This window comes from Pseudophryne corroboree, chromosome 9 (genome assembly GCF_028390025.1).
Source record: "Pseudophryne corroboree isolate aPseCor3 chromosome 9, aPseCor3.hap2, whole genome shotgun sequence".
Classification (NCBI taxonomy): domain Eukaryota; kingdom Metazoa; phylum Chordata; class Amphibia; order Anura; family Myobatrachidae; genus Pseudophryne; species Pseudophryne corroboree.
The window spans coordinates 479366598-479438686 of NC_086452.1; the positions used below are offsets into that span (position 1 = coordinate 479366598).

The 72089-nt window shown below is 52.1% G+C and overlaps 1 protein-coding gene across 2 annotated transcripts; it reads right to left on the bottom strand.

Moving 5' to 3' along the window:
• Nucleotides 1–23645: 23645 nt before the first annotated feature.
• Nucleotides 23646–55830, bottom strand: RHOA (ras homolog family member A). Of its 2 annotated transcripts, XR_010187094.1 has the most exons (6): nt 55585–55830; nt 30114–30271; nt 29704–29824; nt 26545–26675; nt 24849–25675; nt 23646–24787 (listed from the first exon to the last, which is right to left on the bottom strand). XR_010187094.1 is itself a non-coding variant. In XM_063941438.1 (5 exons), the coding sequence occupies exons 2-5, from the start codon at nt 30267–30269 to the stop codon at nt 25502–25504; spliced, it is 582 nt and encodes a 193-aa protein (XP_063797508.1). In that variant the 5' UTR covers nt 30270–30271; nt 55585–55830; the 3' UTR covers nt 23646–25501. The 2 variants fall into 2 exon arrangements, 1 of the variants encoding a protein (XP_063797508.1); XM_063941438.1 differs by having other exon boundaries at nt 23646–25675.
• Between the last annotated feature and the right edge of the window lie 16259 nt (nt 55831–72089).

The window sequence follows — 72089 nt, forward strand, 5'->3', positions numbered from 1 at the left end:
ATACATACATATAGACTCACACATACTGTACATACATACACACACATACTGTACATACATACATACACATAGACACACACATACTGTACATACACACATACTGTACATACATACACTCACACATACTGTACATACATACATACACATAGACACACATACTGTACATACATACACACACATACTGTATGTACATACATACATACATACATACACAGACACACACATACTGTACATACATACACATAGACACACACATACTGTACATACATACACATAGACACACACATACTGTACATACATACACATAGACACACACATACTGTACATACACACACATACTGTACATTCATACACCTATACATACACACACTGTATGTACGTACGTATCAGCGACGTGCGGTGGGGTGAGGCAGAGCATTTCTTGTCATACTTATGTTTGTGTCAGAGCTTTGACTGTATAAAGTATATGGAAAATACAAATAATTTGCTTGAAATATCTTCTTTGCATTATTCTAATCATTTTTATAGCCAAAACTCTGGAGTAAAATGTCTATGGCAGGTGAGGCAGTGCCCCCCCCCCCCCCCCCCCCCCACACACACACTACTCCCCTCACCTGCTTATCTTATCCACACATTTCTGATCAAAACTCACCAAATTTCCAGGAGTTTATACTGCTGCACCTGTGTATAATACCCACATGTATATACTGCTGCACCTGTGTATAATGCCCACATGTATATACTGCTGCACCTGTGTATAATGCTCACATGTATATACCGCTGCACCTGTGTATAATGCCTAGATGTATATACTGCTGCACCTGTGTATAATACCCACATGTATATACTGCTGCACCTGTGTATAATGCTCACATGTATATACCGCTGCACCTGTGTATAATGCCCAGATGTATATACTGCTGCACCTGTGTATAATACCCACATGTATATACTGCTGCACCTGTGTATAATGCTCACATGTATATACCGCTGCACCTGTGTATAATGCCCAGATGTACATACCGCTGCACCTGTGTATAACGCCCACATGTATATACCGCTGCACCTGTGTATAACGCCCACATGTATATACTGCTGCACCTGTGTATAATACCCACATGTATATACTGCTGCACCTGTGTATAATACCCACATGTATATACTGCTGCACCTGTGTATAATGCTCACATGTATATACTGCTGCATCTGTGTATAATACCCACATGTATATACCGCTGCACCTGTGTATAACGCCCACATGTATACACCGCTGCACCTGTGTATAATGCCCACATGTATATACCGCTGCACCTGTGTATAATGCTCACATGTATATACTGCTGCACCTGTGTATAACGCCCACATGTATACACCGCTGCACCTGTGTATAATGCCCACATGTATATACCGCTGCACCTGTGTATAATGCCCACATGTACATACCGCTGCACCTGTGTATAATGCCCACATGTATATACCGCTGCACCTGTGTATAATGCCCACATGTATATAGTGCTACACCTGTGTATAATACCCACATGGGTATATACCGCTGCACCTGTGTATAATGCCCACATGTACCCTTTGACTCATATATTGTGTGTAAATCTGGCTCTGGGGCCAGCTAGTGCCCCCTGAGCCATTTAGCTCACTGCACATCCCTGGTACGTACGTACGTACGTACGTACGTACGTACGTACACCTATACATACACAACACACACACTGTACATACATACACATACACACACACACTGGGGCAAAAAAGTATTTGGACAGCCACCGATTGTGCAAGTTGACCCACTTAAAAAGATGAGAGAGGTGTGTAATTTCCATCATAGACTTCATCTGTGAGACCAGGAAATCACATTGTATGATTTTTAATCATTTTACCTGTATATTCTTGCGGAAAATAAATATTATGGTACACGGTGGAATTTGGGTAGGTTCGTCATACTTACCTTTGCCTAACACTGGCAGTAGATCCATCTATACAATTTTCACCCTTTTCTAACTCTTTTACCTTTTTCATATCTTTATTATTTATCAACATTTTTTTTATATAGCGCAGCATATTCCGTTGCGCTTTACAATTAGAACAACAGTAATACAACAAAACTGGGTAAAAACAGACAGACATAGAGGTAGGAAGGCCCTGCTCGCAAGCTTACAATCTAATAGGTGAACTCTTATCAGTGATCCACTTTAGGATAATGATAAGCAGCTAACCCTTTGCTCTAATACACTGGGATTCTTATATTGATATTACAATTCAATATTACTACCTCGCATATATATATATATATTATTATTTTTTTCCTTGTGAGAGAATACTTCTCTTTTCTTGCTGTTCTATTACTCTGAGAACTGTGCAACTTGTGGTTTCATACATTGTTCGATACTGTATCTTTTAACACTGTACAGCATAAGAGGGTAACTGAATTTCCTTGACACGATTAACTTATTTCACTGGAGTCCATATTTCCCGAATCCGCTCATCACTAATTTCTGATCTATTTTTTGGACTCTCACCAGCGATCCATTGGTACACGGTGCAATTTGGGTATATCCATCATACTTACCTTTGCCTAACGCTGGCAGCAGATCCATCTTATACGATTTCCACCCTTTTCCAACTCTCTACCTTTTCATATCTAATATGTGAACTCTCATCAGTGATCCCGGAGTGAGGGATAGTGTTATTTGTCCTACTATCATACTGCACTGTAAACGCCCAACACTGGGGTATATTTACTAAGGTCCCGATTTTGACCGAGATGCCGTTTTTTCTTCAAAGTGTCATTTCGGTAATTTACTAAGCAAAAATCTCGGCAGTGATAAGGGCATTCGTAATATTTTGGAAGTCCTAGGAAAAAATCACGAATCAATACACCATCGGTCAAATACGCCTGCAATTTGGTAGAAATCGGTAATTTACTAAAAAGTGCAAATCACAAACACTGCCGACAATAGCCAAACACTGCCGTGCAGAAATACAAATCGTGAAAAAGTGCTAAAAAAAAACCAGACCTGCTTTTTATCCCGTGTTTGTATAGGCATGCACGGATCCATGAGATCCGTGCATGTTTATCAGTGGGAAGGGGATGGGAAAGTGTTATTTTTTTGAAAAAAAATTGCGTGGGGTCCCCCCTCCTAAGCCAAACCAGCCTCAGGCTCTTTGAGCCGGTCCTGGTTGCAAAAATATGGGGAAAAAATGATAGGGGTTCCCCCATATTTAAACAACCAGCACCGGGCTCTGCGCCTGGTCCTGGTTCCAAAAATACGGCGGACAAAAAGCGTAGGGGTCCCCCGTATTTCTGAAACCAGCACCGGGCTCCACTAGCCAGATACATAATGCCACAGCCGGGGGACACTTTTATATAGGTCCCGGCGGCCCTGGCATTACATAGCCAACTAGTCACCCCTGGCCGGGGTATCCTGGAGGAGTGGGGACCCCTTCAATCAAGGGGTCCCCCCCCTCCAGCCACCCAAGGACCAGGGGTGAAGCCCGAGGCTGTCCCCCCCATCCAAGGGCTGCGGATGGGAGGCTGATAGCCGTTTTGTCAAAAAATGAATATTATTTTTAGCAGCAGTACTACAAGTCCCAGCAAGCCTCCCCCGCAAGCTGGTACTTGGAGAACCACAAGTACCAGCATGCAGAGGAAAACTGGGCCCGCTGGTACCTGTAGTACTACTACTAAAAAAATACCCCAATAAAAACATAAGGCACACACCTTGAAAGTAAAACTTTAATACATACATCCACACCTCCATATACACATACTTACCTATGTTCTCACGAGGGTCGGTCCTCTTCTCCATGTAGAATCCATGGTGTACCTGTTGAAAAAATTATACTCACAAAATCCAGTGTAGATGGCTCCTCTTGTAATCCATTTGTAATCCAGGTACTTTGCAAAATAAAAAAACGGACACCCGACCTCGCACTGAAAGGGGCCCCATGTTTTCACATGGGACCCCTTTCCCCGAATGCCAGAAACCCCCTCTGACTTATGTCTAAGAGGGTTCCATCAGCCAATCAGGGAGCGCCACATTGTGGGACCCTCCTGATTGGCTGTGTGCTCCTGTACTGTATGACAGGCAGCACACGGCAGTGTTACAATGTAGCGCCTATGCTCTCCATTGTAACCAATGGTGGGAACTTTGTGGTCAGCGGTGAGGTTACTTTCGGTCAACCGCTGACCACAAAGTTCCCACCATTGGTTACAATGGAGCGCATAGGCGCTACATTGTAACACTGCCGGGTGCTGCCTGTCATACACTACAGGAGCACACAGCCAATCAGGAGGGTGCCACAATGTGGCGCTCCCTGATTGGCTGATGGAACCCTCTTAGACATAAGTCAGAGGGGGTTTCTGGCATTCGGGGAAAGGGGTCCCATGTGAAAACATGGGGCCCCTTTCAGTGCGAGGTCGGGTGTCCGTTTTTTTTATTTTGCAAAGTACCTGGATTACAAATGGATTAAAAGAGGAGCCTTCTACACTGGATTTTGTGAGTATAATTTTTTCAACAGGTACCCCATGGATTCTACATGGAGAAGAGGACCGACCCTCGTAAGAACATAGGTAAGTATGTGTATATGGAGGTGTGGATGTATGCATTAAAGTTTTACTTTCAAGGTGTGTGTCTTATGTTTTTATTGGGGTATTTTTTTAGTAGTAGTACTACAGGTACCAGCGGGCCCGGTTTTCCTCCGCATGCTGGTACTTGTGGTTCTCCAAGTACCAGCTTGCGGGGGAGGCTTGCTGGGACTTGTAGTACTGCTACTAAAACCAATATTCATTTTTTGACAAAACGGCTATCAGCCTCCCATCCGCAGCCCTTGGATGGGGGGGACAGCCTCGGGCTTCACCCCTGGTCCTTGGGTGGCTGGAGGGGGGGGACCCCTTGATTGAAGGGGTCCCCACTCCTCCAGGGTACCCCGGCCAGGGGTGACTAGTTGGTTATGTATTGCCAGGGCCGCCGGGACCTATATAAAAGTGTCCCCCGGCTGTGGCATTATGTATCTGGCTAGTGGAGCCCGGTGCTGGTTTCAGAAATACGGGGGACCCCTACGCTTTTTGTCCCCCATATTTTTGGAACCAGGACCAGGCGCAGAGCCCGGTGCTGGTTGTTTAAATATGGGGGGAACCTCTGACTTTTTTTCCCCATATTTTTTCAACCAGGACCGGCTTAAAGAGGCCGAGGCTGGTTTTGCTTAGGAGGGGGGACCCCACGCAATTTTTTTTGGTATTTTAACACTGATTTTATTTTTTTAAAAGGTGCACAATGAAGCCCAGCACAGATCTCTCAGATCCGGCCGAGATTCATTGTATTAAAGTCGGCAGTGTTTTACAAGACACTCACGTAAAACACTGCCAAAAAAAACGAATGACATCGACATCGGTAAAACCGAAAATGCAGAATACGGCAGTTTAGTAAATTAGTCGTACTAAATTCAAAAAGTTGCAAATTTACACTTTCGATGTCATTCGTGATTGAACTTTGACCTCAAACGGGAAAATACGAATTTTAGTAAATATACCCCACTGTCTGTTCTTGGAAGCTAAGCAGTGTTGGGCTTGGTCAGTACTTGGATGGGAGACCACCTAGGAAGACCCAGTTTATTAGGCAACTGGATCGAGTGATATACTCTGTGCCTAACACTGACTGCAGATTCACCTACATACCTCCACTTTTCTGAAACTTTTCCATCTTTTCAAGTATTTCCTGACAGCAAATTAGCACTTCAACTTCATTTCCATTTTGGTGTATAAAGTGATCCCTAAAATTAGCCTATTATTTCTTGTTTAGAAACAGCTATTCCCTTTCGGTAACTCGTAAGCATATCCGTGTATTCATATGAGATTGACCCATAGTGGGTCTTGACTCATTATTTTTGTAATATCCGGTCTATATGATAAAATAAAACGTTTAAACTGTATGTGAATTGTTTGTTCAATTATTAGTTTGTCCAGGATACATTAAATGTTAAAACATTTTTTAAACAAAATTCATTAATAAAATATTTTGTATTAATCTATACATACTTCCAGTTGTCTTTTGACTGTTCTAAGAGTGCACCAACAAAGAGTCTTTTCTTTCTTTTCTAGTTAGTTTACTTAGCAATGATATAAGAGAGAGTCAAGTGGACACCTGAAACGCGTCGGCAGCCGCTAACCTACCTTTCACACCTATGACGATCTAGATCCTGATGTAAAGAAGGTCCCGTAAACCGGTTATGGGTTTTCACCAGAATCGGGTAATCGCCCACCTTGTATATATTTTACCCGGATGCGACATGTTTGTTGTGAAGTTGTGTATTGTTATAATCTGGCTATTGGTGTCGACACTTTGCCAGTACACCACTTTATTGTAGCCAGTACTATTTTATACTATATTTTCATGTAACCTTGTTATAATAAATCATTACGGAATCACACTATGCCGTGCCATTATGTTTCCATATGGACCGCTGACCGGACGTACGCTGTACTGAGGCACAGAGAGATGAAATGAAAGTTATTTTATTGCTCCACTAAGTGGCAATATTCCACGTGACTCTCCCTTATGTCACAGAAGCGCACTCTCTTGATCCACATCCGTTACTCAGAGTCTATCTCAGTTATTGGGGTGAAACCAGGAACAGGAGGGAGCAGCTGTAGCGTTTCTGTTCCACCCTTTGCGCCAAGGAATCTTCTAAACCTTTGTGTCGCAGGTTACCGGCAGCCTGAGACGGCAAAGACTCCTCGATGTTCCAGGAATTGCGTATGCATCTGCGAGTGGATTGCGATCTGCGATGCATTCACAAATTTGCACAAGGCGTTTTCTCTTTCTGTCAGGGCGGCGCCTTTCTTCTCGCAGACAATCTCTCAGAATATCAATCCTCGCTGAACTAGTCCCGTTTGTTGCTTTGCAGCCACTGGATTGGCTGATTAGCTATTTGCACTAACAAGTAGGTGGGACGGGATGCCGGCAGTGGACGAGCGCTAGAAAGCCCCTTGCGGGCTCAGTGGATCGCCGCGCTCGCCACACTGTATCCAGCCCGCCGAGATCCTGACTGCCGACAATTTAATTGCATCCTGTCCCTAATATAGTGGTGACTGAGTGTATATCTGCACACAGGTTAGAGGGACAGATCAGATTGTCTCTACACAACGCTAATGGGCGTCTTCTCCCAACCATCCCAGACAAAACCTACGTTATTTCATGTATGTCCAAGAAACGGGATGTATTCAGTATCCTGGCGCTCAGGTGACCGGCGCAGGAATCCCAACATCCAACAATTTACCGGCGGGCGGAATCACGTCCCACCACTCCCCCAAAGTGTGGCGAGCACATTCGCTGCCCTGCTGCTGGGATGCCGCTGTGGGTATACTGACAGCACCCCGAAGAAACATTACTATATACAAAGCGTTACATGCAGCTAGTGGCTACGCCACAAATACAATGTACAGTATAAATAAGAATTTACTTACCGGTAATTCTATTTCTCGTAGTCCGTAGTGGATGCTGGGTACTCCGTAAGGATCATGGGGAATAGGCGGGCTCCGCAGGAGACTGGGCACTCTAAAAGAAAGATTAGGTACTATCTGGTGTGCACTGGCTCCTCCCTCTATGCCCCTCCTCCAGACCTCAGTTAGGGAAACTGTGCCCGGAAGAGCTGACACAATAAGGAAAGGATTTGGAATCCAGGGTAAGACTCATACCAGCCACACCAATCACACCGTATAACTCGTGATAAACTTACCCAGTTAACAGTATGAACAACAACTGAGCCTCAGTAACAGATGGCTCATAACAATAACCCTTTTGTTAAGCAATAACTATATACAAGTATTGCAGAAAATCCGCACTTGGGACGGGCGCCCAGCATCCACTACGGACTACGAGAAATAGAATTACCGGTGAGTAAATTCTTATTTTCTCTGACGTCCTAGTGGATGCTGGGTACTCCGTAAGGACCATGGGGATTATACCAAAGCTCCTAAACGGGCGGGAGAGTGCGGATGACTCTGCAGCACCGCATGAGCAAACTCAAGGTCCTCCTCAGCCAGGGTATCAAACTTGTAGAATTTTGCAAACGTGTTTGACCCCGACCAGGTAGCAGCTCGGTAAAGTTGTAATGCCGAGACCCCTTGGGCAGCCGCCCAAGAAGAGCCCCCTTCCTCGTGGAATGGGCTTTTACTGATTTAGGATGCGGCAGTCCAGCCGCAGAATGAGCCTGCTGAATCGTGCTACAGATTCAGCGAGCAATAGTCTGCTTAGAAGCAGGAGCACCCAGCTTGTTGGGTGCATGCAGGATAAACAACGAGTCAGTATTTCTGACTCTAGCCGTCCTGGAAACATAGATTTTCAGGGCCCGGACTACATCCAGCAACTTGGAGGCCTCCAAGTTCCGAGTAGCCGCAGGCACCACAATAGGTTGGTTCAAATGAAACGCTGATACCACCTTAGGGAGAAATTGGGGACGAATCCTCAATTCTGCCCTGTCCATATGGAAGATCAGATAAGGGCTTTTACATGACAAAGCCGCCAATTCTGACACACGCCTAGCCGAAGCCAAGGCCAAAAGCATGACCACTTTCCACGTGAGATACTTCAACTCCACGGTCTGAAGTGGCTCAAACCAATGTGATTTTAGGAAATCCAACACAACGTTGAGATCCCAAGGTGCCACTGGAGGCACAAAAGGGGGCTGAATATGCAGCTTCAGGCAGTGAAGCCAGTTCTTTTTGAAAGAAAATAGACAGGGCCGAAATCTGGACTTTAATGGATCCCAATTTTAGGCCCATAGTCACTCCTGACTGTAGGAAGTGCAGAAATCGACCCAGCTGAAATTCTTCTGTTGGGGCCTTCATAGCCTCACACCAAGCAACATATTTTCGCCATATGCGGTGATAATGTTTTGCTGTCACATCCTTCCTAGCTTTTATCAGCGTAGGAATGACTTCAACCGGAACACCCTTCTCCATCAGGATCCGGCGTTCAACCGCCATGCCGTCAAACGCAGCCGCGGTAAGTCTTGGAACAGACAGGGCCCCTGCTGTAGCAGGTCCTGTCGGAGCGGCAGAGGCCAAGGGTCCTCTGAGATCATTTCTTGTAGTTCCGGGTACCAAGTCCTTCTTGGCCCATCCGGAACGATGAGTATAGTTCTTACTCCTCTCTTTCTTATTATCCTCAGTACCTTTGGTATGAGAGGAAGAGGCGGGAACACATAAACCGACTGGTACACCCACGGTGTCACTAGAGCGTCCACAGCTATCGCCTGAGGGTCCCTTGACCTGGCGCAATATCTTTTTAGCTTTTTGTTGAGGCGGGACGCCACCATGTCCACCTGTGGCCTTTCCCAACGATTTACAAGCAGCTGGAAGACTTCTGGATGAAGTCCCCACTCTCCCGGGTGGAGGTCGTGCCTGCTGAGGAAGTCTGCTTCCCAGTTGTCCACTTCCGGAATGACACTGCTGACAGTGCTATCACGTGATTTTCCGCCCATCGGAGAATCCTTGTGGCTTCTGCCATCGCCATCCTGCTTCTTGTGCCGCCCTGTCGGTTTACATGGGCGACCGCCGTGATGTTGTCTGACTGAATCAGCACCGGCTGGTTTTGAAGCAGGGGTTTTGCTTGACTTAGGGCATTGTAAATGGCCCTTAGTTCCAGAATATTTATGTGTAGGGAAGCTTCCTGACTCGACCATTGTCCTTGGAAGTTTCTTCCCTGAGTGACTGCCCCCCCAACCTCGGAGGCTTGCATCCGTGGTCACCAGGACCCAGTCCTGTATGCCGAATCTGCGGCCCTCGAGTAGATGAGCACTCTGCAGCCACCACAGCAGAGACACCCTGGCCCTCGGGGACAGGGTGATCAGCCAATGCATCTGAAGATGCGATCCGGACCACTTGTCTAACAGATCCCACTGAAAGACCCGTGCATGGAATCTGCCGAATGGAATTGCCTCGTAAGAAGCTACCATCTTTCCCAGGACTCGCGTGCAGTGATGTACCGACACCTGTTTTGGTTTTAGGAGGTCTCTGACCAGAGATGACAACTCCTTGGCCTTCTCCTCCGGGAGAAACACCTTCTTCTGTTCTGTGTCAAGAATCATACCCAGGAACAGCAGACGCGTCGTAGGAACCAGCTGCGACTTCGGGATATTCAGAATCCAGCCGTGCTGTTGTAGCACTTCCTGAGATAGTGCTACTCCGACCAACAACTGCTCCCTGGACCTCGCCTTTTTAAGGAGATCGTCCAAGTACGGGATAATTATAACTCCCTTCCTTCGAAGGAGTATCATCATTTCGGCCATTACTTTGGTAAATACCCTCGGTGCCGTGGACAGACCAAACGGCAACGTCTGGAATTGGTAATGAAAGTCCTGTACCACAAAACGGAGGTACACCTGGTGAGGTGGGTAAATGGGGACATGTAGGTAAGCATCCTTGATGTCCAGTGATACCATGTAATCCCCCTCTTCCAGGCTTGCAATAACCGCCCTGAGCTATTCCATTTTGAACTTGAACTTCCTTATATAAGTGTTCAAGGATTTCAAATTTCAAATTGGTCTCACCGAACCATCTGGTTTCGGTACCACAAACATTGTGGAATAGTAACCCCGTCCCTGTTGAAGGAGGGGAACTTTGATTATCACCTGCTGGAGGTACAGCTTGTGAATTGCCGCCAGTACTACCTCCCTGTCCTGGGGAGTAGCTGGCAAGGCTGATTTGAGGTAACGGCGAAGGGGAGACGTCTCGAATTCCAGCTTGTATCCCTGAGATACCACTTGTAGAACCCAGAAATCCACCTGTGAGCGAACCCACTGGTCGCTGAAGTTCCGGAGACGGGCCCCCACCGCACCTGACTCCACATGTGGAGCCCCAGCGTCATGTGGTGGATTTAGTGGAAGCAGGGGAGGATTTTTGTTCTTGGGAACTGGCTGTATGGTGCAGCTTTTTCCCTCTACCCCTGCCTCTGGGCAGAAAGGATGCGCCTCTAACCCGCTTGCCTTTCTGAGGCCGAAAGGACTGTACTTAATAATACGGTGCTTTCTTAGGCTGTGTGGGAACCTGAGGTAAAAAGGTCGACTTCCCAGCTGTTGCTGTGGATACGAGGTCCGAAAGACCGTCCCCAAACAATTCCTCACCCTTATAAGGCAAAATTTCCATGTGCCTTTTAGAATCAGCATCACCTGTCCACTGCCGGGTCCATAATACTCTCCTGGCAGAAATGGACATCGCATTAATTCTAGATGCCAGCCGGCAAATGTCCCTCTGTGCATCTCTCATATATAAGACTACGTCTTTAATATGCTCTATGGTTAGCAATATAGTGTCCCTGTCAAGGGAATCAATGTTATCAGACAGGGAATCAGACCACGCTGCTGCAGCACTACACATCCATGCTGAAGCAATAGCAGGTCTCAGTATAGTACCTGAGTGTGTATACACAGACTTCAGGATAGCATCCTGCTTTCTATCTGCAGGCTCCTTTAAGGCGGCCGTATCCTGAGACGGCAGTGCCACCTTTTTTGATAAGCGTGTGAGCGCCTTGTCCACCCTAGGGGATATCTCCCAGCGTAACCTATCCGTTGGCGGGAAAGGGTACGCCATTAGTAACCGCTTAGAAATTACTAGTTTCTTATCTGGTGAACCCCACGCTTCTTCACACAATTCATTTAACTCATCAGATGGGGGAAAAGTCACTGGCTGCTTTTTCTCCTCAAACATAATACCCTTTTTTGTGGTAACCGGGTTTATGTCAGCAATGTGTAAAACATCTTTCATAGCCGTAATCATACATCGGATGGCCCTTGTGGACTGTACATTTATCTCATCCTCGTCGACACTGGAGTCAGACTCCGTGTCGACATCTGTGTCTGCCATCTGAGTCAGCGGGCGTTTTTGAGCCCCTGATGGCCTCTGAGACGCCTGGGCAGGTGCAGGCTGAGATGCCGACTGTCCCATGGCTGTCACGTCGTTAAACCTTTTATGTAAGGAGTTGACACTGTCGGTTAAAACCTTCCACATATCCATCCACTCCGGTGTCGGCCCCGCAGGGGGCGACATCACACTTATCGGCTCCTGCTCCGCCTCCACGTAACCCTCATCAAACATGTCGACACAGCTGTACCGACACACCGCACACACACAGGGAATGCTCTGACTGAGGACAGGACCCCACAGTCCTTTGGGGAGACAGAGAGATAGTATGCCAGCACACACCACAGCGCTATATAATCAGGGATTTACACTAACACAAAGTGATTTTTCCCTATAGCTGCTCTACATATACAGTTTGCGCCTAAATTTAGTGCCCCCCCTCTCTTTTTTACCCTTTGAGCCTGGAAACTGCAGGGGAGAGCCTGGGGAGCTGTCTTCCAGCGGAGCTGTGAAGAGGAAATGGCGCCAGTGTGCTGAGGGAGATAGCCCCGCCCCCTTCTCGGCGACTTCTCCCGCTTTTTTATCTGTATAATGGCGGGGGATTATGCACATATACAGCTTAAAAGCTGTATTATGTGTCAATTAGCCATGTAAGGTACTCTAATTGCTGCCCAGGGCGCCCGCCCCCGCCCCCCCCCCCCCCCCAGCGCCCTGCACCCATCAGTGACCGGAGTGTGTGGTGTGCATAGGGAGCAATGGCGCACAGCTGCAGTGCTGTGCGCTACCTTAATGAAGACCGAAGTCTTCAGCCGCCGATTTTCAGGATTCTCTTCTGTCTTCTGGCTCTGCAAGGGGGACGGCGGCGCGGCTCCGGACGATCGAGGTCGGGCCCTGTGTTCGATCCCTCTGGAGCTAATGGTGTCCAGTAGCCTTAGAAGCACAAGCTAGCTGCAAGCAGGTAGGTTCGCTTCTCTCCCCTCAGTCCCACGTAGCAGTGAGTCTGTTGCCAGCAGATCTCACTGAAAATAAAAAACCTAACAAATACTTTCTTTTTCTAGAAGCTCAGGAGAGCCCCTAGTGTGCAACCAGCTCGGGCTGGGCACAGATTCTAACTGAGGTCTGGAGGAGGGGCATAGAGGGAGGAGCCAGTGCACACCAGATAGTACCTAATCTTTCTTTTAGAGTGCCCAGTCTCCTGCGGAGCCAGTCTATTCCCCATGGTCCTTACGGAGTACCCAGCATCCACTAGGACGTCAGAGAAAATAAATGTCACCACAAGTGGGCACCAGCGAGCAGGGTGTGAGCTGTGACACTGATACGGGTCCTCACGCTCTCCCGGCTGTCCCCTGGAGCTGGGAACACTGCTCTATACTCTCCGTGGGGGAATAGGGGCGATGCTGAGCATTCAGGATGTAATACCGGCATCCCGTCTCCCGGAGTACTGCCTGCGAGGCGGCTCGCCATGCATCGGGCCCGGCGACTGCCGGTATAATGTCGGCTGATGGGATTCTTGCGTCTGTATCCTTTACGCTGGGATCCCCCATTAAGCCAATGTGAGCCCCGGGTGCAGGCACCACACCAACGTCCAGGCTCTCCGGCCCGGCTCCTCATCACAGAGAGATCCAGAGCTCAGGACAGCTACAGGACAGGACTATTACAGATAGCAATGTAATGCTTATAGTAGGAGCACAGCGCTGGGGTAATATATTACTACCAGCGGTGTCTCCGCAGCTCAGCTACGCAGTACCGACCACGTCATCCCTGTGGATAGCTAGGGACGCGGAGGAAGAATGGGCAGCAAATAGTGGGAGTAGCTTTGGATCTGTCCCTTATAACCTGTGTGCGGACATACACTCAGTGGCCATTACATTAGGGACACCTATATGTGCAAATAGCTAATCAGCCAATCAGGTGGCTGCAAATCAACACACAGAAGCATCAGGTCAAGAGGTTCAGTTGTTTACACAAAGAGTTACTGGGGGTCATTCAGATCTGATCGTTGCGTTTTTAGCTGACCTAAGCCTGCTGATCAGGGCCGGAGCTGATGTCACACATCCTCCCTGAAAACGATTGGGCACGCCTGCGTTTTTACGGACACTCCCAGTAAATGGTCAGTTGTCACCCACAAACGGCCTCTTCCTGTCAATCATCTTGCGAACGCCCGTGCGATTGACTTTCGCACCATCCCGTCGCTGGCCGGCGATGCCTCTTGCTGTTCTCTGACGTATCTGCGCATTGCGGTGCATACGCATGCGCAGTTACGATGTGATTGCCCGCTGTGCGAAAACGCACAGCAGCAATCAGATGTGACTTACCTTTGTTAACGCTCTCTCTCTTCGAGGCCCATAGGGTCCACAGGGAAGACAATGGGGGTGTAGGTGGTGGTAAAGGACTGGGCATCAAACTGTTAAGCTTTAAGGTAAACTAAGATGCTCTGGTCCTTCCCCTCTATACCCCGCCTCCATGCTCAGGCTCTGCTCTTCCCCTCTATACTCCGCCTCCATGCTCAGGCTCTTCCCCTCTATGCCCCGCCTCCATGCTCAGGTTCTGCTCTTCTCCTCTATGCCCCGCCTCCATGCTCAGGCCTTCCCCTCTATGCCCCGCCTCCATGCTCAGGCCTTCCCCTCTATGCCCCCCTCCATGCTCAGGCTCTGCTCTTCCCCTCTATACCCCGCGTCCATGCTCAGGCTCTTCCCCTTTATACCCCGCCTCCATGCTCAGACTCTGCTCTTCCCCTCTATACCCCACCTCCATGCTCAGGCTCTTCCCCTCTATGCCCCGCCTCCATGCTCAGGCTCTGCTCTTCCCCTCTATGCCCCGCCTCCATGCTCAGGCTCTTCACCTCTATGCCCCGCCTCCATGCTCAGGCTCTGCTCTTCTTCTCTATGCCCCGCCTCCATGCTCAGGCTCTGCTCTTCTCCTCCATACCCCGCATCCATGCTCAGGCTCTTCCCCTCTATGCCCCGCCTCCATGCTCAGGCTCTTCCCCTCTATGCCCCGCCTCCATGCTCAGGCTCTGCTCTTCCCCTCTATGCCCCGCCTCCATGCTCAGGCTCTGCTCTTCTATGCTCAGGCTCTGCTCTTCCCCTCTATACCCCGCCTCCATGCTCAGGCTCTTCACCTCTATGCCCCGCCTCCATGCTCAGGCTCTGCTCTTCTTCTCTATGCCCCGCCTCCATGCTCAGGCTTTGCTCTTCCCCTCTATACCCCGCCTTCATGCTCAGGCTCTTCCCCTCTATGCCCCGCCTCCATGCTCAGGCTCTGCTCTATGCCCTGCCTCCATGCTCAGGCTCTGCTCTTCCCCTCTATACCCCGCCTCCATGCTCAGGCTCTGGTCTTCCTCTCTATACCCCGCCTCCATGCTCAGGCTCTGCTCTTCTCTATGCCCCCCTCCATGCTCAGGCTCTGCTCTTCCCCTCTATATCCCACCTCCATGCTCAGGCTCTGCTCTTCCCCTCTATGCCCCGCCTCCATGCTCAGGCTCTTCCCCTCTATGCCCCACCTCCATGCTCAGGCTCTGCTCTTCCCCTCTATGCCCCGCATCCATGCTCAGGCTCTGCTCTTCTCTATGCCCCACCTCCATGCTCAGGCTCTTCCCCTCTATACCCCGCCTCCATGCTCAGGCTCTGGTCTTCCTCTCTATACCCCGCCTCCATGCTCAGGCTCTGCTCTTCTCTATGCCCCGCCTCCATGCTCAGGCTCTGCTCTTCCCCTCTATACCCCGCCTCCATGCTCAGGCTCTGCTCTTCCCCTCTATACCCCACCTCCATTTCTCAGGCTCTTCCCCTCTATGCCCCGCTTCCATGCTCAGGCTCTGCTCTTCCCCTCTATACCCCGCCTCCATTGCTCAGGCTCTTCCCCTTTATGCCCCGCCCCCATGCTCAGGCTCTGCTCTTCTTCTCTATGCCCCGCCTCCATGCTCAGGCTCTGCTCTTCTCCTCCATACCCCGCATCCATGCTCAGGCTCTTCCCCTCTATGCCCCGCCTCCATGCTCAGGCTCTTCCCCTCTATGCCCCGCCTCCATGCTCAGGCTCTGGTCTTCCTCTCTATACCCCGCCTCCATGCTCAGGCTCTGCTCTTCTCTATGCCCCCCTCCATGCTCAGGCTCTGCTCTTCCCCTCTATATCCCGCCTCCATGCTCAGGCTCTGCTCTTCCCCTCTATGCCCCGCCTCCATGCTCAGGCTCTTCCCCTCTATGCCCCACCTCCATGCTCAGGCTCTGCTCTTCCCCTCTATGCCCCGCCTCCATGCTCAGGCTCTGCTCTTCTCTATGCCCCGCCTCCATGCTCAGGCTCTTCCCCTCTATACCCCGCCTCCATGCACAGGCTCTGGTCTTCCCCTCTATACCCCGCCTCCATTGCTCAGGCTCTTCCCCTCTATACCCTGCCTCCATTGCTCAGGCTCTTCCCTTCTATACCCCGCCTCCATGCTCAGGCTCTTCCGCTCTATACCCCACCTCCATTCCCAGGCTCTTCAGTTTTATTAATAAGCCCAGGACAGGTGCAGGATAAGAGAGAAGGAAGATATGGCACATACAAGGACACACTCTCACAGATCAGAGGGGGGAACTGGTGACCAAGAGAAGAAACCCATAGAAGCCAGGTGCGTCAGGGTGGGTGCCCTGTGGACCCTATGGATCTTGAAGATCAAGAGTTAACAAACAACCATAACTCTCTGTGACCGGACACCTTCAGCCCTCACTAGCTACGCCCTGCGATCACAGAATGGGTTTTGGTCACATGGGACCTAGCAAACAGGAGATTCCCTCTTACCGTCAGCAACCACCAGTTTCTGACTCCACCCACTCTGCAGTGGGCAGGTCTGATGCTGCCACCACCAGGCTCCTTATTGCCGTGTAACATGGAACCACGGTTCTGCTCAGGCTCCTACCACCAGAACCTCAATAGCGCTTGCTGCTGTCACAGCACCTGGTTGGCGCTGGCTGACCCCCACTGGTCACTGACCAGGCCTCTGCATTGGTAGATGGCAGAGCTTGGAGACGCTGGGCTTACTCTGGACAGGCAGAGAACGGGAATGCTATAGGGCATTCCTAGGTGTCGCAATCTGGAAAGGCAATCGTCGTCTTGAAGCAAAGATGTTTATTGCTCAGTCTTAAAAAAAAAATCTTTGCTGTTGCCAGGGGTATCGGGCATTAAAAAAGATGTTCACTGCAGAATGAAGTTAGATGGAATACACAGTCTGAGGCTCGCAGGACCCCTCTTTTTATCTGAATTCTACACACCCTACGACAGGGTGTAAGCCCGCCCTGTTCTCTCCAACCAATCACTGCACGTGCATGTGCTGGGCATGCCTTGGACACATGCACAGTTACTATTGTCTCCTATGGACAGTGGGGAGTGGTCATTCCCCTCTGCCTGATACCGCATTATTTTTAAAACACCTGGCGCCTATCGCCATGAATACATTAAATGCAGGGCGCCTATTGTTTTTTTTAAATATGGTGCCACAGCACAGGGGTTAACTCCTTCAGTGTCACAGCCATTATACATGTGAAGGGGGGGCAAGGGAAGCTGGCTCGGGACTGGGGACCCAGCCACACTCTCCTTTTCTTCTTCGGGTTCCATAGGGCTTCACAGGGGAGATAATGGGGATGTCCCAAAGCAGTTGTTCAAAGGAGGGGACGCTCCTGAGCGGATATGAGAATTGAACATCCAAAGGAAGCATCCTGGGAATGTATCAAAGGCATAGAACCTTGGAAAAGTGTGGACAGAAGACCAGGTGGCGGCCTTGCATTGTTGTTCTGCAGACACACATTGGCATGCTGCCCACTAAGGACCCACAGAGCGAGTAGAATGAGCAGATACTGTAGACGGTACAGAGAGGTCAGTGTGCGTACGTCTGTAAAATAGTCAGGTGAAGCAATCTAGCCTGAGTCTGTTCGTTAGCTGGACAGACCATCTTGCAGAATCCATAGAGTACAAAGAGGAAATCCAGCTGGTACAGATCCACGTAGAGTCCCAGGGCACATACCACATCTAGCAAAGTTTCCCCTACGGAGAGGTACGGGGATTGGAAGGCCAGAACCACAATTTCTACTTGTAGATGAAATCTTGATAGCACCTTGGGGAGGTAGCCAGTCCAGGTCTGTAGGACAGCTCTGTCCTGATGAAAAATTAGAAAGGGGGAGCGATGGGAAAGCACGCCTAAATCTGATACCCTGTGGGCAGACGCAATAGCCAGCAGAAACATCGTCTTTGCTGTTAGCCATTTCAAGTCCACAGAGTTTAGAGGTCCAAACAGAGGTCCTTGAAGTGCCTTGGGACCACTTACAAATCACATGAAGTCAATGGAGGGACAAAGGGAGGTTGAATCTGAATGACTCCCTGAAGGAAGCACCCCGACAGCAGGGCAAGTTTTCGCTGGAATCAGACTGACAGCTCAGAAACATGCACTTTTAGAGATATCAAGCGAAGTCTGAGATCCAATCCGGCTTGTGCTTGTAGAAAGGCTAGGATTCGGGAAACTCTAAAAACCAGAGGGTCAAAACTTCAGGTAGCACCCCACTGGCAGTAGAGACGCCAGACTTGGTAATAAATATGAGCAGAGACAGGCTTACGTGCTTTGAGCATGATCACAGAGCTAGAGACACCTTTGGCTCTGAGGACGGTGACTCAAGAGCCACACCATCAAAACCAGACAAGTTAGGTCTGGGTGGAGACAGGGACCCTGGGAAAACAGGTCTAGTTGTAGAGGAAGTGACAAGGGATTGTCTATGGAGAGATTCTGATGATCTGGGTTATGCCGCCGCTAGTAGTAGGATGGTGCCTCCTTCTTGTTTGAACCTCTGGAGAACCTGTGGAAGAAGAGCAACTGGAGGAAAAACATATGCCAGATGGAATGTCCACCCCACTATCAGGGTGTCCACGAAGGCTGCTTCGGGATTCCTTGTCCTGGATCCGTACACAGGAACTTTGTTGTTGTGTCATGAGACCATGAGATCTATGTCTGGTAGGTCCTATTTGTCCCCCAGGCATTCGAAGACTTCTGGCTGTGGAGGCCCCGTGCCTGGGTGTACATCGTGGCGACTGAGGAAGTCAGCTTCACAGTGGAGGACTCTTGGGTGGAACATTGCTGAGATGACCGGAAGAGGAAGTTCTGCCCATTTGAGATAACCCTGAAAGGAGTGTTGGCCTGATACTGCCTCCCATGCTCGAAGACTGGCATATTAGAGGATGGAATCTAGAAGGGTCGGCCCTGGTCCAGGGGGACATATGGAAGCACCAGGCTAGCGACAGACGAACTTCTGGAGAAAGGACGGTCGTCTGTGACCTGATCAGATGTGCCTGTACGTTCCATCTAGATAGGATGAGGGGATGTACAAGTCTGGAGTGGAATTGAGCGTACTCCACCATGTTAAAAGGTGGACACCATTGACCTCCAGTACCCATGGCTGAGTGGATTGACACTCGGCGAATGTGATGCAGTTTGCGGACTCGTAGTGCAACAATTATTTTTTTCTGCTGGCAGGAAAATTCGTTATCCCTGAGAATCCAGGAGAGTTCCCAGATGTAACATCCTTTGAGACTGTAGAAGGGATTACTTTTTCCAAAGGAAAAGAGCCAGCAGTGCCTCTTGAGGAAGGCAATTGATAGCTGAAAATATCTCTGAAGGACTTCCAGAGAGTGCGCTAGTATTAACCGGTTATCCAGATACAGGAGTATTCTGACACCCTGACGACCTAGTTGTGCCACTATAATAGCCATAATTTTGGTAAAGACCCTGGGGGCAGTAGATAGAGCAAAGGGTAATGCCTGAAATTGGTAATGCTGTTGAGGTATAGCAAACCGTAGGAAATGCTGGTGAGACGGTGCTATAGGTACATGTAGATAGGTATCCTGAATGTCCAAGACACCATAAATTCCCCAGGCTCCATAGCCAATACAATAGACCGAAGGGTTTCCATACGAAACCAAGGCACCTTTACAAATCTGTTGAGTGATTTGAGATTTAGGATAGGTCGATAGGGAAGAGTAAAACCTGTCCCTTGTTGACTGAGGGGCTGGTAATATTACCCCTTACTGCAGTAATGACTGAATAACCTACTGGAAAGCTAGAGCCTTGTTTGGGTCTGGTGACGGACTCACGTAAATTAATTTGTGAGGGGGTAATTTCTGGAATTTAACCAAGTACCCGTGAGAGACGACTTCCTGAACTCCAGCATCTATAATGGTTTGAGGCAAGGGGTGTGCGAATTGAAGTAGTCAGCCTCCCACCCTGGAATGCCCCACGCGGAGGCCTGTCCAGTCAGGCTGAGGGCCTACCCTTAGACTTGGTATTTGAACGTCTGGCAGCCCAGTACTGCTTGGTTTTGGGCTTAGAGGTTTTTGCCAAAAGTAGACTTTCTGGGAAAGGGCGGACCCTTAACATTGCCTTGTGGCCAAAAGGACTGAATTACGGATGCCCGTGCACTGGAAGTAGAGGTCTAGGGCAGGAAAGCTGTTTTGGCAGCCATCAGAGAGGACACTAGGTAATCCAATTCGGCTACAAAAATAAATATCTCTAGTGTAAGGTAGTATTCCTAGCTCCTTGGTGGAGTCTGTGTCAGCTTTCCATAGTCAAAGAATGCCACGAGCTGTGACCAAGGTAGTGGACACCTTGGAGGCCAGAAGCCCAGTATCCAGCCCTGCTTCTCCTATGTGATTATCTGAGAAACATCAGGCAGAGCCTCTGCCCAGCTCTCTATGGCTTTAGCCACCCAGGCCTCCGCTCTAATCGGCCGAGTCAGAGCTCCTGAGAGAGAACAAACCAATTTGAGACAAACCTCAATCCTCCTGTCTGTAGTTTCCTCTGACGAAGACGTTGTGGAGGTTTTAACCAGACGAACCTACATGAGTCAACAGCTGGAGGAGCTTCCCATATGGCACATTCAGATGTTGGAATGGAGTAGAATGAAGCCAAGCGTCTTGGCTGTAGGATTTTTTTTTTTTTACCCGGGGTACTCCGGGCTTCACATAAGTTTAGTGTTCTGAATGGGGCAACTGAACAGTAACTGCCATTCGGCGTGTATATAGCCGAGACTTTATAGGAGGAGAAACAGGTTCAGGGAGGACTGATGCACTTCATACCCCGTGGAAGACCCCGTAAGAGACATCTTCCTCTCCTTTTCCAGATGAGACCTCAGGATCTGACAGCTGTGCAGAATGTGAGGATGGCAAGCACGCTTTTTAGTGGACAAAGGTTTGTTACCCCGTAACATGTGTTGAATTGTAGTTGAGGTATTAGCTAAACTCTGACGAGGTAGACAATGCATCTATCCAGGTAAGAGTTATAGCAGAGACTGGGATAGCTGGTAGCAATTGCTGTTGAAAACCCATAGGGGAGCCACGGAGTGTAACCAGGCAGTCAGCTATATGTGGTAGGAGCTATGGAAAGGATGTCCATAGGGGAGCCACGGAGTGTAACCAGGCAGTCAGCTTTTTGTGGTAGGAGCTATGGAAAGGATGTCCATAGGGGAGCCATGGAGTGTAACCAGGCAGTCAGCTATATGTGGTAGGAGCTATGGAAAAGATGTCCATAGGGGTGTCCTGAACAGGAGCTGGGGTTGGTTGGTTGGGTGGGATATAGCAAGCTGCACACAAACCATACTGAGTAATGTCCTGAGGGGTTAATCCCACTGAACAGGACTTACATGAGACCAGCGTAGGGGCATTGGTCTCTTTGCTAGACATGCTGTAGCCATGAGAATGGGATAACACACTATATGACACTGTGCAGTGAGTAACCAGTGTGGTCTGTGACAAGTCTCACACGCACTGTTAGCTGTAAGCCCCCAAACACCTGTTCTATGGGGTTTAGGAAACCATGGGATAGGAATAAGCTGACAGACAAGGAAAGTATCAGACAGATCTAGCACCAGTCACAGACAATGCAGAAATATATACAATGTAACTGCCACAGGCACTATATCATCAACTGCTCAGGCTGTGCGGCTGGTAGGAAATAGCATATAACCTGACTCCTAAGAGTTATATAGTGAGGCTGGACCCAGCGTTCCCGGAGACCGGCATGCATAAAGATGGCTGATAAAGATCTCTGAGGGGAAGGAGCGGCTCAAAGGCGGGTAAACCTGTGTGAAATGGCGCCCTGAGCCAGAAGAGGGCTTACCTCCCCTCTCTGGCATCAACCACCGGTACCCTGCACTAGTATAATATGCCCTAGTGGTCTAGCGGAGTCCCGGACGTACCAGTTTCAGCGCCAGTACCAACGGTCCGTCTCCCAATACCGGAGGTTTAGGATTGCTACTAAACGCGGGTCCTGTGAACGGGAGCCCCCCATGTGCCAGCTTGCAGTCCGGGGTCCTCCTGAGGAGCTTGTGCTCAGGCTGATAGACTGCAGTAACAGACATAACCTTGTGTCACTCCTGCAGTATGCAAAAGAGGATCTGTGAAAGACACACCTGGTTCCCCAACGGTCCGCTAAGAGCAGGAACCTCAGCCTGGGCACAGACTCCCCATCACTGGGCAGCTGCAGATGGGAAAACCCACAGATCCAGGCTGCCCTGTGCCCATGCTGAGGGGATGGTTTCTAGGCTCCTTATCACAAATTATGCTAATGTCGCAGCCTCCTTGAGTATTGCTGTTGGCCGTATGCGTCCCTATATGGCCCCAATCCCACCCATCCTCTGATGGCTCCGTCCAGAAGGATAACGCACCGCGTCACCTTACGCTGGTTCCATGCACGACAATGAGCCGAGTATACAGTCACCGCTGAAAGCTGCAATGTCCCCAGGATGTTAGATGCTGCGACCACTCTTCCCTGCAGGGTAAAGCTACAGAAACTCTGGGGTGAGGGATCCGATCTCCTGCGGAAGACACCAATGCAGGCCCTCCCTGTTGCTGTAATTACAGACTTTAAAAGTCCTATTTAAGATTTTCAATCTTGCCCCAGAAAGGAACATATCACATTTATCAAGGGTTCTTACCAGAGCCCGTGTCCCAGCAAGGAGTAATAAAGTAAAGGGATATCTAACGCCATCAATGTTCCTGACAGGTCTAGACAAACGACAGCACATGTGCAATCCGCTTCATGAACAGCTCTGGCCAATCAGATGACCCCTCTTCGGAGGGGCTACCCCCATAGAGGTAAGTGGGTGAACACCTGGTAACATGGGGACGGCTGCTGTGAGCGATACTGCTTGGTAAGTCGATGGTCACTCAGATGTCTTCTGCTTTCCAGCCCCCCCCCACCCACACACACACAGTCAGTCTGTACAGCCACTGCTGCGGGATTCCACCGATGCCAAGTAATTTGGGTGGTGGTCCCTTCATAATACCCCCATGACAGCAGTGTAGCCAGGGCCCTGCTACCCTAACAGGCCTCTCAGTGACTACATGCTCTGATAGGAAGGAAACAATCCTTCAAATGGTGGCTAATGAGCCACACTGCATCTCACATGCTCTGCTGCAATACAGCGGAGATCATCTGCTAGGAGTACCATAAGGCCATTGTAGACCTGACCCACATACAGAACATTCATCCCAACTCTGAGTAATATCCAGCACAGCGGATATTGCCCCAATGTTCCCAGCCTTGTGTTCTGCTGTCTCATTTATACCTGTGGGGGGAATCACAGCAGTGCAGCGAGAGGCAGCGGGGCTAGTCACACTCCACACAGCAGTACAGGTTTGTATGATGGAGCCCTTGGACACGTTTTATTCCACCTGTGCCCCTGGAATACGTACATTCTGTCAGTGCATTCACTCCCCACAGAAATGCCTTCATGCCACAGACAGACAAACTGGATTCTCAAAGTGGTTTCTCACTTTTTATTGTCAAAAACAATTAATAATAATAAAAAAAAAAAAACTCTTACCCAGAAAGGACAAGTAACAGTTAGATATTCCAATTATACAAAAAGATGAGCGGCGGCCTACGCCGAGGAGACGGGCGGATCCCTTTGTGTGAGGTGGCGGCCTGCCCTGGGCCATGGGAAAAGCTAGACACACGAGAGCGCCTTACAGGGTACTGGTCAGTCAGGGCCTTACTGAGTGCCCACCGGGCCCTGGCAGCTCAGCTGTGTAATGGGTCTGGCCGAGCAACACCCCCCCAGTGTTAAATACATGGCCCTTTAATGCCACTTTATGCTTAGATTATATATAAATCATTATTTTCCCCAGGAATAGGAAAAAAAAAAAAAAAAAAAACTCTGTTCCCCAGAATAGTACATGCCTAAATCCCACAGTAATGGGGAACGTTCCTATAACACTGCAGAGGGGACCAACGTCATTAGAGAGCCGACACCTTACACATTCCCCTAATCCCACGTGACACACTACAGGGCATCCGCACAGGTCGCTACCACAGAAGCAATGTTATACAACCAGCACAGAAAGTTACTTTATTTACCAACGCCAAATAGGAAACCCAAAATACCAACAAGATACTACAGCCTGCATACAACGGTGCTCATATACAGTCCCTTCTGCCAGGGTGTCAGCCTGCATACAATGGTGCTCATATACAGTCCCTTCTGCCAGGGTGTCAGCCTGCATACAATGGTGCTCATATACAATCCCTTCTGCCTGGGTGTCAGCCTGCATACAATGGTGCTCATATACAGTCACTTCTGCCTGGGTGTCAGCCTGCATACAATGGTGCTCATATACAGTCACTTCTGCCTGGGTGTCAGCCTGCATACAATGGTGCTCATATACAGTCACTTCTGCCTGGGTGTCAGCCTGCATACAATGGTGCTCATATACAGTCACTTCTGCCTGGGTGTCAGCCTGCATACAATGGTGCTCATATACAGTCACTTCTGCCTGGGTGTCAGCCTGCATACAATGGTGCTCATATACAGTCACTTCTGCCTGCATACAATGGTGCTCATATACAGTCACTTCTGCCTGGGTGTCAGCCTGCATACAATGGTGCTCATATACAGTCACTTCTGCCTGGGTGTCAGCCTGCATACAACGGTTGCTCATATACAGTCACTTCTGCCTGGGTGTCAGCCTGCATACAATGGTGCTCATATACAGTCACTTCTGCCTAGGTGTCAGCCTGCATACAATGGTGCTCATATACAGTCACTTCTGCCTAGGTGTCAGCCTGCATACAATGGTGCTCATATACAGTCACTTCTGCCTGGGTGTCAGCCTGCAGATAGCCTAGTACCTCACGTTGGCGTGTTGGGGGGGATTGCCACTGTATGCGAGACGGCCGCCACCTCTGCACTCACGGGCAGGATGCCACCTATAACCAGTCTCTCCTCTTACAATACACCTGGGCATACAGTGATGGCACCTGGGGGATGGGCGGAGCCTAGCGTCCAATGAGCGAGTCTGGGCAGACAATGTGCAGTGGAATGTCAAAGTTAGTCTGGTGCAATGATACATCTGCTAACAGTGGAGTTACATATAATATTTATATATAATCAAGAAAAAAAACATGTCGACTTAAATACTGATAGCAAGATGACTCTTATAAAATCTCATTACATAGTAAATGGAAAAGACAAAGGCCGGTAAGAACACTCTAAAGATTAATAAACATCACTTGAAGGAATATCTGTGACGGTTCATGCCGCGCGACTCTCCCGATACACGCTGCGTCTGACAGGGACCGTCTGGATGCTGTGTTGTGTGCGGGTACGGCAGGTTGATCCGTCAGATAAGAAGGCACGTAGTTTTCTTCTTGCCGCGTCTGGCTTGCAGGGCGGCCCGTGTGGCCAGCTCAAACACCTCCCTGACGCCGTCCTTCGTCTTCGCAGAGCATTCCATGTAACCATAGGCAGAAATCCTGTTGGCCATGTCACGCCCTTCCTCCGGCTTCACCGGCTCCTGCAACAAGGGGAGAACAAGACACGGTCCGCTCAATATTGTGACCGCCGGCAAATAGAAAACCAATCACCAGAAAAGAGAACGAAGAAAAAATACCGCCCCCCCCCCCAAAAATAAAAATAAATCCCCAACAAGATCACACAGAAGCCGTCACTGCAGTCTCTGACCAAAACAGAGTGCACATACAGTTCCGTAACCACCACCCTCTACCTGCAGCTGCGTAACCCCTCGCTCTGTCAGCTGCGTAACCGCCCGTCCCCGTCCCCCCTCTCTACCAGCAGCTGCGTAACCGCCCCCCTCCACCGGCAGCTGCGTAACAGCCCCCCTCCACCGGCAGCTGCGTAACAGCCCCCCTCCACCGGCAGCTGCGTAACCACCCCCCTCTACCTGCAGCTGCGTAACCCCTCGCTCTGTCAGCTGCGTAACCGCCCGTCCCCCCCCCCCCCTCTCTACCAGCAGCTGCGTAACCGCCCCCCTCCACCGGCAGCTGCGTAACCACCCCCCTCTACCTGCAGCTGCGTAACCCCTCGCTCTGTCAGCTGCGTAACCCCCCCCCCTCTCTACCAGCAGCTGCGTAACCGCCCCCCTCCACCGGCAGCTGCGTAACCGCCCCCCTCCACCGGCAGCTGCGTAACCGCCCCCCTCCACCGGCAGCTGCGTAACCGCCCCCCCCTCCACCGGCAGCTGCGTAACCGCCCCCCCCCCTCCACCGGCAGCTGCGTAACCGCCCCCCCCCCTCCACCGGCAGCTGCGTAACCGCCCCCCAACCTCCACCGGCAGCTGCGTAACCGACCCCCTCCACCGGCAAGGCACGCATGAGGCGAGAAGGCACAGGCACTGCACAGGCAATAGGAGCATTGCTTCCAGACCTGTTTCATCTTGGTCAGCTCCCGGCGGGTGTGCTCGTCATTGCGAAGATCCTTCTTGTTTCCAACCAGAATAATGGGCACATTGGGACAGAAATGCTTCACCTCCGGGGTCCACTTCTCAGGGATGTTCTCTAGGAAGAGACAGCACAGCCAACATGTACATGGGGCAGAGTTATACAATAATGGGGAACACTAATAGGATGAGTCCCCCCTTTCACTCCCCGCCCTCCACGTATTCTTACCTCCCACCCCATCCGCCCACTCACTCCCCGCCCTCCACGTATTCTTACCTCCCACCCCATCCGCCCACTCAGTCCCCGCCCTCCACGTATTCTTACCTCCCACCCCATCCGCCCACTCACTCCCCGCCCTCCACGTATTCTTACCTCCCACCCCATCCGCCCACTCAGTCCCCGCCCTCCACGTATTCTTACCTCCCACCCCATCCGCCCACTCAGTCCCCGCCCTCCACGTATTCTTATCTCCCACCCCATCCGGCCACTCACTCCCCGCCCACCACGTACTCTTCTTACCCTCCCACCGCATCCACCCATTCCCTGCCCTCCACGTATTCTTCTTACCCTCCCACCCCATCCGCCCACTCACTCCCGCCCTCCACATATTCTTCTTACCCTCCCACCCCATCCGCCCACTCATTCCCCGCCCTCCACATCCTCCCCCCTTATTATACCACCTACTACCCCTCACTCCCCGCCCTCCACGTATTCTTCTCACCCTCCCACCCCATCCGCCCACTCACTCCCCGCCCTCCACGTATTCCTTACCCTCCCACCCCATCCGCCCACTCACCCCCACCCTCCACGTATTCTTTTTACCCTCCCACCCCATCCCCACTCATTCCCCGCATTCTTCTTACCCTCCCACCCCATCCGCCCTCCACATATTCTTCTTACCCTCCCACCCACTCATTCCCCGCCCTCCACGTATTCTTCTGACCCTCCCACCCCATCCGCCCACTCACTCCCCGCCCTCCACGTATTTTTCTTACCCTCCCACCCCATCCGCCCTCCACGTATTCTTCTTACCCTCCCACCCCATCCACGCCCACTCACTCCCCACCCTCCACGTATTCTTCTTACCCATCCACCCATTCCCCACCCTCCACGTATTCTTCTTACCCTCCCACCCCATCATTCCCCGCCCTCCACATATTCTTCTTACCCTCCCACCCCATCCACCCACTCATTTCCCTCCCACCCCATCCACCCTCCACGTATTCTTCTTACCCTCCCACCCCATCCACCCACTCATTCCCCGCCCTCCACGTATTCTTCTGACCCTCCCACCCCATCCGCCCACTCACTCCCCGCCCTCCACGTATTTTTCTTACCCTCCCACCCCATCCGCCCACTCATTCCCCGCCCTCCACATCCTCCCACCTTATTATACCACCTACTACCCCTCACTCCCCGCCCTCCACGTATTCTTCTCACCCTCCTACCCCATCCGCCCACTCACTCCCCGCCCTCCACGGTTTCTTCTTACCCTCCCACCCCATCCGCCCTCCACGTATTCTTCTTACCCTCCCACCCCATCCACGCCCACTCACTCCCCACCCTCCACGTATTCTTCTTACCCTCCCACCCCATCCACCCATTCCCCACCCTCCACGTATTCTTCTTACCCTCCCCACCCCATTCGCCCACTCATTCCCCGCCCTCCACGTATTCTTCTTACCCTCCCACCCCATCCACTCACTCCCCACCCCATCATTCCCCACCCTCCACGTATTCTTACCCTCCCACCCCATCCACCCACTCATTCCCCGCCCTCCACGTATTCTTCTGACCCTCCCACCCCATCCACCCACTCACTCCCCACCCCATCCACCCACTCATTCCCCACCCTCCACGTATTCTTCTTACCCTCCCACCCCATCCGCCCTCCACGTATTCTTCTTACCCTCCCACCCCATCCACCCATTCCCCACCCTCCACGTATTCTTCTTACCCTCCCACCCCATCCGCCCCCCTTATTATACCACCTTCTAGCCCCCCTCACCCCCCCTGTATTCTTCTTACCCTCCTACCCCATCCTCCCTGCCTTATTATACCACCTTCTAGCCCCCCCTTCTTACCCTCCTACCCAATCCGCCCTGCCTTATTATACCACCTTCTAGCCCCCCCCCCCCCTTCTTACCCTTCTACCCCATCCGCCCTGCATTATACCTCCTTCTAGCCCCCCCTTCTTACCCTCCTACCCCATCCGCCCTGCCTTATTATACCACCTTCTAGCACCCCCCTTCTTACCCCATCCGCCCTGCCTTATTATACCACCTTCTAGCCCCCCCTTCTTACCCTCCTACCCCATCCGCCCTGCCTTATTATACCACCTTCTAGCCCCCCCCTTCTTACCCTCCTACCCCATCCGCCCTGCCTTATTATACCACCTTCTAGCCCCCCCCCCCCTTCTTACCCTTCTACCCCATCCGCCCTGCCTTATTATACCTCCTTCTAGCCCCCCCCCCTTCTTACCCTCCTACCCCATCCGCCCTGCCTTATTATACCACCTTCTAGCACCCCCCTTCTTACCCCATCCGCCCTGCCTTATTATACCACCTTCTAGCCCCCCCCCCCCTTCTTACCCTCCTACCCCATCCTCCCTGCCTTATTATACCACCTTCTAGCCCCCCCCCCCCTTCTTACCCTCCTACCCCATCCGCCCTGCCTTATTATACCACCTTCTAGCCCCCCCTTCTCACCCTCCTACCCCATCCTCCCTGCCTTATTATACCACCTTCTAGCCCCCCCTTCTTACCCTCCTACCCCATCCGCCCTGCCTTATTATACCACCTTCTAGCCCCCCCCCCTTCTTACCCTCCTAACCCATCCTCCCTGCCTTATTATACCGCCTTCTAGCCCCCCCCCCTTCTTACCCTCCTAACCCATCCTCCCTGCCTTATTATACCACCTTCTAGCCCCCCCTTCTTACCCTCCCACCCCATCCGCCCCCCTTATTATACCACCTTCTAGCCCTATGTGCAGTAAGCCCGTGGTCCACAGACAGATCCCGCTGTCCTGCACGCGGCACATGACCACCATAAGAGCACTGTCCCTGTACATTCCTATTGCACCATGCCAGGAACACCCAGAAATTAGCTCTGTAGAGCTGGATGTCTGCACAAGACTTAGAACCTACCTAAGCTGTCTGGGCTATCGATGGAGAAGCACATCAATATAACATCGGTGTCTGGATAGGACAGGGGCCGCAACCTGTCGTAGTCTTCCTGACCTGCCGTGTCCCACAGAGCCAGCTCCACCTAGTAACAGGAAGAGGAACATTATGCACAACACCACATAATATATAGATTTATTACACACCTACATGCATACATAGGACGGAACTCAGTTATCACACACAACATCCTGTCTAAAGTGGCTGGGGGGGGGGGACGGGACGGTATTCAATTGTGCTTTTTTATCATGCACTTCGCACTCAGAGGGGTTGGGTTTAGCTGCGTAAAGCTAACACCACGTAATGGGCGCAACGTGAATAGTCCCATCGGGGGGGAGAGGATAGAGACACACACACATTCTCCATGGACCTACCTGCTTTCCATCCACCTCAATGTCTGCAACATAGTTCTCAAACACTGTGGGTACATAGACTTCCGGGAACTGGTCTTTACTAAACACAATCAGGAGACAGGTCTTTCCGCAAGCTCCATCTCCAACGATGACCAGTTTCTTCCGAATGGCTGCCATTCCTGCAAAGGAAGAGACCACCGGGTCAGTGACGGGCAGCATAATGTAATCGCTAATACAATAACTGGTGAGGGGTCATATTGTGGCTGGTGACCTGCCATAGACTGGCCACAGGCACTGAACCTCCTTCCATCTACAGACATGTGTCTCTCCTGGTGTCTTCTGCCTGCTGCTGGCACACAGAGGCTGCAACACAGTCTCCATGGCAACACAGACCGCACATTCATCTCCTAATGATTACACAGGGGTGGGCGCTTCCAGCTACCAAGTTACCCAGGAGAAAACCATGGGCTGACACACCCCCACCAGGGGAATGGGCGGGAGCACACAGGCACCCCACCCCCCACCAGGGGAAGGGGCGGGAGCACACAGGCACCCCACCCCCCACCAGGGGAATGGGCGGGAGCACACAGGCACCCCACCCCCCACCAGGGGAATGGGCGGGAGCACACAGGCACCCCACCAGGGGAAGGGGCGGGAGCACACAGACACCCCCACCCCCACCAGGGGAATGGGCGGGAGCACACAGGCACCCCACCCCCCACCAGGGGAATGGGCGGGAGCACACAGACAACCCACCCCCACCAGGGGAAGGGGCGGGAGCACACAGACACCCCCACCAGGGGAAGGGGCGGGAGCACACAGACACCCCCACCAGGGGAAGGGGCGGGAGCACACAGACACCCCCACCCCCACCAGGGGAATGGGCGGGAGCACACAGGCACCCCACCCCCCACCAGGGGAATGGGCGGGAGCACACAGACAACCCACCCCCACCAGGGGAAGGGGCGGGAGCACACAGACACCCCCACCAGGGGAAGGGGCGGGAGCACACAGACACCCCCACCCCCACCAGGGGAAGGGGCGGGAGCACACAGACACCCCCACCAGGGGAATGGGCGGGAGCACACACATCAGGGGAAGGCGGGAGCAGACACACACATAAGGGGAAGGCGGGAGCAGACACACATACACACATCAGGGGAATGGGCGGGAGCACACAGACAACCCACCCCCACCAGGGGAAGGGGCGGGAGCACACAGACACCCCCACCAGGGGAATGGGCGGGAGCACACAGGCACCCCACCCCCCACCAGGGGAAGGGGCGGGAGCACACAGACACCCCCACCAGGGGAATGGGCGGGAGCACACAGACACCCCCACCAGGGGAATGGGCGGGAGCACACAGGCACCCCACCCCCCACCAGGGGAATGGGCGGGAGCACACAGACACCCCCACCCCCACCAGGGGAATGGGCGGGAGCACACAGGCACCCCACCCCCCACCAGGGGAAGGGGCGGGAGCACACAGACACCCCCACCCCCACCAGGGGAATGGGCGGGAGCACACAGACACCCCCACCCCCACCAGGGGAATGGGCGGGAGCACACAGGCACCCCACCCCCCACCAGGGGAATGGGCGGGAGCACACAGACACCCCCACCCCCACCAGGGGAATGGGCGGGAGCACACAGGCACCCCACCCCCCACCAGGGGAAGGGGCGGGAGCACACAGGCACCCCACCCCCCACCAGGGGAAGGGGCGGGAGCACACAGACACCCCCACCCCCCACCAGGGGAATGGGCGGGAGCACACAGACACCCCCACCCCCCACCAGGGGAATGGGCGGGAGCACACAGACACCCCCACCCCCACCAGGGGAATGGGCGGGAGCACACAGGCACCCCACCCCCCACCAGGGGAAGGGGCGGGAGCACACAGACACCCCCACCCCCACCAGGGGAAGGGGCGGGAGCACACAGACACCCCCACCCCCCACCAGGGGAATGGGCGGGAGCACACAGACACCCCCACCCCCACCAGGGGAATGGGCGGGAGCACACAGGCACCCCACCCCCCACCAGGGGAATGGGCGGGAGCACACAGGCACCCCACCCCCCACCAGGGGAATGGGCGGGAGCACACAGACACCCCCACCCCCACCAGGGGAATGGGCGGGAGCACACAGGCACCCCACCCCCCCACCAGGGGAAGGGGCGGGAGCACACAGGCACCCCACCCCCCACCAGGGGAAGGGGCGGGAGCACACAGACACCCCCACCCCCCACCAGGGGAAGGGGCGGGAGCACACAGACACCCCCACCCCCCACCAGGGGAATGGGCGGGAGCACACAGACACCCCCACCCCCACCAGGGGAAGGGGCGGGAGCACACAGACACCCCCACCCCCCACCAGGGGAATGGGCGGGAGCACACAGACACCCCCACCCCCACCAGGGGAATGGGCGGGAGCACACAGGCACCCCACCCCCCACCAGGGGAATGGGCGGGAGCACACAGGCACCCCACCCCCCACCAGGGGAAGGGGCGGGAGCACACAGACACCCCCACCCCCACCAGGGGAAGGGGCGGGAGCACACAGACACCCCCACCCCCCACCAGGGGAAGGGGCGGGAGCACACAGACACCCCCACCCCCCACCAGGGGAATGGGCGGGAGCACACAGACACCCCCACCCCCACCAGGGGAAGGGGCGGGAGCACACAGACACCCCCACCCCCCACCAGGGGAATGGGCGGGAGCACACAGACACCCCCACCCCCACCAGGGGAATGGGCGGGAGCACACAGGCACCCCACCCCCCACCAGGGGAAGGGGCGGGAGCACACAGGCACCCCACCCCCCACCAGGGGAAGGGGCGGGAGCACACAGACACCCCCACCAGGGGAAGGGGCGGGAGCACACAGACACCCCCCCCCCCCCCCCCCACAACCAAACAACCAAGGAAAGGGGCGGGAGCACACAGACACCCCACCCACCCACCAGGGGAAGGAGCACACAGACAACCCACCCCCACCAGGGAAAGGGGCGGGAGCACACAGACAGACCCCCCCCCCCCCCCACCAAGGGAAGGCAGGCAGACACACACACACACATCAGGGGAAGGCGGGAGCAGACACACACACACACATCAGGGGAAGGCGGGAGCAGACACACACATACACACATCAGGGGAAGGCGGGAGCAGACACACATACACACATCAGGGGAAGGCGGGAGCAGACACACATACACACATCAGGGGAAGGCGGGAGCAGACACACATACACACATCAGGGGAAGGCGGGAGCAGACACACATACACACATCAGGGGAAGGCGGGAGCAGACACACATACACACATCAGGGGAAGGCAGGAGCAGACACACATACACACATCAGGGGAAGGCGGGAGCAGACACACATACACACATCAGGGGAAGGCAGGAGCAGACACACATACACACATCAGGGGAAGGCGGGAGCAGACACACATACACACATCAGGGGAAGGCGGGAGCAGACACACACATACACACATCAGGGGAAGGCGGGAGCAGACACACACACACATCAGGGGAAGGCGGGAGCAGACACACACATAAGGGGAAGGCGGGAGCAGACACACACATACACACATCAGGGGAAGGCGGGTGCAGAGACACGCATACACACATCAGGGGAAGGCGGGAGCAGAGACACGCATACACACATCAGGGGAAGGCGGGAGCAGAGACACATACATCAGGGGAAGGCGGGAGCAGACACACACATACATCAGGGGAAGGCGGGAGCAGACACACACATACATCAGGGGAAGGCGGGAGCAGACACACACATACATCAGGGGAAGGCGGGAGCAGACACACACATACATCAGGGGAAGGCGGGAGCAGACACACATGCATCAGGGGAAGGCGGGAGCAGACACACATACATCAGGGGAAGGCAGGAGCAGACACACACACACACACACACACACACACACAAATGCCCCATGAATGTTTAAAAGAAAAAGGATTTGTCCTCATGCTACATTTTTTTTTAATGATATATTGCATACCAATTTTGAAGAATGTGAGATATTTATGTGGCCCACCATGCCCCTGAAGATTAAAGATTTCTATTAATTTCTAGTTTTCTATTTATTTTATTTCTATAAATTTCTATTTATTCTTTCTGAAAAAGATATGATTTGATTAATGATTTGGATGGGAACAGCCATGATAGGCCCATGAGGCTTCATGCTGTTCCCTTTGTTATGTTCTTAAATCAATGTAAGACACGCATTCATGGCACACATACAAAAGTTGGCTTCGTTTTGCTAAAGTTAGTTGTTTTGTATAATCCAATCCAGTACAGTACAATACAGTCCAATCCAGTACAGTCCAATCCAGTACAGTCCAATCCAGTACAGTCCAATCCAATCCAGTACAGTCCAGTCCAATCCAGTACAGTCCAATCCAGTACAGTCCAATCCAGTACAGTCCAGTCCAATCCAGTACAGTACAGTCCAATCCAGTACAGTCCAATCCAGTACAGTACAGTCCAATCCAGTACAGTACAGTCCAATCCAGTACAGTACAGTCCAATCCAGTACAGTCCAATCCAATCCAGTACAGTCCAATCCAGTCCAATCCAGTCCAGTCCAATCCAGTCCAATCCAGTCCAGTCCAATCCAGTCCAATCCAGTCCAGTCCAATCCAGTACAGTCCAGTCCAATCCAGTCCAGTACAGTCCAATCCAGTACAGTCCAGTCCAATCCAGTACAGTACAGTCCAATCCAGTACAGTACAGTCCAATCCAGTACAGTACAGTCCAATCCAGTACAGTACAGTCCAATCCAGTACAGTACAGTCCAATCCAGTACAGTACAGTCCAATCCAGTACAGTACAGTCCAATCCAGTACAGTACAGTCCAATCCAGTACAGTCCAGTCCAATCCAGTACAGTCCAGTCCAATCCAGTACAGTCCAGTCCAATCCAGTACAGTACAGTACAGTCCAATCCAGTACAGTACAGTCCAATCCAGTACAGTCCAGTACAGTCCAGTCCAGTCCAGTCCAGTCCAATCCAGTCCAATCCAGTCCAATCCAGTCCAATCCAGTCCAATCCAGTCCAGTACAGTCCAGTACAGTCCAGTACAGTCCAATCCAGTACAGTCCAATCCAATCCAGTACAGTCCAATCCAGTCCAGTCCAGTCCAATCCAGTACAGTAGTACAGTCCAATCCAGTACAGTACAATCCAGTCCAGTCCAGTCCAGTCCAGTCCAGTCCAGTCCAATCCAGTCCAATCCAGTCCAATCCAGTCCAGTCCAGTACAGTACAGTCCAATCCAGTACAGTCCAATCCAATCCAGTACAGTCCAATCCAGTCCAATCCAGTCCAGTCCAGTCCAATCCAGTACAGTAGTACAGTCCAATCCAGTACAGTAGTACAGTCCAATCCAGTACAGTAGTACAGTCCAATCCAGTACAGTACAGTCCAATCCAATCCAGTCCAGTCCAGTCCAATCCAGTCCAGTACAGTCCAGTCCAATCCAGTCCAGTACAGTCCAGTCCAATCCAGTACAGTACAGTCCAATCCAGTACAGTACAGTCCAGTCCAATCCAGTACAGTCCAGTCCAGTACAGTCCAGTACAGTCCAATCCAGTCCAGTCCAATCCAATCCAATCCAGTCCAGTCCAGTCCAATCCAGTACAGTCCAATCCAGTCCAGTCCAGTCCAATACAGTCCAGTCCAGTCCAATACAGTCCAATCCAGTCCAATCCAGTCCAATCCAGTCCAATCCAGTACAGTACAGTACAGTACAGTACAGTCCAGTCCAATCCAGTCCAGTCCAATCCAGTCCAGTCCAGTCCAGTCCAGTCCAGTCCAATCCAGTCCAGTCCAATCCAGTCCAGTCCAATCCAGTCCAGTCCAATCCAGTCCAGTCCAATCCAGTCCAGTCCAATCCAGTCCAGTCCAATCCAGTCCAGTCCAATCCAGTCCAGTCCAATCCAGTCCAGTCCAGTCCAGTCCAATCCAGTCCAATCCAGTACAGTACAGTCCAATCCAGTACAGTACAGTCCAATCCAGTACAGTACAGTACAGTCCAATCCAGTACAGTCCAATCCAGTCCAATCCAGTCCAATCCAGTCCAATCCAATCCAGTCCAGTCCAATCCAGTCCAGTCCAATCCAGTACAGTCCAATCCAGTACAGTCCAATCCAGTACAGTCCAATCCAGTACAGTCCAATCCAGTACAGTCCAATCCAGTACAGTCCAATCCAGTACAGTCCAATCCAGTACAGTCCAGTCCAGTCCAGTCCAATCCAGTACAGTCCAATCCAGTACAGTCCAATCCAGTACAGTCCAGTACAGTACAGTCCAATCCAGTCCAATCCAGTCCAATCCAGTACAGTCCAATCCAGTACAGTCCAATCCAGTACAGTCCAATCCAGTACAGTCCAATCCAGTACAGTCCAATCCAATCCAGTACAGTCCAATCCAGTCCAGTCCAGTCCAATCCAGTCCAATCCAGTCCAGTCCAGTCCAGTCCAGTCCAGTCCAGTCCAGTCCAGTCCAGTCCAGTCCAATCCAGTCCAGTCCAGTCCAGTCCAGTCCAATCCAGTCCAATCCAGTCCAATCCAGTCCAATCCAGTCCAATCCAGTCCAATCCAGTCCAGTCCAATCCAGTCCAATCCAGTCCAATCCAGTACAGTAGTACAGTCCAGTCCAGTCCAATCCAATCCAGTCCAGTCCAATCCAATCCAGTCCAGTCCAGTCCAATCCAGTCCAGTCCAGTCCAATCCAATCCAGTCCAGTCCAATCCAATCCAGTCCAGTCCAATCCAGTCCAATCCAGTCCAGTCCAGTCCAATCCAGTCCAGTCCAATCCAATCCAGTCCAGTCCAATCCAATCCAGTCCAATCCAGTCCAGTCCAGTCCAATCCAGTCCAGTCCAATCCAGTCCAATCCAGTACAGTCCAATCCAGTACAGTCCAATCCAGTACAGTCCAATCCAGTACAGTCCAATCCAGTACAGTCCAATCCAGTACAGTCCAATCCAGTACAGTCCAATCCAGTACAGTCCAATCCAGTACAGTCCAATCCAGTACAGTCCAATCCAGTACAGTCCAATCCAGTACAGTCCAATCCAGTACAGTCCAATCCAGTACAGTCCAATCCAGTACAGTCCAATCCAGTACAGTCCAATCCAGTACAGTCCAATCCAGTACAGTCCAATCCAGTACAGTCCAATCCAGTACAGTCCAATCCAGTACAGTCCAATCCAGTACAGTCCAATCCAGTACAGTCCAATCCAGACAATTTTTGGGTGTGAAGGTGGACCACCTAAGTCAAATCGTACATCAAAAAAAAAAAAAATTTGCACAGTTGTTTCTATGCTAAAAAGTACATTTTAAGAATAGGAACAGCAAGCATTCCGAATTTAGGGGCGTTTGATGCACCCTAACACACACACACACACACACACCAGGGGATGGCGGGAGCTAGTAGGGAAGGAATGAGCCACACTGCACGTAGAGCAGACACCAGTCCATCCCAGCAATGAGCATTACACACATTGGGCTAATCACTGATGTGCTGGATACCCCGGGGGCAGGATTGCAGTGCATACACATCTATCAGCAGTGCAGTACTTACTGTAATAGCACCAATAGGTAATAGTAATTAGAGAGCATGCAGACGGTGACTGTACAGCCTGTATATTGTCACATGGGGGCGACAAAGGACAGAGCACGAGGGCTAATCTCTCATGTATAACGTAGCAGACTCACATTACTGGCCAAGGTCTCATGTTTATTGACTTTAAAAATGCTTAATTAGCAAAAAAAAAAAAAAAATGTGATCCTCAAAAAGAGGCTTTAAAAAAAACAAAAACAAAACACAACTGATGACACTGATGTTCCTAAATCCTCAAAAGGCTTTAAAAGGAACACCGAACGCAGACACCCTGAACGCAAGTAACCGGGGTGTCAGATAGGGTCCGGGGAGGGGGTGTTAGGGTTGACTACTAGAGAGAAGGAGGGGGAGGAGGGGGGGTTGTGGGATTAGCCCACCCCCAAATCTTAGCCCTAGCTACCACCCAGGCAGGGACGGGATGCTGATATCGGGCAGGTGACCGCCGGCATCCTGTATCGCTCCCACTTTAAGTGTTTTCATTGTAACGATTCACGAACATTGTATTTATTGAAGGACTTCCTGAAGAAGACCCACATGGGTCAATACGCGCAGGAGAACATCGAGCAGTCAGTGTGTAATTCATTACCATTTGACAACTCAACAAAACAATCCGACACTCAGCCCAGCTCAAGTGTTGGTGTGCAGCGGCTCCGGAGGCGAGGAGGAACGAGGACCAGAGTCACGTGACCACAAGTTCCTCATCCAGGAAGGTTTGAACCAGAAGCTGCAGGACGGACAGTGAAGCAGAGTGGAGACGGACGCCGGGAAGCAACACAGGAGACGCAGCTCTGTATAGGGGGAAGGACGCGGCGGAGAGTCCCGTCCGGGTCTCGAAGTGAGCGTCACTTTCCCCACAGAGACAGGAACGCTTTCCATCGATCCGGTCGGCGGTCAGCGTGTGTGGACAGATGCACTTTCCGTTACTCCAGACGGAGGGAACAAGCGGCCAGTCCGGAGCAAGTAGATACCGATCTCTGTAATCTTTTCCCCCGTACATCCACCAGGAGTACCCCGGTCACTGCAACACACTGCTGGAATCACTGCATTAACTTCTCACAACAGACTTGAATCAAAGCATTTCTTTTTCCATCAAGCTTGGAGTTGTATACAAGTCTGGGACTTTACAGGACTAGACAGCACCGGAGGTGGGACGCCACGCTCCATTGCACCAGACTTTTCACTGGCTTGTACACTTATCTTTTTCCCTTATTAATTTGATTTCTTTTTCGTATAATTTCATTTACTTGTATTTTATTCAATATATTTTTCTATACTCCCCAGTGTTTCCACACTCCCCAGTTATTTTATTTATGCATTTATGCCTAATTAGTAAAATATCCCAAGGCAACTTGATGACCCGGCCCATGTGACAACAGCTGGTTGTGCGCGGCGGAAGGACCCGGCCCATGTGACAACAGCTGGATGTGCGCGGCAGAAGGACCCGGCCCATGTGACAACAGCTGGATGTGCGCGGCGGAGGGACCTGGCCCATGTGACAACAGCTGGTTGTGCGCGGCGGAGGGACCTGGCCCATGTGACAACAGCTGGATGTGCGCGGCGGAGGGACCTGGCCCATGTGACAACAGCTGGATGTGCGCGGCGGAGGGACCTGGCCCATGTGACAACAGCTGGATGTGCGCGGCGGAGGGACCTGGCCCATGTGACAACAGCTGGTTGTGCGCGGCACATCAGACAGGGAGGGCAGGTACATTCCCTGCATCTAAAACATGGAACAGGATGAGGCTACAGCCACGGAGTGATAGTTACTAAGATTATAATGAATCATGGTTATAGATCGGCCCCCGCGGTCAGCGAGACCAGACCTGGAAAACCTCTCGCACAAGGTACTACTGGGAGAACATTTGTAGAAATAAGATGCAATACCACAGACTACTTCATGTCACGTGACTGCGCTCACCACAGAACGCTTCATGTCATGTGACTGCGCTCACCACAGAACGCTTCAAAACTTAAATAATCAAATAGCTCCAATCAAAGCCCCAGGAAACCCGTCCTGTACTCCCTAGGGCGATCTGCTGTCCTTACACAGTCACAGGTAGAGGCCTCTGTTTCTCCCCATTTACTTACAATAGGTGAATGTTACATTTCACATCAGAGCAGCCCCCAGAAATAACTGCACGGAGCAGCCACTGACCGTGCGGCCCACAACGCCACCGCTGAGTGTACAAGACAGCCCAATGTATGTCATGAGCAGGGAGCATGCAGAGCCGCCCTGCGAGAGGGGCCGCGAGGGGCAGTGCCGCCCTGCGAGGGGGGCAAGAAAAGCTAGAAAAGCCCCAGGAAGCTGTACAACACAAGCTGGCTGTAGTCCTCAGTCTTGTATGACACACTGTCAGTGACGTGGTTACACATGTACATTCTTCCCCAGTCCCATCACAGAAACTGACACATACAAGTCATTTCTTCCCACTCGTATAAAGAACTCCCACTGTACAGCTACCCGGCGCACAGCGTCCCACTGTACAGCTACCCGGCGCACAGCGTCCCACTGTACAGCTACCCGGCGCACAGCGTCCCACTGTACAGCTACCCGGCGCACAGCGTCCCACTGTACAGCTACCCGGCGCACAGCGTCCCACTGTACAGCTACCCGGCGCACAGCGTCCCACTGTACAGCTACCCAGAAGTGCATCGTCACACTATACAGCTACCCAGAAGTGCATCGTCACACTATACAGCTACACGGAAGTGCATCGTCACACTATACAGCTACACGGAAGTGCATCGTCACACTATACAGCTACACGGAAGTGCATCGTCACACTATACAGCTACATGGAAGTGCATCATCACACTATACAGCTACATGGAAGTGCATCGTCACACTATACAGCTACACGGAAGTGCATCGTCACACTATACAGCTACACGGAAGTGCATCATCACACTATACAGCTACACGGAAGTGCATCGTCACACTATACAGCTACATGGAAGTGCATCGTCACACTATACAGCTACTCGGAGTACCGCATCACAATATAAAGCCTTTGGACACGTTTCGGTGGGATTTCTGTAGGGCATAAATGAATTAGCACACAGGGGGGCAGATGTATTAACCTGGAGAAGCCATAAGGAAGTGATAAACCAGTGATATGTGCAAAGTGATAAATGCACCAGCCAATCAGCTCCTGTCAATTTGCATATTGGAGCTGATTGGCTGGTGCGTTATCACTTCTTATGCCAGGCTAATACATCTACCACAGGGTTTGGGGGGGATTTTCCCTAGGACTGATGTGCAGCAATCTTACACGACAGAACCCTCCCAGGTGCTCCGCCCTCCTTCCCATCATACATGTGTCATATAGAGTGCAGGAGGCACACCCAGGCAGACTTCCTGCACACAGAGCACTGGCTAGATGCCACAATGGTCAGTGAGAGCACAGGGGGGGGGGATAAAGGGCCCTGCACGATGGCCCACAGAGGTAACGTCTTACCAGCTTGCTGTCGCTGCACTGGGTTACTGAGCTGGCACTAGCTTACATCCCCAGAGCGGCACACAGGAACTGCCCTGCCCAGCGGATGGCTGTCACAGCAGCGCTTCCTGCCTCTGATAACACAGCCTGCATACACCAGCAGGCAATGAACTGTACAGTAAGGGACAAGCCCAGGGCAGGGTGTCAAGTATTTCATGGCTGGATGGGAAGGACTCTCCACGGTAAAGGCACGGAAGTAATGTCTGCTGTGTCACACAATTCACAGCATGTGCTAATTATAGTGAGTATGACCTAGCAGCAGATCTACAGAGCACAGTGTCAATTTTTGCAGACGACACCAAGCTGTGTAAGGTTATAAATACGGAGGGAGAAGCAGACACTGGAAGCATGGGCAGCAAAATGCAGAATGAGATACAATACAGACAAATGTAAGGTAATGCATTTCAGTAGCAAAAATAAGAACAATACCTACATACTAAATGGGGAGAAATTAGGGGATTCTGCACTGGAAAAAGACTCAGGTGTTCACATACAGTCAGGTCCATAAATACTGGGACATGGACACAATTCTCATATTTTGGGCTCTATACACCACCACAATGGATTTGAAATGAAACAAACAAGATGTGCTTCAACTGCAGACTTTCCGCTTTAATTTGAGGGTATGTACATCCCAATCAGGTGACCGGTGTAGGAATTACAACGCTTTCTATATGTGCCTCACACTTTTTAAGGGACCAAAAGTAATGGCACAAACTAAACAATCCTAAATCAAACTTTCACTTTTTAATACTTTGTTACAAATCCTTTGCAGTTAATTACAGCCTGAAGTCTGGAACGAATAGACATCACCAGACGCTGGGTTTCATCCCTGGTGATGCTCTGCCAGGCCTCTACTGCAAATGTCTTCAGTTCCTGCTTGTTTTTGGGGCATTTTCCCTTCCGTTTTGTCTTCATCAAGTGAAATGCATGCTCCATCGGATTCAGGTCAGGTGATTGACTTGGCCATTGCATAACATTCCACTTATTTACCTTAAAAAACCTCCTTGGTTGCTTTCGCAGTATGCTTCGGGTCATTGTCCATCTGCACTGTGAAGCGCCGTCCAATGAGTTCTGAAGCATTTGACTGAATATGAGCCGATAATATTGCCCGAAACACTTCAGAATTCATCCTGCTGCTTTTGTCAGCAGTCACATTATCAATAAATACAAGGGAACCAGTTCCATTGGCAGCCATACATGCCCACGCCATGACACTACCACCACCGTGCTTCACTGATGAGGTGGCATGTTTTGGATCATGAGCAGTTCCTTTCCTTCTCCATATTCTTCTCTTCCCATCACTCTGGTACAAGGTGATCTTTGTCTCATCTGTCCATAGGATGTTGTTCCAGAACTGTAAAGGCTTTTTTAGATGTTGTTTGGCAAACTCTAACCTGGTCTTCCTGTTTCTGTGGCTCACCAATGGTTTACATCTTGTGGTGAACCCTCTATATTCACTCTTGTGAAGTCTTCTCTTGATTGTTGACTTTGACACAGACACCTACCTCCTGGAGTGTTCTTGATCTGGGCAACTGTTGTGAAGGGGTTTTTCTTCACCAGGGAAATAATTATTCTGTCATCCACCACAGTTGTTTTCCGTGGTCTTCCGGTGTTGCCGAGCTCTCCGATGCATTCTTTTTTAAGAATGTTCCAAGCAGTTGTTTTGGCCACACCTAATGTTCTTGCTCTCTCTCTGATGGGTTGGTTTTGATTTTTCAGCCTATTGATGGCTTGCTTCACTGATAGTGGCAGCTCTTTGGATCACTAATTGAGAGTCAACAGCAACAGATTCCAAATGCAAATGTCATACCTGGAATCTACTCCAGACCTTTCACCTGCTTAATTGATGATGAAATAACGAGGGAATAGCCCACTCCTGTCCATGAAATAGCTTTTGAGTCGATTGTCCCATTACTTTTGGTCCCTTAAAAAGTGTGAGGCACATATAGAAAGCGTTGTAATTCCTACACCGTTCACCTGATTTGGATGTAAAGCGGAAAGTCTGCAGTTAAAGCACATCTTGTTTGTTTCATTTCACATCCATTGTGGTGGTGTATAGAGCCCAAAATATGAGAATTGTGTGGATGTCCCAATATTTATGGACCCGACTGTAGATAGCAAACTAAGCAGCAGTACCCAAAGTAGGATTGCAGCAAAGAAGGTAAACAAGGTATTAGCATGCATAAAACGGGGAATTGATGCAAGGGATAAGAGTGTTATACTCCCATTATATAAATCACTAGTGAGACCACATCTCGAATACTGTGCACGACTATGGGCACCATACAAGAAGAAGGATATCCTGGAACTAGAAAAGGTTCAGAGGCGGCCGACCAAACTAATTCAGGGGATGGAGACGCTGGAATACGAGGAAAGGCATGTTAGGCTAGGCATGTTTACACTGGTAGAGAGGAGACTAAGAGGGGACATGACCAACATTTACAAATATAAAAGGGGTCAATACACAGAGCTAGCGGGGGATTTGTTTTTGGTAATATCACAAAGGACACGTGGAGAGAAGACAGGAGAGGAGATTCCGCACCCAGAGACGGAAAGGTTTCTTCACAGGAAGGACAATACATATTTGGAATTCCCTGCCTGAGAGAGTAGTAATGGCGGACTTGGTCATTCCTTTTAAGAATGGGCTATAACAGGCCTGGCCAACTGTGGCTCTCCAGATGTTGTGAAACTACACATCCAAGCATACCCTGCCACAGTTTTAGCATTCCCTAATATCAAAACTGTGGCAAAGCATGATGGGATTTGTAGTTTTACAACAACTGGAGAGCCACAGGTTGGCCAGGCCTGGGCTAGACAAATTCCTAATGGTTAAGGATATACAGGGTTATGATAGGTAAATCATGCATTACAGTATTAAAATAAAATTACAAATATATTTTAAAAAAGTGATAGACATAACGGCTAAAGATTCATAGAATGTACTCTCAGAAATATTACAGTGTAGGAGATCACTAACAGGTTGAACTCGATGGACAAATTGTCTTTTTTCAACCTTAGAAACTACAACCTGATGGAACGCATTCGGTAATGTACGCCTTGTGCTGCGCGAGGGCGCTCGGTACATCCGCGGGGCAATCACTACTCTATAAGTCTTAGTAACTTAAACGGCATAACCGTACACTCCACTGCTCCCACCGCTCCAGACCGGCACAAAGTGGCGTGCACAGGATTACTCTGCACCTATTCATATTTCTTACACCCTACTAAATGTCCTATAGTGCCAGGTGCTAATGCCCGCATCAGGCCTTCCAGTCATCACATCCATCTGTACTGCATATCCACAACTCCCCCCTCTATGCAGAGTACGGTCTGTGCTGCCCAGCGTTACTGCTAAGCTCCTCCAGCTGACTACACCCCACCTCATCCCCGCACAGTGGTCAGTACTACATTCCAACCAGGAACCAAGCCATATGGCATGTGAATGAGGATTTCCACACACACAGGTAGGATAACTGGCTTTGTGCACTGATGAGAATGGGGCATAATAAGGTGGCTCCATGAATGTCCCCTTACTGATAATGAGAGGCTGCAGCCCCCAACTTCACAGGTTCTCAGGACCCCACACAGTGCATGTTTTCCAGGTCTCCTCACAGAATCACAAGTGAAATAATTCCCTCCACCATACACCTGTGCACCTGCTGGGTTACCTGCGAGACATGCACTGTGTGGGGTCCGGGGAACCTGTGACCTACGCTATAGGCATACTTGCCTACCTACCCCTCTCCATGAGGGAGAAAATGCTCTGTTCCTGCACTCTCCTGGTAATGTAGGATTGCCATCACCTGTGGTGAAACACCTTTCTTATCAATTACCCAGCTCACCACAGGTGATGGCAATCATACATTACCAGGAAAGTCCAGGAACAGAGCATTTTCTCCCTCATGGAGAGGGGCAGGTAGGCAAGTATGGCTATAGGACAATCCTGTATATTCAGTTGGGCAGTTTTAAGTCAGCAGAACACATCATATAATACACACTATACATGCTACGCGAGTATCTCATTCCACATCCATGGGCATTAATATAGAGGAGGTGCCCCCCCCCCCCTTGTCTGTCAGAACAGCCGGCCTCCCACTAGATTATGGAACACGGATGTTAGGAGTAATTCAATGGTTGCTCCATCTGTTCGCGAGTGTCACAGGCACCCACAACTCTCTTGTAGCCACCTGCGGTGGCGAGAAGAAATGTGCAGAACGTCTGTATTTTGGGTGCTCTAAGGACTTTAGACCGGTTTAGCTGCGTTCAGAAAATGAATGGGTGCCAAAAAAATAGCCTGGCACCCATTAATTAGAGCAGCGTGTTAAACCATTGAATTCCCCCCCATGTGCCTATAAGTAGCCCAGACCTGGGAGGTCACCACCACCACTAGATGGCTTCTAGTACAGCCGCTGGATAGTAAAGGAGACACCGGCACTATGCGTCTGCAGTCACGTCGTCTACTGCACCGACACAAAAGCTCCGTCATCTACACAGCCGCTCAGATTAATGCTCTATTCGGGACAAATAAAGTCCAGTGCTGTGTTATACCACTATATAAATATAAGAAGCGCTGCGTGACTGGCGGTAACAGTGTGGATAAGGTGGAGAGAGGTTCGGCTTCCTATGAGCGGAATGCAGACTGAGTATGTAACGTACAATATAACAGCACCAGGGAGATACAGGAATGGAATGGATTCTCACACCTCAGCAATTGCTCTGGGGCCAGAGCTGCCTTTTGTAATGTGAAGTCTCCAGAGGGGACAGTTATGCAATAAATCCAAATATTCCAAAGATGGACGCAGTCACGCCAAGTAGGTAATATGGGTAAGTGCGGTATTACCACGGAGGCACATCAGGCCGTCACCCTCCCTTTTCTGCTTACTAAGGATGAATGCAGGGGATAGACTGCTGCCAATGGGGATTACATCCAATGGATAAAGGCATCACTTCCTAATGTGACATCACAAACGTGAACGAGTGGCCTTCATATTCATTCACATGACAGATTTTACAGGGAACTGCAGAGTAACAGACATTGTGTGCGCGGTCCCAGCTGCCAGCCTATCACAGTCACAGTCTTATTAGGTCTCTGCAGAGTAACAGACATTGTGTGCGCGGTCCCAGCCTATCACAGTCACCGTCTTATTAGGTCTCTGCAGAGTAACAGACATTGTGTGCGCGGTCCCAGCTGCCGGCCTATCAGAGTCATCGTCTTATTAGGTCTCTGCAGAGTAACAGACATTGTGTGCGCGGTCCCAGCTGCCGGCCTATCACAGTCATCGTCTTATTAGGTCTCTGCAGAGTAACAGACAGTGTGTGCGCGGTCCCAGCTGCCGGCCTATCACAGTCACCGTCTCTGAGACCTAATAAGACGGTGACAGTGGGACCGCGCACACAATGTCTGTTACTCTGCAGAGACCTAATTGACCTAGGTGATTGTGGGTGGGATTAAGTGGGAGTTGGTTAGTAGGCGTTGGCTGGGCATTAGCAAGGTAGACAGGTGGACCGTCTGATAAGGCGTGGAAGGCGTTCCAGCGGTGGCGAGCAACATGACAAGTATAGGAGGTGTAAGGAAAGCTAATCAGCTGGCAGAGCGGTGACTGTGGGTAGAATGTAGGGAGGAGATGGTGACCACCTTCATACATGCAGCACAACACTTACGTGATAAGACTGGTGTGGACCTGCCCATGGTAAGGGCTGATCAGCCATTGGCCTGACAACAATCCCTTCATTAAATATGAGGCACATGAAGTAATATCAGCATTTATGGGGTCAGTAACTTGCGAGACGCGGCAGCCGGGGGACACCACTTGTGAGATGTGGCAGCCGGGGGACACCACATGCGAGACGCGGCAGCCGGGGGACACCACATGCGAGACGCGGCAGCCGGGGGACACCACATGCGAGACGCGGCAGCCGGGGGACACCACATGCGAGACGCGGCAGCCGGGGGACACCACATGCGAGACGCGGCAGCCGGGGGACACCACATGCGAGACGCGGCAGCCGGGGGACACCACATGCGAGACGCGGCAGCCGGGGGACACCACATGCGAGACGCGGCAGCCGGGGGACACCACATGCGAGACGCGGCAGCCGGGGGACACCACATGCGAGACGCGGCACGCATGGGGGACACCACATGCGAGATGCGGCACGCATGGGGGACACCACATGTGAGATGCGGCAGCCGGGGGACACCACATGCGAGATGCGGCAGCCGGGGGACACCACATGCGAGACGCGGCAGCCGGGGGACACCACATGCGAGACGCGGCAGCCGGGGGACACCACATGCGAGACGCGGCAGCCGGGGGACACCACATGTGAGATGCGGCAGCCGGGGGACACCACATGTGAGATGCGGCAGCCGGGACACACATGTAAGACAGCCGGTGTCTGGGAAACACTTGTCAGCAGCTCAGTGCTGGAGAGGATTCTGCTGCAGGAAGTGTTACTCACATCTCAGTGTTTCCTGGGCGGCTCCTCTCCAGTCACCATCAGCTTCCACACAGCTGGGAGAAAGTTACTAAGGTGGGAGGTTTTCTAGAACTGTTGATGTTGTCCATAGCAACCACATTCTACTTATGTCTCTAGCTGCTTCTAGAAGATATTCAATAGAATCTGATTAGTTGTTATGGGAAACATCACCAGTTCAAAAAAAAAAACCTCCCACCTTAGTAAATTTACCCCAATATTCTCACCGAGTACAGGTGGGACAGAGACCATAAGATAATGGTGGACAAACCCGAGCGTCAACGTCCTGCAAGACTGCACATATTACTCCTGCCATAGACCCACAGGGGGTAATTCAATTAGGGGCTACGCTCTCGCCCCCGCTAATGCTGCACTTACAGTAATACCGGATTTACAGCAGAACAGTGGCATGGCATGCTGGGATTTGTAGTTTCATAGCAGCTGGAATGCCACTGTTTGGCCAGGCCTGATATAGTGTATCCCAAAACACCAGAAATGCAGGAAGAGAGAGGATGTTTCCCAGTAACTGCTGCCAATCCATGGTATATATTACTAGTTTCCCCCCTAGACTACTTCCCTATCCTCCACATGATGCAGAACTGGGGCCCTAAGGAGCCACATACAGCCTGAGCTCCCGAGACATCAAACAGGCCGCAGAGCTGTCCCATATGTTACACAGTGACCAATTACATGGTAATATTCTGCCTACCCCCTGCACATACAGAGACGCACGTCACTCATCCCCTCTCCAGTACACGGCTGACCCAACATCTCACCCACGTCTCCCATCCATCCAGCCACAAGAGAATTAGTGATACACCCCAAGGTGCCTCAGACTGGTCTGACAGCAGGGGCACGGCCGATACAGGAAATGCCTCTTCTACATTACTGCCAGAGTAGGGAGCAGATCAATTCCAACACCAGGAGAATTCTTCATGCAGCCCTCCAGCTGCTGTGGAACTACAGGTGCCAGCATGTCATGGCACAGAGTATTTTCTGGACTGTCATTGTATGCTGTAGCATTTAGCTTTGTTCCCAGGCCATTATACATCCTTCTCCTGGCACACGTGTGGTCATACTGCCACCTCCAGCCGTGATTGGCAGTGCACATGGTAATGTGAGGGCAGAGCCAGCGATACTTCCAGAGGCTGCTGGGAGCTCAGTAGTGAGGACAGACGATTATTAGTACATTGGCCCATTCTGTGACCACCTAGCAGCTGAGCTAATAAGGTGACATCCCACGACGGTGCACGTCTTACTGCTAGGGTGTGGCTACAGAGCACGGTTGTGTGCCGGACACACTGCACCTGTAAGTAACGGGTGTGTCTGCATACTACTTACCATGTAGTGTATATATAATATACGGTACATATTGCACAGCAGAAGCTCTCCCTGTATTCTATTAGCTATAGGGACAGAGGTGACCAGTGTAAGGTGATTCTCTCCCTCTCTACACATACATAGGACTATAGGGGTGTATAAGGGGAACATGTCCCTTTACATAAAACCCCCAAATGATCTATATACACCCACAGATCAGCCGTAACACTGGAACCGCCTGCCCAATACCATGCAGGTTTCCCTCTTCCCCCCCAAAACAGCTGTGACCCGCTGAGCATGGACTCAAGTCCTCTGAGGGTCCTGCGGCACCTGGCACAAAGATGATCGCAGCAGGTCCTATAAGTCCTGAAAATTGCGCAGTGCGGCCTCATGCCTCAAAGCGGTTTCTCCAGCACATCCCACAGATGCTGGGTCGGACTGAGATTTTGGAAACTTGGAGTCAAGTCAGCACCTTGTACTCATGTTAGTCAGACTGAGGTCGCCCACCCCCCAGCAGACCACCTTCTCATGGCGCAGCTGCGACACTTGTGCCCAGTGCAGGCGCTCTCAGCAGTGTGTGATCTGACACCTATCACAGCCAGCATTACCTGTTCCAGTCTCCAGTAGGATAGGATGAGACGGGCTAGCCTGCACTCCCCATGTGCACCAATGACCCTGTCACATGTCCTTCCTTGGACCACGTTTGGTAGATACACCCCACAAGGGATGCAGTTCTGGAGATGCCCTGACCCAGAAGTCTATCCATCACAATTGGTCTCCTGTCACAGTCGCTCAGATCCTCACACTTCCAACAGATCAACCACAACACACTCCCTTCACACCGGCTTCAGGATCCCGGGCTCTAAACGTGAAAAGTCAGGATTTTGTACAGTGAAAACGCAACCTACCGGGGACTAACGCCCTGGTTCCTGACCTGGAGCTGAGACAGGGTGACAGGCCCGGCAATTTCTGGGGTTATACAGAGTGTTCACCGTCTGCTTCTTCATCCACCCCCTTGTCAGGCGCCATTATAATGAGATTATCAGTGTTACTTCTCTTATGGCTGATGGGGGTATATTGGGGAAAGGGATGATATACATATGGATGTATGTCCGCCCCTCCCCGTTACAATGTAATCCCTCACGAGCAGGGCCCTCAACCCTCATGTGCTTTTCCTTCCGCTACTTAAACCATCTTCAACAGCACCAAATACTGCGGTCTCTGCCGCCATGACCATCTCATCTGCCGCTGCAGCTATGTATATACCCTGTGCTTGTCCTATATGGTCTTCAGATGTCAGGCACTTGCTTTCTGTTTGATTATGTAATTGGGCGCTGCTGAACCCTTGTGGCGCCATATAAATAAAGGATGATAGTAATACAGATATAGACAAACACATAAACCAGTGGAGTCTCCAACATGCAAAATATGGAATTTTCTGAGTGTGACTGAGATAGTGACACCTATCCCTACAGATGCGTCACTGTGCACGAACTTTGTTTCATGCACAAATATATATACACACACCCATATATATATATATATATATATATATATACACACACATACATACATATATACACACACACACACACACCTATACACACAGAGGGCGATTATAGAGTGAGGGTGATACAGAAGTGTATCTTTTGGACTGTATTACAGTGGGCGGGATACGTTTCGGATGGTCATTGTGTTTGGGAATAGTTATATATCCTGAGTGACCTCGTCTGCTTCGTTTATTACAGCACTTTGTAATTGCTTGTTTTTCACCTAAGTTGACCTCTTATATCTTTGGTGGGGACCTGATAATAATGTACAATTCACAGCGTGCACCGGATTCTGAGGGGTAACTGTAAAAGAAAAATTGGAGTTTGCTATAAAAAAATGGAATATTAAACTCCAATTTCTTTCTTACAGTTACCCCTCAGAATCCGGTGCACGCTGTGATTTGTACATTATCATCAGGTCCCCACCAGAGATATAAGAGGTCAACTTAGGTGAAAAACAGAGGAGGGGGGGGGGGAATGTATACACAGGGGTAGGGGGGAGGGGTAGGGGGGAGTGCTGTCTACACAGGGGGAGGGATGTCTACACAGGGGGAGTGCTGTCTACACAGGGGGAGTGCTGTCTACACAGGGGGAGTGCTGTCTACACAGGGGGAGTGCTGTCTACACAGGGGGAGGGATGTCTACACAGGGGGAGGGGGGAGGGATGTCTACACAGGGGGAGGGATGTCTACACAGGGGGAGGGGGGAGGGATGTCTACACAGGGGGAGGGATGTCTACACAGGGGGAGGGGGGGAGGGATGTCTACACAGGGGGAGGGGGGAGGGATGTCTACACAGGGGGAGGGGGGGAGGGATGTCTACACAGGGGGAGGGGGGGAGGGATGTCTACACAGGGGGAGGGGGGGAGGGATGTCTACACAGGGGGAGGGGGGGAGGGATGTCTACACAGGGGGAGGGGGGGAGGGATGTCTACACAGGGGGAGGGGGGGAGGGATGTCTACACAGGGGGAGGGGGGGAGGGATGTCTACACAGGGGGAGGGGGGGAGGGATGTCTACACAGGGGGAGGGGGGGAGGGATGTCTACACAGGGGGAGGGGGGGAGGGATGTCTACACAGGGGGAGGGGGGGAGGGATGTCTACACAGGGGGAGGGGGGGAGGGATGTCTACACAGGGGGAGGGGGGGAGGGATGTCTACACAGGGGGAGGGGGGGAGGGATGTCTACACAGGGGGAGGGGGGGAGGGATGTCTACACAGGGGGAGGGGGGGAGGGATGTCTACACAGGGGGAGGGGGGGAGGGATGTCTACACAGGGGGAGGGGGGGAGGGATGTCTACACAGGGGGAGGGGGGGAGGGATGTCTACACAGGGGGAGGGGGGGAGGGATGTCTACACAGGGGGAGGGGGGGAGGGATGTCTACACAGGGGGAGGGGGGGAGGGATGTCTACACAGGGGGAGGGGGGGAGGGATGTCTACACGGGGGGAGGGATGTCTACACAGGGGGAGGGGGGGAGGGATGTCTACACGGGGGGAGGGATGTCTACACAGGGGGAGGGGGGGAGGGATGTCTACACAGGGGGAGGGGGGGAGGGATGTCTACACAGGGGGAGGGGGGGAGGGATGTCTACACAGGGGGAGGGGGGGAGGGATGTCTACACAGGGGGAGGGGGGGAGGGATGTCTACACAGGGGGAGGGGGGGAGGGATGTCTACACAGGGGGAGGGGGGAGGGATGTCTACACAGGGGGAGGGATGTCTACACAGGGGGAGGGGGGGAGGGATGTCTACACAGGGGTAGGGGGGAGGGATGTCTACACAGGGGTAGGGGGGAGGGATGTCTACACAGGGGTAGGGGGGAGGGATGTCTACACAGGGATAGGGGGGAGGGATGTCTACACAGGGGTAGGGGGGGAGGGATGTCTACACAGGGGTAGGGGGGGAGGGATGTCTACACAGGGGTAGGGGGGGAGGGATGTCTACACAGGGGTAGGGATGTCTACACAGGGGTAGGGGGGGAGTGATGTCTACACAGGGGTAGGGGGGGAGTGATGTCTACACAGGGGTAGGGGGGGAGTGATGTATACACAAGGGTAGAGGGGAGTGATGTATACACAGGGGTAGGGGGGGGAGTGATGTATACACAGGGGTAGGGGGGAGTGATGTATACACAGGGGTAGGGGGGGAGTGATGTATACACAGGGGTAGGGGGGGAGTGATGTATAGGGGGGGGGAGTGATGTCTACACAGGGGTAGGGGGGGGGAGTGATGTCTACACAGGGGTAGGGGGGGGGGAGTGATGTCTACACAGGGGTAGGGGGGGGAGTGATGTCTACACAGGGGTAGGGGGGGAGTGATGTCTACACAGGGGTAGGGGGGGAGTGATGTCTACACAGGGGTAGGGGGGGGAGTGATGTCTACACAGGGGTAGGGGGGGAGTGATGTCTACACAGGGGTAGGGGGGGAGTGATGTCTACACAGGGGTAGGGGGGGAGTGATGTCTACACAGGGGTAGGGGGGGGAGTGATGTCTACACAGGGGTAGGGGGGGGAGTGATGTCTACACAGGGGTAGGGGGGGGAGTGATGTCTACACAGGGGTAGGGGGGGAGTGATGTCTACACAGGGGTAGGGGGGGGAGTGATGTCTACACAGGGGTAGGGGGGGAGTGATGTATACACAAGGGTAGAGGGGAGTGATGTATACACAGGGGTAGGGGGGGAGTGATGTATACACAGGGGTAGGGGGGGAGTGATGTATACACAGGGGTAGGGGGGGAGTGATGTATACACAGGGGTAGGGGGGGAGTGATGTATACACAGGGGTAGGGGGGGAGTGATGTATACACAGGGGTAGGGGGGGAGTGATGTATACACAGGGGTAGGGGGGGAGTGATGTATACACAGGGGTAGGGGGGGAGTGATGTATACACAGGGGTAGGGGGGGAGTAATGTATACACAGGGGTAGGGGGGGAGTGATGTATACACAGGGGTAGGGGGGGAGAGATGTATACACAGGGGTAGGGGGGAGAGATGTATACACAGGGGTAGGGGGGAGAGATGTATACACAGGGGTAGGGGGGAGAGATGTATACACAGGGGTAGTGATATATACACAGGGGTAGGGAAGGGGGGTAGGGAAGGGGGGGGTAGGGAAGGGGGGGGTAGGGAAGGGGGGGGTAGGGAAGGGGGGGGGGGGGGAGTGATATATACACAGGGGAAGGGAAGTGATGTATATACATGGGGGGAGTGATGTATACACAGGGGTAAGGGGGTGGATGTATACACAGGGGTAAGGGGGGTGGATGTATACACAGGGGCAGGGGGGGGAGTGATGTATATACAGGGGTGGGGGGGTGATGTATACACAGGGGTAAGGGGGCGGATGTATACACAGGGGCAGGAGGGGGGGTGATGTATATACAGGGGTAGGGGGGAGTGATATATACACAGGGGAAGGGAAGTGATGTATATACATGGGGGGAGTGATGTATACACAGGGGTAGGGGCGTGATGTATATACAGGGGTAAGGGGGTGGATGTATACACAGGGACAGGAGGGGGAGTGATGTATATACAGGGGTTGGGGGGAGTGATGTATACACAGGGGTAAGGGGGTGGATGTATACACAGGGGCAGGGGGGTGGATGTATACACAGGGGCAGGGGGGTGGATGTATACACAGGGGCAGGGGGGGGAGTGATGTATATACAGGGGTGGGGGGGTGATGTATACACAGGGGCAAGGGGGTGGATGTATACACAGGGGCAGGAGGGGGAGTGATGTATACACAGGGGTAGGGGGGTGATGTATATACAGGGGTAAGGGAGTGGATGTATACACAGGGGTAAGGGAGTGGATGTATACACAGGGGCAGGAGGGGGGGGGTGATGTATATACAGGGGTGGGGGGTGATGTATATACAGGGGTAGGGGGGAGTGATATATACACAGGGGTAGGGAAGGGGGGGGGGGTGATGTATATACACAGGGGTAGGGAAGGGGGGGGGAGTGATGTATATACAGGGGTAGGGGGGAGTGATATATACACAGGGGTAGTGATATATACACAGGGGTAAGGAAGGGGGGGGGGGGGAGTGATATATACACAGGGGAAGGGAAGTGATGTATATACATGGGGGGAGTGATGTATACACAGGGGTAGGGGGGTGATGTATACACAGGGGTAAGGGGGTGGATGTATACACAGGGGTAAGGGGGTGGATGTATACACAGGGGTAAGGGGGTGGATGTATACACAGGGGTAAGGGGGTGATGTATACACAGGGGTAAGGGGGAGTGATGTATACACAGGGGTAAGGGGGAGTGATGTATACACAGGGGTAAGGGGGTGGATGTATACACAGGGGCAGGAGGGGGAGTGATGTATATACAGGGGTGGGGGGGGTGATGTATACACAGGGGTAAGGGGGTGGATGTATACACAGGGGCAGGAGGGGGAGTGATGTATATACAGGGGTGGGTGGGTGATTTATATACAGGGGTGGGTGGGTGGGTGATGTATATACAGGGGTAGGGGGGAGTGATGTATATACAGGGGTAGGGGGGAGTGATGTATATACAGGGGTAGGGGGGAGTGATGTATATACAGGGGTAGGGGGGAGTGATGTATATACAGGGGTAAGGGGGTGGATGTATATACAGGGGTAAGGGGGTGGATGTATACACAGGGGCAGGAGGGGGAGTGATGTATATACAGGGGTAGGGGGGAGTGATGTATATACAGGGGTAGGGGGGAGTGATGTATATACAGGGGTAAGGGGGAGTGATGTATATACAGGGGTAAGGGGGTGGATGTATACACAGGGGCAGGAGGGGGAGTGATATATATACAGGGGTGGGCGGGGGTGATGTATATACAGGGGTAGGGGGGGAGTGATATATACACAGGGGTAGGGAAGGGGGGGGTGAGTGATGTATATACATGGGGGGAGTGATATATATACACAGGGCTCCCCGGGGCCCAGCAGCCGCCTCCGCCGGAGCTCACCCTCCCCTAGGCCCGAGCCTCCCCCGCCTCACCTGTGTCCTGGCTGCTGCGGGCTGCTCTCCGGGACGCTGCGGCTGCTCCTCTCCGGGTCCCTCCCTCGGGCGGCGGCCGTTATTACCTCACACGGCTCCGGCTGCTGCTGCTGGCAGGAGAGAGAACCGCCCGGCTGACGCTCGGGTACGATGGAGACGTGCGCGCACACTAGGCGGACGGGGCCGCGCACGGCGGAATGTCGCCAGGAAAGGCCTCCGCGCATGCGCACTGAAGGGACGGGCTCGGGCGGGGCCGGAGCGTTCGGCGCCTGGGTCACGAGCCCGTGGACTGTACTATTGGGCTCACGTCAGTAGGGGGAGCTCCGCGTCCCAGCCGCCTGTCACACACACAGCACTGGCCGCGCCCCCCTAATGTACACATGTGTCCGGCTTCTGGGAGCTGTGGGCGGGGCCAGTGGCAGTGACCAATCAGGTGTTTTGGGGGCGGGGCGGAGGAGGGCCCTGCTCTGGAGGGGTATAAATTAGATGGGAGCTATTTGCGTTCTCTCCATTTACTCAATGATCAGTCACTTGGTGACGCGGTCCTGCGGGGGGAGGGGTATGAGGTGAGGGGTATAAAGGATGGGGGCATGTACAGAAGGGGACAGTATGGGAGGGGTATGGGGTAGGGGTATGTACAGAATGGGTCAGTATGGGGTGGGGGTATGTACAGAAGGGGTCAGTATGGGGTGGGGGTATGTACAGAAGGGGGCAGTATGGGAGGGGTATGGGGTGGGGGTATGTACAGAAGGGGGCAGTATGGGGTGGGGGTATGTACAGAAGGGGGCAGTATGGGGTGGGGGTATGTACAGAAGGGGTCAGTATGGGGTGGGGGTATGTACAGAAGGGGGCAGTATGGGAGGGGTATGGGGTGGGGGTATGTACAGAAGGGGTCAGTATGGGGTGGGGGTATGTACAGAAGGGGGCAGTATGGGGTGGGGGTATGTACAGAAGGGGTCAGTATGGGGTGGGGGTATGTACAGAAGGGGGCAGTATGGGGTGGGGGTATGTACAGAAGGGGGCAGTATGGGGTGGGGGTATGTACAGAAGGGGACAGTTTGGGGTGGGGATATAGAGGGTGGGGGTATGTACAGAAGGGGACAGTATGGGAGGGGTATGGGGTGGGGGTATGTACAGAAGGGGTCAGTATGGGGTGGGGGTATGTACAGAAGGGGTCAGTATGGGGTGGGGGTATAGAGGGTGGGGGTATGAACAGTAGGGGACAGTTTGGGGTGGGGATATAGAGGGTGGGGGTATGTACAGAAGGGGGCAGTATGGGGTGGGGGTATGTACAGAAGGGGGCAGAATGGGGTGGGGGTATGTACAGAATGGGGCAGTATGGGGTGGGGGTATGTACAGAAGGGGACAGTATGGGGTGGGGGTATGTACAGAAGGGGGCAGTATGGGGTGGGGGTATAGAGGGTGGGGGTATGTACAGAAGGGGACAGTATGGGGTGGGGGTATGTACAGAAGGGGGCAGTATGGGGTGGGGGTATAGAGGGTGGGGGTATGTACAGAAGGGGACAGTATGGGGTGGGGGTATAGAGGGTGGGGGTATGTACAGAAGGGGACAGTATGGGGTGGGGGTATGTACAGAAGAGGGCAGTATGGGGTGGGGGTATAGAGGGTGGGGGTATGTACAGAAGGGGACAGTATGGGGTGGGGGTATAGAGGGTGGGGGTATGTACAGAAGGGGGCAGTATGGGGTGGGGGTATGTACAGAAGGGGACAGTATGGGGTGGGGGTATAGAGGGTGGGGGTATGTACAGAAGTGGGCAGTATGGGGTGGGGGTATGTACAGAAGGGGACAGTATGGGGTGGGGGTATGTACAGAAGGGGGCAGTATGGGGTGGGGGTATGTACAGAAGTGGGCAGTATGGGGTGGGGGTATGTACAGAAGTGGGCAGTATGGGGTGGGGGTATGTACAGAAGTGGGCAGTATGGGGTGGGTGTATGTACAAAAGGGGACAGTATGGGGTGGGGGTATGTACAGAAGGGGGCAGTATGGGGTGGGGGTATGTACAGAAGGGGACAGTATGGGGTGGGGGTATGTACAGAAGGGGGCAGAATGGGGTGGGGGTATGTACAGAATGGGGCAGTATGGGGTGGGGGTATGTACAGAAGGGGACAGTATGGGGTGGCGGTATGTACAGAAGGGGGCAGAATGGGGTGGGGGTATGTACAGAAGGGGGCAGTATGGGGTGGGGGTATGTACAGATTAAAAGTGGGTGGAGTGTGGCCAGGGACCCTCCTTAGGCACATGCTTAATTGCAGCCACGGCACTGGAGGGGTTAACTCTCCCTGCCTGGCGCCATTTTTAGCAGGAACAATGGGTGCTTGGCGTCACTCTGTCACGGACACTGACGCCATACTTGAAATGCTATTAAGGGTGCTAGGCACCGGGTGTTTTAATTTATATTTAAAATGTGTTTTTCCTTTCCGTTGCCCAGCCGCGGCCCGGAGCCGCTCCGATGGTCGGTGCAGGGTGACGTTAACCCCCGCCGGTGCACTGTGCCGGGGGAGAAGGAAGTCGCTGTCCCAGTGCGGCAGTGGAGGGGTTAAGCAGCAGCTGCAGCCAGGATGTAAGCCGCATACACACGGTGACTATATAGTCATATCGCATGGAAACATAGCGCACCATGTGTATAAGCTAGTGATGCGCGGGAACGGCGTGTGCAGACATGGGCGATACTGACCACTTGACTCCGGTCACAATATAATCAGTATCGGCCGCGACACCCCGTGGTACCGTGTGTACGCATCTTTACTGCTGGGGCTGAGTGCTGAACGCTGGGGAACGGTAGTAGAAATGGCCATCAGTACCATACCCATGAATGGTTGCCATCAATGGATCCTTTAGCTGGACCCGTCGATGGTTAGAAACTATGTTATACAATACCATCGATGGTTCCGTTACCGAATAACCGCGCATAAAGGGGCTTTTGCTGGAGAAATGCAGCCAACATAAGTTTCCTGTGCGCGTGCGCCCCCGGTGGCTGGCTCTGGCTGTTGCATGGCGGCTGTCACTCACTGTGTGCCAGCCTGTGACGTCGTGTGTAGCCGCACTTAGCTGCGCAGTGCGGAGACTAGTAATCACTGACTGCTGCCGGGCTGTAAATAACTGGAGAAGACGATGGTGGCACCCAGAGCAGCGGCGGCGGGCGGCAGCAGCTACTGTGGGTGGTGACTGTGTGTTGTGGGCACCTAAAACCAAGAGAAAACATTATGTAGACAATAGTATACTCTAACGCAACAATCAATCACCAAGATGACCGGTTTCTTTTCTAAAACAATTGTATTTTATTTCACAAATTTGTTATAAATTCCATAAAATTTTTATTTACTATATGGACCTTTCCACTTTAATTCAGAAACATCCTAATACCGGTATACAACCATATAGGGACAGTAATAAGACAAACTCACATTAAACATTTAACATAAAAACACATATATCTATCTCCTATATAATAGCCCTATTCTGTGACCTTGTGATTCATTTGCTAACGCTGGGCGGAGTTACAACAGTGGGCGGAGTTAGTCAAATGAGTCACAGAGATCTGGCCAAATCTACAGGAGACTAGGAGCAGAAGCAGATAGCATGGGCATTGGGCATGTCACAGGCAGGGGTGCATACCTCCCAGCTTTCTGCAGGAGCTTTCTCCAGGCAGAAGGAGGGAAACACTCTGCGAAAAGGGGGCGTGGCTTCACGGGAGGGTCCCCGTTTTCGTCAGTGAGGGGGCATGCCCAGCGCTCTGTGAGCTGCTGGCATGCCCCCAGGGGCTGATTATGAGTCCGGGGGGCACAGGGCACTTGATACAGGGGAGCCCTATCTCATTGCTGTGCCTGCTTTGGGTTGGGGGCGTGGCCTAATCGCGGCCCGCGCGGTCACGCCCCCTTATGCAAATTCCGATTTTTATTTTTATTTTTTTATGGGATTTTGGCCCCTCAGCTAGGGCTAAATCCAGAGGACGTGGTCGCTCCCCCTACACACCCGCACAGGGAGAAGAAAGCAGGGAGACTGCTGCCTCCCTGCAACACCACAGACTTGCCAATATGCAGCAGCGTGTGCTGACTGTAGCACAATGCTGCCGCTGTTGCTGGCAGGACGGGGGGAGCTTCTGAGCTGGGACAGAGCTACTCCAGCCGGGGGGCCCCCTAAAACTGTGGGGCCAACGGTACGTATCCCCTGGCCACCCCCCCCCCTTAATCCGGCTCTGCTGCTGGAACCCCCCCCCCCCCCCCCGTAATCCGTACCCCCTGATGCCCCCTCTCCCTCTGTCTCCACTATTCACCGCTGCTCTGCTAAGCAGAACAGCGAGTACAGGAGCTTTCCAACTGCCCCCCCCCCCCACCGCCGGACACTGCGACCCGCGGGTGGGACAGCGGGACAGACCCCGAAAAGTGGGACTGTCCCGCGAAAATCGAGACATTTGGGAGGTATGGGGGTGTGTGAGGGGTATGTCATACAGACAGACGGGCACCGGCTCACTGTGTGCTTGACCCCCCACATCGGCATACTCAGCAGGGTCTCTCTGGTGCGGAGGAGCGTCACTTTCTGACACACTCCACGCTTCTTAGCTGCAGTTTAGTGGGGCACCTGCCGCTGTGCAGGTTCCATACTGCCTCTGTTATCTCCAGCCCCGGCAACCCCACCGCTAGCTGCAGCGCTGCCACCCGCAGTGGAGTGCGCCCAGCTCATTCACACACTTTAGCTGGCGGGTAGCGCTGCAGAAATCCGAGCTGCTTGCAGGCTCTGACCCACTCCTCCCTCCAGCCGCAGCGTCTCCTGGGAGCTAACCAGTCACTCCCAGTCTCCCCTTACCACAGTGCCCGGAAGCCGTGAGGTCCGCGCCACGTGCATGCTATGACCCCCTCCTCCCTCCAGCCGCAGCATCTCCTGGGGGCTAACCAGTCATTTCCAGTCTCCCCTTACCACAGTGCCTGGCAGCTGCGCAAGGTCTGCGGTGTGTGACTGAGGAGGGGGGGAGGGATGCGGACTGGCAGAGAAAGCAGGACTCCAGCCTGAGAGAGTCAGCCATGCCAAGTCTCCAGCAGCAGCAGATCCCAACAGGTTGGAATGGAACAGCAGCAGCCAGCAGCAGTGACTCCGGTAAAACACATCTGTCTGTCACCACTGTTTTGTCCCTAATACCAATCTCTCCCGTGCCCTGTGTTCTGTCATGTCCCTGTCACCCCTGGCCTTGCCCTGCCACCCTTATTCTGGCCCTTTCACCCTTATCCTGGCCCTTTCACCCTTATCCTGGCCCTGTCACCCTTATGCTGGCCCTGTTACCCCTATCCTGGCCCTGTCACCCCTGTGCTTGCCCTGTCAACCCTATACTGGCCCCGTCACCCCTGTCCTGGTCCTGCCGCCCCTACCCTGGCCCTGTCACCCCTATCCTGTCCCTATCATTTCTGTCCTGGCCCTGTCACCCCTGTCCTGGCCCCGTCACCCCTGTCCTGGCCCCGTCACCCCTGTCCTGGCCCCGTCACCCCTGTCCTGGCCCCTTCACCCCTGTCCTGGCCCCGTCAACCCTGTACTGACCCTGTCACCCCTGTCCTGGCCCTGTTACTGCATACCCTCCAACTACCTTTTATGGCATGTACAGTACCCGCAGCGCCTCCAGACCTCTCCCCAATGCACTACACCTCCGCACCTTCCCCTCCACCACATGCGGCACTCCACCCCTCCCCCACATGCTGTGCCTCCAGACCCCCTACACCACCCGTGGCTCCCACTCCTCCACCCCTTCACCACCCACAGCACCTCCAGGCCCCTTCCACCATTCACCCCCCTTATACGTCTCCCCCCACACCTGCCCCCCTCCACCCGCAGCATCTGCAGACACCCTCCTCCATCAGCGGTCCCCCCCTCACCCACCCATCCCCCACCAATGGCACCCCCGCACCTGCTCCTCCACCACCTGCAGCACCTCCGGACCTCCTTTCCCATCCGCCGCAACACCCGTACCTGCCCCTACCCTACCCATGGTGCCTGCGGTCCCCTACCCAACCCCCGGCACACCCATCCCACAGCACCTCCGGAACCCTTCACCCATCCACAACATCCCCACACCTGCCCCTCTCCCACCCGTGGCACCCCTGCCCCTCCCCCACCTGCAGTGCCTCCGGACCCCTCCCCCATCTGCATCCCCCACTCCTCTGCCCCTCCCCCACGCGCAGCACCTCCCGAACCTTCCCCATCCGGGCCCCACCCCCACTTCTGCCTCCCCTCCACCCGCAGCATCTACAGACACCATCCGCAGTCCCCCCCGCACCCGATACATTCTGTACATCGTGCCCTGCAGGTGCTGTTCACGCCGTCGCAAGGGGCTGCGCCTCCTTCACCATCGCACGCCCTTTCATTGTGCAATATTTAACCACTAACAAAGGAATGCAGGTAATACTCCATATAATGCAAATATTAAACCCCAGAAAGGCATGCAAGGGTTAAGGGGGCGTAGCACCTGGCGACGGTGTGAAGAGCGCCCGTAGGGCGCGATGAAGCACCTAGTATTCTATATTTGCAGTTCATTATCCATGCGGCGGGAATCCTGAGATTCCCTCCCACCTGAGCAGTATGAAATAGTCACAGCCCACCTGTTCGAATCAACCTATGACCTTTTGTTATAATGTGAAGACAGATTCCTGTGTCCAATGAACAATGAGATTGTAGGCCCCTTTGTAGTGTACTGTACGCAGTGTATATAAGAACAGCCAGCCTGGCCCAGCTCAGTCTACTCTCCACAACGGTTTTCATCATTGACTAACTAGAGAGCTGGTTCCAGGACTGCGCAGCGATCATTCCCCAGTGTGTAAGTTTTTCTCTGTAACCAACTTATTCTCTGTTTGTATTTGCCATACTCTCTCTCTCTCTGTTATTGTTTAGGATTAAGAAACTGTTGTGTATTGTATATTTTCAGCTATTCTGTTTAGGTGTTTTATGTTAGTGCTGTAGTGTATAAGCTGTAACTGTTTTCCCCTTTTACATACTAAAATCATCTAGATAAAGGTTTTGGAACCTTACAAGGTATAGTGTGTTTATCATTACATTGCTAAGGGTATTCGGAGTGTCTCAATCGCTCAAGCAGCTTTTACATAATAGAGGTTAATCAGCGTTACATTGTGTTGCATACAAGGTTTACTGTGTGTCATCCTGTGAGCGTCTGCGCCGCTCGTGTTCCTCTTGTGGGCACAGCGTCCGCTACGCTAGTAGCGTAGCATTACGGTACTCGGACTGCCTATAGCGTGCTCGATACCCAGCGTAAGCCGTGAGCGAATGTGCCGCTCGTGCGTCTCGACCACGGCCTAGCGTCTGCTACGCTAAGTGCGTACCCTTACGGTACCCCGTACGCCCATTGCGTACTGAGTCTCTTACCAATATATAGTGAATGTTAGAAGATAAATAATTAGCTTTATCAGTGGTGACAGGCAGAGTAGGTGACACTACAAGACGGGTGACATGGGAATCCACCGGCGGTGTAATCTCCCATTTGTTACATAACTCTGCAGGGAGAGGATAGCGAGCCAAGGCCCATTTAGGCAAAGGGAATTTCTTCCCTGCATTTGACCAGGGTTCCCGCCTGATGTCCACAAGATGGTCAGAATGGGGTAATACAGTTTTAACCACCTTCTGCTGTTTGAACATATCCGTTTTCTTAGCCATAGTAGTGGAATCCACATCATCAGTGATTTGTAGGATCTGCTTAAAAGCAGCCACAAGGGCAGGGACATCAATCTGCAATGGAGAATCCTCATCGGTAACACCTGATTCAGTGTCTGACAGGACAGTATGCTCCCCTTCCTCTTCAGATGAAACATCAGAGAGGTGTGTGGATTGTGAGGAGGAAGCAGCCCCCTAGATGACCCAGAGACATGGGAGTAACCTAGAGTAGCTTTCTGTCTAACCAGAGACTGATTTAATTGCTGCAGTTGGTTAGACAAATTTTCTGCCCAAGGTGGATTAACCATAGGGCCAAATTGTGGGGGTAGTGGCACCGGAGGTCCCATAGGGGGCGCTAAGCTTTCCACCAGAGTACCCAGTAGGTTGATGAACACAGCCCAGGGTGGCTCCTGAGTAGGCGCTGGAGCAGTGGACTGACTGGGAGGTGTATGACAATGGGCCTAATTCAGACCTGATCGTAGATGAGATAAATCACAGCGCGGTCAGTGACTGGAAGATATATCAGAACCAGGTGATTCATCACACTGTTGTAAGGGGCTACGCCCCCTTAACCCTTGCACGCCCTTGTGGCATGCAATATTTGTATTATATGGAGTATTACCTCCAGTCATAATTGTGTGAGTGGCTAAATATTGCACGGACAAAGGGCGTGCGATGGTTAAGGGGTCGTAGGCCCTTGCAGTGGTGTGAACAGCGCATGCAGGGCCTGATGAATCACCTAGTAGGTGCTGTGGTTGGGGGAGTGGCGGGTGCGGGGGAGACGCGAATAGGGGAGGGGGTCCAGGGGTGCCGCGGGTGGGGGAGGGGCTGGTGCGGTGGTGCTGCAGGTGGGGGCCTGGAGCCACCATGGGTGGGGGAGAAGCAGGTGTGCTGCTGGTGGGAGAGGGGCAGGTGCGGGGATGCTGCGGGTGGTGGAGGGCGGGGGTGTGGGGGTGCCGCGGTAGGGGTCCGGAGGTACTGTGAGTGGGGGAGGGGCGGGTAACGCTTCTCCTCCTGGAAGCAGCTAAGCTGCTGTCCTCCCTTTGGCAGTGGCTCTCCCGGAGACTCGCACAGCAGCCAGTCACTATTGTTAGCGCCGCATTACAGGGAAGAAGATGCAATCAATAAACTACAGCTCCCAGCAGGCCTTAGCGCCGGAATGTTCCTGCACTAAGGGCTGCTGGGAGGTGTAGTTTATTTAGTGCGTCTTCTTCCCTGTAATGCTATTGGCACTATTGTTAGCGCCGGTGTTGGGACACTGGTGATAACAATAGAGACTGGCTGGCAGAACTGAGTGACTGGCTGAATCAATGTAAAAGGTGAGAGTGCTGTGCAGTGTCAGTGACCCTACACACCCACTCCACTGCGCAGCACTGTCACCTTTTACACTGATTCAGCGTCCAGACATTACCCTCCGCGATATCACCCACTCTATCCGTTACATTAGCCATCTCGGGCCTTCCAGGCCGGCAGCCCAGGTGCTGTGCTGTGGAGTCAGGACCTCTGGGGATCTGGGCGCGGCTGTGGCGGGGAGGCACTTCTCTGACATCACGCGCTGAGAGTATGCGGCGCAGGGAGGGCTATGAAAGCCTTCCGCTGCGCCGCTTTCATACACATCTATGCCGGTGGCCGCAGCAGCTTTTGCTCCACCTGCGCTGCGGATAGGGAGTGGGGATTGTTGATGGTGGAGGGGGCAGGTGGACTGGCAGCAGGACATAGGACGCTGCAGTAAAAGGTTTTATTTTCCCCTGTCTACAGCTCAGAGACTTGCTTCATACCCTCCAGCTGCACCTTTTTGGCAGGTACAGGACCTTATTTTATGGTCTGTACCGATTTTTGACTCTCCAAACTTCCATTGAAAGTAGAGATGTGCACCGGAAATTTTTCGGGTTTTGGTTTTGGATTCGGTTCCGCAGCCGTGTTTTGGATTCGGAAGCGTTTTGGCAAAACCTCCCTGAAAATTTTTTGTCGGATTCGGGTGTGTTTTGGATTTGGGTGTTTTTTTTTCAAAAACCCCTCAAAAACAGCTTAAAGCATAGAATTTGGGGGTCATTTTGATCCTATAGTATTAATAACCTTAATAACCATAATTTCCACTCATTTCTAGTCTATTCTGAATACCTCACACCTCACAATATTACACTGCTCAAAAAAATAAAGGGAACACTTAAACAACACAATGTAACTCCAAGTCAATCACACTTCTGTGAAATCAAACTGTCCACTTAGGAAGCAACACTGATTGACAATCAATTTCACATGCTGTTGTGCAAATGGAATAGACAACAGGTGGAAATTATAGGCAATTAGCAAGACACCCCCAATAAAGGAGTTGTTCTGCAGGTGGTGACCACAGACCACTTCTCAGCTCCTATGCTTTCTGGCTGATGTTTTGGTCACTTTTGAAAGCTGGCGGTGCTTTCACTCTAGTGGTAGCATGAGACGGAGTCTACAACCCACACAAGTGGCTCAGGTAGTGCAGCTCATCCAGGATGGCACATCAATGCGAGCTGTGGCAAGAAGGTTTGCTGTGTCTGTCAGCGTAGTGTCCAGAGCATGGAGGCGCTACCAGGAGACAGGCCAGTACATCAGGAGACGTGGAGGAGGCCGTAGGAGGGCAACAACCCAGCAGCAGGACCGCTACCTCCGCCTTTGTGCAAGGAGGAACAGGAGGAGCACTGCCAGAGCCCTGCAAAATGACCTCCAGCAAGCCACAAATGTGCATGTGTCTACTCAAACGATCAGAAACCGACTCCATGAGGGTGGTATGAGGGCCCGACGTCCACAGGTGGGGGTTGTGCTTACAGCCAAACACCGTGCAGGACGTTTGGGATTTGCCAGAGAACACCAAGATTGTCAAATTTGCCACTGGCGCCCTGTGCTCTTCACAGATGAAGGCAGGTTCTCACTGAGCACATGTGACAGAGTCTGGAGACGCCAAGGAGAACGTTCTGCTGCCTGCAACATCCTCCAGCATGAGCGGTTTGGCAGAGGGTCAGTAATGGTGTGGGGTGGCATTTCTTTGGGGGGCCGCACAGCCCTCCATGTGCTCGCCAGAGGTAGCCTGACTGCCATTAGGTACCGAGATGAGATCCTCAGACCCCTTGTGAGACCATATGCTGGTGCGGTTGGCCCTGGGTTCCTCCTAATGCAAGACCATGCTAGACCTCATGTGGCTGGAGTGTGTCAGCAGTTCCTGCAAGACGAAGGCATTGATGCTATGGACTGGCCCACCCGTTCCCCAGACCTGAATCCAATTGAGCACATCTGGGACATCATGTCTCGCTCCATCCACCAACGCCACGTTGCACCACAGACTGTCCAGGAGTTGGCGGATGCTTTAGTCCAGGTCTGGGAGGAGATCCCTCAGGAGACCATCTGCCACCTCATCAGGAGCATGCCCAGGCATTGTAGGGAGGTCATACAGGCACGTGGAGGCCACACACACTACTGAGCCTCATTTTGACTTGTTTTAAGGACATTACATGAAAGTTGGATCAGTCTGTAGTGTGTTTTTCCACTTTCATTTTGAGTGTGACTCCAAATCCAGACCTCCATGGGTTAATAAATTTGATTTCCATTGATAATTTTTGTGTGATTTTGTTGTCAGCACAATTAACTATGTAAAGAAAAAAGTATTTAATAAGAATATTTCATTCATTCAGATCTAAGATGTGTTGTTTAAGTGTTCCCTTTATTTTTTTGAGCAGTGTATTTTAGTCCTAAAATTTGCACCGAGGTCGCTGGATGACTAAGCTAAGCGACCCAAGAGGGCGGCACAAACACCTGGCCCATCTAGGAGTGGCACTGCAGTGTCAGGCAGGATGGCAGATTTAAAAAAATAGTCCCCAAACAGCACATGATGCAAAGAAAAGAGAAAAAGAGGTGCACTGTGGTCGCTGGACGGCTAAGCTAAGCGACACAAACACCTCAATATCACAGGAATTATTTGTTCTAATCAATGGTATTATTGGTCCAAATCACTGGAAGAAAATGACAAAATCACTGGAATTATTTGGCAAGATCACTGTAATTAATAATTAATTATAAATCACTGATATTAATTGGTAAAATCTCGCTATCGCCTGCCTAGTGAAGTGGAATCTAGATGGGATTTTGTACCGGGGACACAATAACTTAATCAATTGTCTAAATCCCAATGCACTAATTGCAGAAAATGGGCGCACGTCTAACAGCGCACTGATTATACTGAGAACTGATTATACTGATCAATCACTGATTATACTGAGAACTGACACTGAGCAGCGAGAACAGCACTGGACTATTGTACTGTAGTATACTGGTCACCACAATGCAGCACTGTACTACTATATATACTGCTCACAACAATGCAGCACAGATATGGAATGGATACTTGCAGTGACACAGAGCTGCAAGATACAGCAATGGCCTACTGTACTGTACAACTATATACTGTTGGTCACCAAAATGCTGCACTGTACTACTATATATACTGCTCACAAAAATGCAGCACAGATATGGAATGGATACTTGCAGTGACACAGCTGCAAGATACAGCAATGGCCTACTGTACTGTACAACTATATACTGTTGGTCACCAAAATGCTGCACTGTACTACTATATATACTGCTCACAAAAATGCTGCACAGATATGGAATGGATACTTGCAGTGACACAGCTGCAAGATACAGCAATGGCCTACTGTACTGTACAACTATATACTGTTGGTCACCAAAATGCTGCACTATACTACTATATATACTGCTCACAAAAATGCAGCACAGATATAGAATGGATACTTGCAGTGACACAGAGCTGCAAGATACAGCAATGGCCTACTGTACTGTACAACTATACACTGTTGGTCACCAAAACACTGCACTGTACTACTATATATACTGCTCACAATAATGCAGCACAGATATGGAATGGATACTTGCAGTGACACAGAGCTGCAAGATACAGCAATGGCCTACTGTACTGTACAACTATATACTGTTGGTCACCAAAATGCAGCACACTGAGCACAGATATGGAGCGTTTTCAGGCAGAGAACGCAGCCACGTCCTCTCCGTTCAATCTCCAATGCACAAGTGAAAATGGCAGCGACGCGCGGCTCTTTATATAGAATACGAATCTCGCGAGAATCCGACAGCGGGATGATGACGTTCGGCCGCGTTCGGGTTAACCGAGCAAGGCGGGAGGATCCGAGTCTGCCTCGGAACCGTGTAAAATGGGTGAAGTTCGGGGGGGTTCGGATCTCGACAAACCGAACCTGCTCATCTCTAATTGAAAGTATAGGAAAAGGTGCGTGGCCACGTCACTTTACCCATGGTCACGCCCCTTTTGGAATTTGTCTCGATGTTTATGTGTAAATTGTTGGAGGGTATGTTGCTGCAGATGCAGTGGGCCTATTTTGGGGTGTGGGCCTGGAGCTGAAGCTCCATCAGTCCCATTATTAATCCTGCTCTGGGAACACACAGCAGCCAAAGGGCAGAGCCTCCCATTGGATGTAACCTGTGTGGGAGGGCGTTTCTCTCCCAATCAGCTGTGGACTGGGTGTGATAGACCTGACGCTAACCCAATGAGAGCTCCTAACCATGCCCAGTGTTATACACACAGTCACTCTGGGATATTATATAGGAGATACTCGTACAATATATCCTGTAATAGGTACACTTTTTCTTAACCAGTTAATATAGAGACATGTAGAATAATCAGGTGTCTGTAAAGTCACATCGCTGTATACAGGCGTCTTTACAAGGGAGACCTTGCCCTGCAGTCCCGGAGACCAGCCGCAGCTATGCTCAGAAGATGGCTCCCAGTGAGGAAGAGTGTTAGGCAGCTCCAGGGAGGGAAATCTGCGAGGAGATGGCGTCCTGGGTCGGGGGAGGGGCTACAGGTCAAGTGCCACCTCCCCTATGCTGGACTTCCACCCGGGTACTACAGAGCCTTATTAATTGGGGCGTTAGTACACCCAACCTGTACTCAGATGCCCCTGTGATCTAGTGGGGTCCCTGTATAGGGGTATATATGTATATGTAGGGTCAGACAGGGCTGTATATGTATGTATAGGGTCACGTAGGTCTGTATAGGGGTATATATGTATATGTAGGGTCACACATGGCTGTATAGGGATATATATGTATATGTAGGGTCACACAGGCCTGTATAGGGATATATATGTATATGTAGGGTCACACATGGCTGTATAGGGATGTATATGTAGGGTCACACAGGCCTGTATAGGGATAGATATGTATATGTAGGGTCACACAGGGCTGTATAGGGGTATATATGTATATGTAGGGTCACACAGGGCTGTATAGGGGTATATATGTATATGTAGGGTCAGAAAGGGCTGTATATGTATGTATAGGGTCACGTAGGTCTGTATAGGGGTATATATGTATATGTAGGGTCAGACAGGGCTGTATATGTATGTATAGGGTCACGTAGGTCTGTATAGGGGTATATATGTATATGTAGGGTCACACATGGCTGTATAGGGGTATATATGTATATGTAGGGTCACACATGGCTGTATAGGGGTATATATGTATATGTAGGGTCACACAGGGCTGTACAGGGGTATATTATTATTACTACCAGTTATTTGTATAGCGCACACATATTCCGTAGCGCTGTACAGAGAATAGTCTGTAGCCCCAGTGGCATTTATAATCTATATCCCTATCACATGTACACACAGACACATTCATGCTAGGGTTAATGTTTGTTGGGAGCCAATTAACCTACCTGTATTTTTTGGGATTGTGGAAGGACACCGGAGTACCCGGACGAAACCCACGCAAGTCCGGGGAGAATATACAAACTCCACACAGTTAGGGCCATGGTGGGAATGGAACCCGTGACCTCAGTGCTGTGAGGCAATAATATCCTAACCCAGTGGTTTCCAGACTTTTTTGAATCACGACGCCCTAGAATATCAGAATTTTTTTCACGGCACCCCTAGGCCAAATATTCCTTATTGAGAAATTTAGAAATAAATATTACATTAAGTAGATGGCGTTTATATGTCGTCCTTAGGGTCAGTTGTTTGGTGAGGGACGATATTTGCTTCTGTTTGGCCACATATTTTATGACTGGCAGCCACCAGCACTGGTTTTGCCTATTATATTGACCATGAATACTTTGAATTGGTCCTGGACCACCAACCCAGGGCACCCCTGCAAGTGTCCCGAGGCACCTCAGGGAGCCACGGCACACAGTTTGGGAACCTCTGTACTAACCACTACACCATCCATACCATACTGCCCTATACATAAGGTCACACAGGTATGGATAGGGGTATATATGTGTGTATACAAGGGCGTAGCTACCATAGGTGCAGGGAGTGCAGCTGCTATAGGGCCCAGAGCTGAGAGGGGCCACCTTCCCTGTCACAGTTACATGTGTTATATACAGGGTGTAGCTACCATAGGTGCAGGGAGTGCAGCTGCTATGGGGCCAGAGCTGAGAGGGGCCACCTTCCCTGTCACAGTTCCATGTGTTATATACAGGGTGTAGCTACCATAGGTGCAGGCAGTGCAGCTGCTATGGGGCCAGAGCTGAGAGGGGCCACCTTCTCTGTCACAGGTACATATGTTATATACAGGGTGTAGCTACCATAGGTTCAGGGGATGCAGCTGCTATTGGCCCAGAGCCGAGAGGGCCACCTTCCCTGTCACAGTTACATGTGTTATATACAGGGTGTAGCTACCATAGGTGCAGGGAGTGCAGCTGCTATGGGGCCAGAGCTGAGAGGGGCCACCTTCCCTGTCACAGGTACATGTGTTATATACAGGGTGTAGCTGCCATAGGTGCAGGGAGAGCAGCTGCTATGGGGCCCAGAGCTGAGAGGGGCCACCTTCCCTGTCACAGTTACATGTGTTATATACAGGGTGTAGCTACCATAGGTGCAGGGAGTGCAGCTGCTATGGGGCCAGAGCTGAGAGGGGCCACCTTCCCTGTCACAGGTACATATGTTATATACAGGGTGTAGCTACCATAGGTGCAGGGAGTGCAGCTGCTATGGGGCCAGAGCTGAGAGGAGCCACCTTCCCTGTCACAGGTACATGTGTTATATACAGGGTGTAGCTGCCATAGGTGCAGGGAGAGCAGCTGCTATGGGGCCCAGAGCTGAGAGGGGCCACCTTCCCTGTCACAGTTACATGTGTTATATACAGGGTGTAGCTGCCATAGGTGCAGGGAGAGCAGCTGCTATGGGGCCCAGAGCAGAGAGGGGCCACCTTCACTGTCACAGTTACATGTGTTATATATACAGGGTGTAGCTACCATAGGTGCAGGGAGTGCAGCTGCTATGGGGCCAGAGCTGAGAGGGGCACCTTCCCTGTCACAGTTACATGTGTTATATACAGGGTGTAGCTGCCATAGGTACAGGGAGTGCAGCTGCTATGGGGCCCAGAGCTGAGAGTGCCACCTTCCCTGTCACAGTTACATGTGTTATATACAGGGTGTAGCTACCATAGGTGCAGGGAGTGCAGCTGCTATGGGGTCCAGAGCTGAGAGAGGCCACCTTCCCTGTCACAGTTACATGTGTTATATATAGGGTGTAGCTACCATAGGTGCAGGGAGTGCAGCTGCTATGGGGCCAGAGCTGAGAGGGGCCACCTTCCCTGTCACAGTTACATGTGTTATATACAGGGGTGTAGCTAACTTAGGTGCAGGGAGTGCAGCAGCTATGGGGCCAGAGCTGAGAGGGGACACCTTTCCTGTCACAGGTACATATGTTATATACAGGGTGTAGCTACTATAGGTGCAGGGAGTGCAGCTGCTATGGGGCCCAGACCTGAGAGGAGCCACCTTCCCTGTCACAGTTACATGGTTATATAC

Bases quoted from the DNA above. Each gene is read 5' to 3' on its own strand.
- RHOA (XM_063941438.1), bottom strand. From the start codon at position 30,269: ATGGCAGCCATTCGGAAGAAACTGGTCATCGTTGGAGATGGAGCTTGC. The intron at 29,825-30,113 runs GTAGGTCCATGG...TCCTGTTACTAG, and splicing joins TTGAGGTGGATGGAAAGCAG to GTGGAGCTGGCTCTGTGGGA. The intron at 25,676-26,544 runs GTCTGGAAGCAA...CCCTTGTTGCAG, and splicing joins AGCTGACCAAGATGAAACAG to GAGCCGGTGAAGCCGGAGGA.